We start from the raw sequence: 60948 nt of genomic DNA on the forward strand, positions 1-60948 counted from the left end.
AGGGATGCTGGCCCTTATTGACTCCAATGCTTCCCACAGTTGTGTCAAGTTGGCTGGATATCCATTGGGTGGTGGACCATTCTTGATATACACAGGAAACGGTTGAGCATGAAAAATCCAGCAGTATGCAGTTCTTGACACACTCAAACCGGTGCGCTTGGCACCTACTACCATACCCCATTCAAAGGCACTTCAATCTTTTGTCTTGCCCATTTGCCCTTTGAATGGAACACAGACACAATACAGGTCTCAGTGGTCTCAAGGCTTAACAATCCTTCTTTAACCCATCTCCTCCCCTTCATCTACACTGATTGAAGTGGATTTAACAAGTGACATCAATAAAGGATCATATCTTTCACCTGGATTCACCTGGTCAGTCTATGTCATGGAAAGAGCAGGCGTTCTTAATGTTTTGTACACTCAGTGTATATCATATTTGATATTTTTTAAGTAATATGACTGGAAGGAAACGCTATAACAAAGGGGGTCATATTTATTTATTTTATATTATTATTATATATATTTTAAAATGATTGTCACATACATCGGATTGGTGCAGTGACATGTGTTGTTTTACAGGGTCAGCCATACTGTAGTAGTAAGGCGCCCCTGGAGCAAATTAGAAAATCAAAAGGAACGTATCTTATTGGACAAGTCCAGATAGTCCCTCTCTGTTTCAGTCCATTTTCTTCCGTTTGGTGCCTAATGAATACACCCCAGATGATGGTAATGAATATGAGTGACATTTAACTGGGGGTAACATCTGTAATCTGAGAGTACTCCTTTTCAACTCAGGCTGCAGTGAGCCCCTCTCACTGGGGTGAAACCTCCTATTCCCCCCCCCCCCCCCCCTTCTGTCACTCTCCTAGACTGCACCTGTCAGGTTAGGCAACTGTCTTCAGCAACAGCTCCATATGATTGCCTCAAGGTGCATACTAGTGTGTGTGTGTGTGTGTGTGTGTGTGTGTGTGTGTGTGTATGTGTGTGTGTGTGTGTGTGTGTGTGATGCACATGGCTGCCTCATTAACACAATGAGGTCACTCTATTGTCACATCAATCAGCGAGAGAGAATCAGCGAGCCTATATGAGTTTGCATATAGAGCTCAAGTGTGTTATAGCTCTGAGCATTTGTTTAACATGCAATGCACATGTTAATGGTGTGTGTGTGTGCATGTGTGTGCACGTACTTTAAACCCGTGTGTGTGCGAGTGTGTCTGCATTTAGGTGTCTAAGTGTGTGTATGTCAGTGTGTCAGATCTGTGTCTGTGTTGTCATTATGTCCATCCCCTCCATGGTCATGCTAAAGAATTGGGCCTGGGGCCAGGTCGGGACGGCCAAAGAGTTTCCTGTACTAATACTCCAAATCTCAGATTAAATACAATCCCATTGGAACATTAGAGCAGACAACAAAGGCTCCATGCTTTAACGAATGCAGCGTTTCTTTATTATCTTCTGTCTGTGTGGCAATGGCACGGGGATATTGACAGATAGGCTGTGATTACGAGGATTACGAAGGCGCGACTCTCTGGACAGAAATCAATGTGACTGTTACTCAAATTGTCCTCCGAAGCAGAGCAGCGGTATCCGACTAACCCGCTGGTTACGCGGGATATCGGTGAAGAGGCAATATCCCGAGCAGAAGCAGTTGGATACAATTTCAGGCGGTGTAGAGGGGTAACAACAACAGATCACCCCCCAATCCTAGTGGGTTGATTGCGCTCATAGTAGGCTGCGCAGATCTGGCACAGGGCGGGTTATGTGTCACTCACTTCACGCCTCCCTGAATAGATCGAATCGAAGGGCTGAGGACGCGCGTGTTCAAGCAGAAGGAGAAACCAGCATCACAACACCATTATACTCATAGCTCCGAACCAACCACAGACCGAATGTGGAAGGGAAGAACTTGATGCCAAGAACCGTAAATGAACCACGGATTATCATTTCAATTTTAATCCGAAATAGAGTGTACTGAATCGCCGGCCAATAGACAGATTTGGGTGAAAGGTGTATGGACGTGGTGCTAAAGAGGAATTGACGGGAAAACCCGCGGTCAGCACACCAATTTGTTGGAGGGGAGAATATAGGACTGCCTACAGAGCAGAAGCGGACTGGAGAGAGTGAGAGAGAGAGAGAGAGAGAGAGAGAGCGAGAGGGAGGACGGAGTGCAGTGAAGTGAGTAGATTGTGGTTTCTCCCGTTGCTCCACGTAGAGCTGTCATGTTCGCTGGCTGTTCAAAGAGGGATTAAAATGACGCATGTTATGCAGAGCTCCAAACTGTCATACACGTTGATGCAGTCAGTCACGAGATGTGCAGCAGGGGGAGCTGAGCCTCGACCCGGGCAGTGAACAGTGTAAAGGTGCGCAGCAGTGACAGGGAATCCGTCTGGATTTAACGCACGATATTTTGTGAACAGCGGGATATTAAAGTTGCATTCGTGTCTTTTATTTATTTAGATTATTCCTAATTTATTAATCACAAAAGGGGGTTCGTTGGGGAAACGCACCATTGAACAAAGGATTTAGGAGAAACGACAACTGTAACCCAATTCTGCCATTCTGAGTGCGTCTCCCTTCTGGCGTGTCAAATCGGGACAGTTACCAGCAGAGAAAAAGTACGGTTGAATACAGAGTGTTCTCTGTCTGGTTCCTAACCCGGGAGAGGGTTGAACACAGAGTTTTATCTCTCCTAACCCAGGAGAGGGTTGAATAATTCTGTCGGGGGCGCAGAGCTGATCCACAGCCGTGGGAATGTGGGTGGAAAGTGTAAACGCAAACGAAGCAGGAGGGCTTCAACTCTAAAATGTGACTTTTTCCCAATACATCCCCGCTATACAAGTGACACGTGCATTCTGCAATCGTTTCCATCGGATTTGTTTACGTCGCACAAGGTACGTTCCCTCGATTTACCCTCGAGTATCGATCGATATAAACGAGAGAGGGAGGGGAGTGATTCAAGAGAGAGATTCGATTGGTATACGTGCATGGTTTTCTGTGAACGTGATATAATCATAGTCAATGGCCAATTGGTAGTTTTAGCACGACACTATTGTTAGAGGTTAAACTGGACACTGGCTATTGTAGGGTTCGTCATTCACAGGGGTGGAAGTTGCCCCCTTGACAGTCTTGTGTGAGTGCTGGTCATGTGGCTGCACCAGATGCGGGGTTCTAATGTGTCAACTTGCCAGGTGGTCTGGTATTTGTCTTTGGGCACGTTGTTGGGAAAGCTCTATCATTGAGAAGAGTGCAATTGCTGCCGCAATTCGGGGCGTTCCTGCATGTGGGCATTCCTGCTTCTGCAGGAACTCCTCATTATACTTATATTGGTCCATTTTTTAAACTAGGAGATTCCAGTACAGTAGGTGGCAGTAATGCACAATAACGTTGGATGCCAACCGCCAATAAACCCAACAGAAGAAGGGGTGGGGGCGACAATGGTAGCTAGCTGTACACCGGTAGACAGTTTCCTTCACCCACATTTCATGCAGGAACCAATGGGATGCTCAGGGCCATGCCTTAGTGAGTGGCCATGACCTCAAGGGTAATTGATGAAAAGGACCACCTGCCACCTGACCAAGCATAACATCAATAACAACATCTAAGCTTGAGTGAGGGTAAACGGCAATACTGTTTACATCAGAATCATATGTCAACCCAGTGATTGTACATGAATGATGCCTCTGCTGTGCTCTGCCATTGATGTCATAGCTCACAGTGCATAATATGAGCAGCATGGTCTCCATGGTGGTTGACACCATTTGGGGATTTCATGTAAATGCACATTTCCAATCATATCCATGGATGTTCTATGTTTCCCCTATATGCTGCAAATCTTGCAGCCACTGAAAAAATACCCACCAGAGTAAAAACATCAGATCATCTGAGAAACCTCAGCTGCTGAACAAAATCTTAGTGGAAACACTGATGTTCTCTCATCCTCAAACACCCTCCCTTCTCTATTTTTGGAAACATTCAAGGTGAGATTATATTCTTTATTTAGGAATTGAGATCACCCCCGCCAACCTAACAATGGGTGGGCCCGGGTCCCCCCACTAACAATCCTTTCTGGAAACCCCTCCGGACCCTCCCATGTGGTCAGTATTGTTTAAGGGAGGGGGGGGGGTTTACTGATTCTGTAAAAATAACATTCCCTAAATAGGTATCTGCCTAAAACAGGGACTTGGTCAGTGAAAGAGTTAAAGGCAAGGCCAGCAACACTTAGGACCAGATTATTTTTGGCCTCTAGCGAGCACCCTGACCTAACCAGAGCTACGATTCTACTATACTGGGTAAGTGACCACTGCTGACCGCTCATACATCAATGATGATGCACTTATTACTAGGTTATAACAACTGAATCAATGTAACTTTGCTCTGGAACATGGGAGAGGATCTCTTCCAGCATACATGTACAGGACATGACCTTCTTTGACTTGACCATTGTTGTGTCATTGGCAGTGAGGGAAGGGTGTCAGACAAGAGAGTTATTTGGTCTACCTACCCGTACTTGGTCTCTGGTGCTGTGGTGTAGTCATGTTGATGATTGTATGTAGGGCTGGGCGATATGGCCTAAAATTACATCTCTATTTATTTATTTATTTAAACTTATGGGCAGTTCACAATATATTAGATTTTTTTAAATCATATATATAACAAACAAAAAAAACGATATATACATTTGCTTTGTTGTACAATTAAAGGTCAAACACACTGCATTTCAAAACAGTCTGCAATAATGTAATGAATTCAGGTAATGAAGTTATACGTATACTAAATATAAGCCTCCACAACCATAAGACACACTAATCATTTAATTATTGAACCTGCTTTTATTTTAACCTGCTTTTTTGCAATAATCACTGATTTGACTTTCAAGTCTGTCTATGAAAGTGCCCTTTTTGTTACAAATGTAACCAGAACCAGAACCACGCAGAATGCCCCTTCACTAATAATGAACAACTTCTAATCAGATTGTATTGGTCACATACACATGGTTAGCAGATGTTAATGCGAGTGTAGCGAGATGCTTGTAGGGAACTTCTTGTAGCAGCATTCTGGAACATTAACACAGGTCTCAGAAACAATCTCTCACACACAAGCCCACGTGTTGGTGAGTATCCAGTTAATATTTATATTTCAACTTGAGCCAACGTGGATCTATTTTCTAGCTAACAAGGTAGAACAGTGTAATTGTTATGAACACACCCTTCTGTCCATCTCCAACTGTTTGAGCAGCATGTTAGCCTGTCCACTTCGTTCAAATGTTGGAATCAAGTGGCCTACCTTATGTCTCAGAATGAGAGCGATTTGCCAATTCCTTATATAATTATGTTTGATGCTTATTGCACATTTATAAAACACAGAATAGACAGCTAGTACAACAGTCTTTGGCTAAAATGCAGCTAGCGGTATGTGGCACCACGCGTGACAAACTGAGCATGAATTTTCCAGAATCAATGTTCATTGCATTGTATATTAGTAGGCTTTGTTATCTGTTTTAACAAAGCTGTTGTATCTGTGGACTTATATATTGTATATAGTATTTTCTGCTGTGGTTTTTATATAAGCCCTTGGGCTTCCAAACACACCTGCAAACCGAAATCTGTATTGTTGTTTATCACTTGTTTTCTTTGTGCAAATAAATTAAACTAAACTTAAAAATGTAACTTCAAATTGATGCTCCTGTTTTGGTAGTGTCTGCTCTGCGCACAATCTGAGGAGTTGAGACATGAAAAGGGTATGGTTAGAAAGGTTAACTCCTCTACTCCAGTAAAATAATGTCTCAATGTCTCATTCTGTTGGACCAGACCTGAAATGTAAATAGCTGGTTGAAACCGCTTGTCAGAGGAAGAAGTGATCTCTCATCTTTGTAGTTGTGAGTGGCAGGGGCTCTGTGTGTGGGGGAGGGAGGGGCTCTGTGTGTGGGGGAGGGAGGGGCTCTGTGTGTGGGGGAGGGGCTTGGTGTGTGATGGGAGGGGCTCTGTGTGTGGGGGAGGGAGGGGCTCTGTGTGTGGGGGAGGGAGGGGCTCTGTGTGTGGGGGAGGGAGGGGCTCTGAGTGTGGGTGAGGGAGGGGCTCTGAGTGTGGGGGAGAGGCTCTGTGTGTGGGGGAGAGGCTCTGTGTGTGGGGGAGGGAGGGGCTCTGAGTGTGGGGGAGGGAGGGGCTCTGTGTGTAGGGGAGGAAGGGGCTCTGTGTGTGGGTGAGGGAGGGGCTCTGAGTGTGGGTGAGGGAGGGGCTCTGAGTGTGGGGGAGAGGCTCTGTGTGTGGGGGAGGGAGGGGCTCTGAGTGTGGGGGAGGGGCTCTGTGTGTGTGGGGGAGGGGCTCTGAGTGTGGGGGATGGAGGGGCTCTGAGTGTGGGGGAGGCAGGGGCTCTGTGTGTGGGGAGGGAGGGGCTCTGAGTGTGGGGGAGGGAGGGGCTCTGAGTGTGGGGGAGGGAGGGGCTCTGTGTGTGGGGGAGGGAGGGGCTCTGTGTGTGGGGGAGGGAGGGGCTCTGAGTGTGGGGGAGGGGCTTTGTGTGTTGGGGAGGGGCTTGGTGTGTGATGAGAGGGGCTCTGTGTGTGGGGGAGGGGCTTGGCGTGTGGGGGAGGGGCTTGGCGTGTGTGTAAACGGTAAGGTGCACAGTCACAGCAAAAGGAGAGAAGGAGACGAGACCAAAAAGACAACATGAGAATAAGCGGACATAAATGCTCTGAAAAAAATGTAAACAGTAAAAACTAGATTCTTGCGATACAGGCATTTTAATTAACGTGCAAAAACAGAAATTAAAATGAATTTGATATATCGCCCATCCCTAATTGTATGTGGTTAGAAATGCCATGGGTGTCTCTGAGTGTGTTCTGTGTTCTAGAATGTACTTAATGAAACAGATCAGGGACGGTTTAAATTCCATTCAAAATGTCTTCTTTGTTTATCCTACAAGGGGCGATTACACTCTTAGAAAAAAAGGTGCTATCTAGAACCTAAAACACTTCTGCGGCAGTCCCCAATAATGATTCCAGATCATTTTGGGTTCCATGTTAAATCTTTTCCACAGAGGGTTCTACATGGAACCCAAAATAGTTCTACCTGGAACCAAAAAGGGTTCTCCTATGGGGACAGCTGAAGAACCTTTTTGGAACCCTTTTTTCTAAGAGTGTATGCTGGACATGACCTGCAAAGGAGAAGTAGACTACATACAAATATGCAATATTATTCTGAGGTCCTGTCTTTGGTGTCACACAGAGTGAGTTAGTCATCATTCAAACCTCGAACACCTGATGTTTTACCCTCTGGCCTTCTTCTCTCTCAACCATATGTACCTTATGCCAACCATGTGTATATCTGGTAGAGCTGTGTGTGAGACAGAGAAAGAGAGAGAGAACGTATGAGCATGTCATATCTTCATCAACGCCTGAGTTTCCTCTTGTGTGCACGTGTGTCTGTGCTCAGAGGCAACAGCTTGACTCATCACACAACAATCACACAACAATCCCTTCCACGCTACAGCTTCCTCCGCACATCCTGCTCTCCTCTGTTTCTCTCCTCTCATCTTCTCTCCATTCCACTCCCCAGCACAACCCACTCCACTAATTCTTCTTCTGATCATTATAATGTAACCCAGACATGCTCTCTGACTCTCTCTCTGATCATTATAATGTAACCCAGACATGCTCTCTGACTCTCTCTCTGATCATTATCACGTAACCCAGACATGCTCTCTGACTCTCTCTCTGATCATTATCATGTAACCCAGACATGCTCTCTGACTCTCTCTCTGATCATTATAATGTAACCCAGACATGCTCTCTGACTCTCTCTCTCTCTGATCATTATAATGTAACCCAGACATGCTCTCTGACTCTCTCTCTGATCATTATTATGTAACCCAGACATGCTCTCTGACTCTCTCTCTGATCATTATCACGTAACCCAGACATGCTCTCTGACTCTCTCTCTGATCATTATCATGTAACCCAGACATGCTCTCTGACTCTCTCTCTCTGATCATTATAATGTAACCCAGACATGCTCTCTGACTCTCTCTGATCATTATCATGTAACCCAGACATGCTCTCTGACTCTCTCTCTGATCATTATCATGTAACCCAGACATGCTCTCTGACTCTCTCTCTGATCATGATCATGTAACCCAGACATGCTCTCTGACTCTCTCTCTGATCATTATTATGTAACCCAGACATGCTCTCTGACTCTCTCTCTGATCATTATCATGTAACCCAGTCATGCTCTCTGACTCTCTCTAATCATAAAAAAGTTGACTTAATTGCCAAGTCAATTAGCATATGGTCACACTGTGAGACCCAGTCACATGTTAATGAGGACTAATTATCCAGGCCTGGGATGCCTGGAGAGGTCTGGGGACCATGGAGGGAGGCACAGAACTATCCCTGTCTGTCTGTCTGTCTGTCTGTCTGTCTGTCTGTCTGATCATCAGTGTGTTTGTCTGTCTGATCAGTCTCTCTGGCATAGTCTTTATTTATTTATCTCCATCTCTCTCTGTCTCTCTGGCATAGTCTTTATTTATTTATCTCCATCTCTCTCTGTCTCTCTGGCATAGTCTTTATTTATTTATCTCGTTCTTTCTCTCTCTCATTGCCACAACCCTCTCTCATTCTCTCTATTCCACCTGTCTCCTCTCTCTTCCTCAGTCTTTCTCTATCTTATTCTCTGTCACTCCCTCCATTTATCTGACACACAGCTGTGGAAGACCGATGACGTCAGTGAAGGAACATAGTGTTATTGTGAGATGGAGGAAAGAAAATAGGTCTTTAAAAATAACTAGAATGGAGTCCTGCCAACCACCCAGTCTAGAAAACAGGTCTTCAAAAATAACTAGTATGGAGTCCTGCCAACCACCCAGTCTAGAAAACAGGTCTTCAAAAATAACTAGAACGGAGTCCTGCCAACCAGCCAGTCTAGAAAACAGGTCTTCAAAAATAACTAGAATGGAGTCCTGCCAACCAGCCAGTCTAGAAAACAGGTCTTCAAAAATAACTAGTATGGAGTCCTGCCAACCAGCCAGTCTAGAAAACAGGTCTTCAAAAATAACTAGTATGGAGTCCTGCCAACCAGCCAGTCTAGAAAACAGGTCTTCAAAAATAACTAGTATGGAGTCCTGCCAACCACCCAGTCTAGAAAACAGGTCTTCAAAAATAACTAGTATGGAGTCCTGCCAACCAGCCAGTCTAGAAAGCAGGTCTTCAAAAATAACTAGTATGGAGTCCTGCCAACCTGCCAGTCTAGAAAACAGGTCTTCAAAAATAACTAGTATGGAGTCCTGCCAACCTACCAGTCTTTAAAAAGAGCTAGTATGGAGTCCTGCCAACGTGCCAGTCTTTAAAAAGAGCTAGTATGGAGTCCTGCCAACCAGCCAGACTAGAAAACAGGTATAAAAATAACTAGTATGGAGTCCTGCCAACTTGCCAGTCTAGAAAACAGGTATAAAAAGAGCTAGTATGGAGTCCTGCCAACCTGCCAGTCTTTAAAAAGAGCTAGTATGGAGTCCTGCCAACGTGCCAGTCTTTAAAAAAAGCTACTATGGAGTCCTGACAACCTGCCAGTCTTTAAAAAGAGCTAGTATGAAGTCCTGCCAACTAGCCAGTCTAGAAAACAGGTATAAAAAGAGTTAGTATGGAGTCCTGCCAACCAGCCAGTCTAGAAAACAGGTATAAAAAGAACTAGTATGGAGTCCTGCCAACCAGCCAGTCTAGAAAACAGGTCTTCAAAAATAACTAGAATGGAGTCCTGCCAACCAGCCAGTCTAGAAAACAGGTCTTCAAAAATAACTAGTATGGAGTCCTGCCAACCAGCCAGTCTAGAAAACAGGTCTTCAAAAATAACTAGTATGGAGTCCTGCCAACCAGCCAGTCTAGAAAACAGGTCTTCAAAAATAACTAGTATGGAGTCCTGCCAACCAGCCAGTCTAGAAAACAGGTCTTCAAAAATAACTAGTATGGAGTCCTGCCAACCAGCCAGTCTAGAAAGCAGGTATAAAAATAACTAGAATGGAGTCCTGCCAACCAGCCAGTATAGAAAACAGGTCTTCAAAAATAACTAGTATGGAGTCCTGCCAACCAGCCAGTCTAGAAAGCAGGTATAAAAATAACTAGAATGGAGTCCTGCCAACCAGCCAGTCTAGAAAACAGGTCTTCAAAAATAACTAGTATGGAGTCCTGCCAACCAGCCAGTCTAGAAAACAGGTCTTCAAAAATAACTAGTATGGAGTCCTGCCAACCAGCCAGTCTAGAAAACAGGTCTTCAAAAATAACTAGTATGGAGTCCTGCCAACCAGCCAGTCTAGAAAACAGGTCTTCAAAAATAACTAGTATGGAGTCCTGCCAACCAGCCAGTCTAGAAAGCAGGTATAAAAATAACTAGAATGGAGTCCTGCAACCAGCCAGTATAGAAAACAGGTCTTCAAAAATAACTAGTATGGAGTCCTGCCAACCTGCCAGTCTAGAAAACAGGTATAAAAATAACTAGTATGGAGTCCTGCCAACCTGCCAGTCTAGAAAACAGGTATAAAAATAACTAGTATGGAGTCCTGCCAACCTGCCAGTCTAGAAAACAGGTATAAAAATAACTAGTATGGAGTCCTGCCAACCTGCCAGTCTAGAAAACAGGTCTTTAAAAAGAGTTAGATGATGTAGTTTGGAGTCCTGCCAGTCTAGCATCTCTTCTGAAGACAGATTAAAGCCCCCCAAGGCCCCCATCCTTGCCTGACCTCTCCATCTCTTCTCTGACCCCTTCATTTGCCCTTGGGCTCTGGCTGCGTTGTGATTCTTCCACTTTTCCCCAAGTGTACACTCGTAAACTCCCCCTCATGGATTTAAAAGAAATAGACAGGTCAAGGAATATTGTTGAAACTTGGTCCAGCCATGCTTGCACAAGTCCAATGCCTTTAAATGCATTGAGAGAATCGTACCAAAAGAGTATTTTTAAGTGTCATCCAATATGGCGATTAGTCACCAACTTTCATGGTGGATGCAATGCTAACAACAGTACCCTGTTCCTAATGAAGCACCTTCGTTACAGTACTGCTGCTGATCCCCAAAAATATTACAGAAATGAATCAATTTACGTTAAGATGTCGTCCCCTACAAATGATGCAGCGTCCCTCCCCTTGGGACAATACATTTCAGTTAATTACTGTAGCTCCCGACCTTGGGCCAATCAGTGTCATTTAGTAAATGCTGTATCTCTATGGCAAGACACATCGTTCACCCAAGTTTAGTCCGAATCTGGTCTGTGCTGTCTGAGATATCGCATGTGACTAATGTACAAATGAACGGACAGAGAGAGATCCACAGTCCCCTCCCCGATTCTGTAGACGACATTACAGCATTGGTCGGGAGCGATAGTACTTCAAAAGGCTAATTAGTAATGAATTATTATGGCTACCTTACGACATGATGACTAATGTGGCATGGAACAGAACAGGCAGATGTGAGGCAAGCTTTGGTCCATCTCCCGGAAATGACCTGCTGACCCCAACAACATCTGTCTATCTCCACATCTGGAGCCCTGCACGGGCTAAGGTTAGGACACACACACATGCATGTGCACACACATATACACACACATATACAGAGCATTCGGAAAGTATTCAGACCCCTTGACTTTTTCCACATTTTGTTACGTTACGGCCTTATTCTAAAATGGATGAAATAAAAACATTTCCTCATCAATCTACACATAATAACCTATAATGACAAAGTGAAAACAGGTTTTTATAAACACATATATACATATATATATATACACACACATCTAAACGCATGCACATACTCACACCCCCCCTCCACAAACAAACACACAAAACCGATTATTTATCATCTCTATTCATATCAAATGAATGACAAAATTGCTAAAAGACTGAGGAGAGGAGAGTGAGTTGAGAGAGATCCTAGTCAGAAAATGTAATCATCTACCCAATTATGGTTATGGTAATTACACAGCATCTGGTAGTGCACTGTCTAGGGTAATTGTAGAGGACGATAATTGTAGAGGATTGCTCTGTAGGTTTCTGCTTTTGACTTGAGGTACTGAAGACGGTTCTTGCTGTCGTAGCCATGAGCAATTGCATTATTTATAGGCCTTATAAATGCAGTTGCAATGTGTTGGTATTAATTGTAGTGTAGTATATTGTAACATTGATGTGAAGTTGTATACTATGTATGTAAATGATGCATTGGTGTGTAAATGGTGCGTAGAACCAGTGTGCAGTGAGAGCTATTGGGGAGTAAGATAGTAAGGCTGCGTTTATACAGGCAGACCAGTTTTTTTTGAGAGCTGACCAATCAAACCAGCTCTGAAAAAGACATGATGTGAAAAGATCTGATGTGATTGGTCAAAAAAAAACAATTAGTGGGAAAAAAATATCCACATTGAGCTGTCTGAACTAAGCCTATACAGTGCATTTGGAAAGTATTCAGACCCCTTGACATTTTCCACATTTTGCCTTATTGATTAATTGATTAAATAGTCCACCCCCCCTCATCAATCTACACACAATACCCCATAATTTTGTATTTAAAAAAAATAAAAAATAACTTTTCTCCCCAATTTCATTGTATCCAATACTATGTTGTCTCATCGCTACAACTCCCGTACGGGCTCGGGAGAGACGAAGGTTGAAAGTCATGCGTCCTCCGAAACACAACCCAACCAAGCCGCACTGCTTCTTAACACAGCGCGCCTCCAACCCGGAAGCCAGCCGCACCAATGTGTCGGAGGGAACACCGTGCACCTGGCTACCTTGGTTAGCCGGCCCGCCACAGGAGTCGCTGGTGCGGCGATGAGACAAGGATATCCCTACCGGCCAAACCCACCCTAACCCAGACGACGCTAGGCCAATTGTGCGTCGCCCCACGGACCTCCCGATCGCGGCCGGCTGCAACAGAGCCTGGGCGCGAACCCAGAGTCTCTGGTGGCACAGCTAGCGCTGTGATGCAGTGCTCTAGACCACTGCGCCACCCGGGAGACCACAATACCCCATAATGACAAAGCATTTTTTTTAGCAAATTTATAAAATTACAAAAAATTGAAATATCACATTTACATAAGTATTCAGACCCTATATTGAATCATCTTTGGCAGTGATTACAGCCTCAAGTCTTCTTGGTTATGACGCTACAAGCTTGGCACACCTGTATTTGGGGAGTTTCTCCCATTCTTCTCTGCAGATCCTCTCAAGCTCGGTCAGGTTGGATGGGGAGCGTCGCTGCGCAGATATTTACAGAGATGTCGATCGGGTTCAATTCCGGGCTCTGGCTGGGCCACTCAAGGACATTACGAGACTTGTCCAGAAGCCACTTCTGCGTTGACTTGGCAGTATGCTTAGGGTTGTTGTCCTGTTGGAAGGTGAACCTTCGCCCCAGTCTGAGGTCCCGAGCGCTCGGGATCTCTCTGTACTTTGCTCCGTTCATCTTTCCTTCGATCATGACTAGTCTCCCAGTCCCTTCCTCTGAAAAACATCCCCACAGCTTGATGCTGCCACCACCATGCTTCACCGTAGGGGTGGTGCCATGTTTAAATCTTGGTTTCATCAGATCAGAGAATCTAGTTTCTCATGGTTTGAGAGTCTTTAGGTGCCAAACTGGCTGTCATGTGCCTTTTACTGAGTAGTGGCTTCCGTCTGGCCACTCTACCATAAAGGCCTGATTGGTGGAGTGCTGCAGAGATGGTTCTTCTTCTGGAAGGTTCTCCCATCTCCACAGAGGAACTCTGGAGCTCTGTCAGAGTGACCATCAGGTTCCTTGTCACCTCCCTGACCAAGGCCCTTCTCCCCCGATTGCTCAGTTTGGCTGGGCGACCAGCTCTAGGAAGAGTCTTGGTGGTTCCAAACTTCTTCCATTTAAGAATGATGGAGGCCACTGTGTTCTTGGGGACCTTCAATGCTGTAGAATATTTTTGCTACCCTTCCCCAGATCTGTGCCTTGACACAATCCTGTCTCGGAGCTCTATGGACAATTCCTTCAACCTCATGTCTTGGTTTTTGCTCTGACATGCACAGTCAACTATGGGACCTTATGTAGACAGGTGTGTGCCTTTCCAAATCATGTCCAATCAATTGAATTTACCACAGGTGTACTCCAATCAAGTTGTAGAAACATCTCAAGGATGATCAATGGAAACAGGATGCACCTGAGCTCAATTTTGAGTTTCATAGCAAAGGGTCTGAATACTTATGTAAATGTTTTCGTTTGTCATTATGGGGTATTGTGTGTAGATTGATGAGGAAAAACATTGATTTTATCCATTTTAGAAAAAGGCTATAACATAACAAAATGTGGAAAAAGTCAAGGGCTCTGAATATTTTCTGAATGCACTGTGTGTGTTTTGACACTGTGCGTTATAAACTGACACACACTTATCTCTACATACATACACTAAACATTTAGGGTAACAAATATTCAGTGTGCAGAGGTAAAGAGAATGAGATGCATTGTGGGAACAGTAGTCATTGTTATTCACACATAACAACACTGTGTACCACAGATCCCTCAGCTGCAGCTCTTGCCTCCATATCTGTAACTGTGAGGAGGATTAGGATGCCTAAGCAGGCAGACAGTGCAGGCAGTGCAGCAGAACTGGTAATAGCTGGATTCTGGATCCCTCCTTCCCCATTACATAAGAGAGAGGGAGAGATAGAGGGGTAGAAGAAAATCAAACAGAGCGTGAGGAGATGGTGAGAAAGAGGGAGAGAAGGAGGTAGAGAGCGCATGGGGAGCATAAGAGGGGAAGGAAAGAGGGAGGATGGTAGAGAGAGATGTGGGTTAAGGCAGGGGTTTTGCTGTACCATATGATCGGGTGTTGGGTGAAAGACGGAGACAGGGAAGGAGAGAGCTGAGAAAGGGAAGAGGGAAGTAGTGCGAGTGAATAAAGAAAGAGAGGGATGTAGGGTAAGGAAGGGGATTTGCAGTACCGTGTGGTTGGGTGTTGAGAGGGAGGAAGAGAGAGAGAGTGCCAGGGAGGGGGTAAGGCACATGGTTCACATCCTATCTTCAAATGTGGCAGAGAGATGAGAATGCTGTTCTCTTTACAGCAGGGGAGGGGGAGCAGATTCAACATAAATAGAAGATTTCAACTGAGGGGAGGACAGAAATGGCTACAGAGGGATAAGAGGGGGCAAAGGGAGCGAAAGACAAGACGGATGGAGAGAGCGAAATAGAGAGAGGAGTGGCAGCTAAAGGAGAGCAAGAGAGGGGGCAGAGAGAGGGAAATGGATGATATAGAGAGGGAAATAGACAAATATAGAGAGGGGACAGAGATAGGGAAATAGACAAATATAGAGAGGGGACAGAGAGGGAAATAGACGGATATAGAGAGGGGGCAGAGAGAGGGAAATGGACGATATAGAGAAGGGACAGAGAGAGGGAAATGGACGATATAGAGAGGGGACAGAGAGAGGAAAATGGACGATATAGAGAGGGGACAGAGAGAGGGAAATAGACAAATATAGAGAGGGAACAGAGAGAGGGAAATGGACGATATAGAGAGGGGGCAGAGAGAGGGAAATAGACAAATATAGAGAGGGGGCAGAGAGAGGGAAATAGACAAATATAGAGAGGGGGCAGAGAGAGGGAAATGGACGATATAGAGAGGGGACAGAGAGAGGGAAATGGACGATATAGAGACGGGGCAGAGAGAGGGAAATGGACGATATAGAGAGGGGGCAGAGAGAGGGAAATAGACAAATATAGAGAGGGGACAGAGAGAGGGAAATAGACAAATATAGAGAGGGGGCAGAGAGAGGGAAATGGACGATATAGAGAGGGGACAGAGAGAGGGAAATGGACGATATAGAGAGGGGGCAGAGAGAGGGAAATGGACGATATAGAGAGGGGACAGAGAGAGGGAAATGGACGATATAGAGAGGGGGCAGAGAGAGGGAAATGGACGATATAGAGAGGGGACAGAGAGAGGGAAATGGACGATATAGAGAGGGGGCAGAGAGAGGGAAATGGACGATATAGAGAGGGGACAGAGAGAGGGAAATGGACGATATAGAGAGGGGACAGAGAGAGGGAAATGGACGATATAGAGAGGGGGCAGAGAGAGGGAAATAGACAAATATAGAGAGGGGGCAGAGAGAGGGAAATGGACGATATAGAGAGGGGGCAGAGAGAGGGAAATAGACAAATATAGAGAGGGGGCAGAGAGAGGGAAATGGACGATATAGAGAGGGGACAGAGAGAGGGAAATGGACGATATAGAGAGGGGGCAGAGAGAGGGAAATAGACAAATATAGAGAGGGGACAGAGAGAGGGAAATGGACGATATAGAGAGGGGGCAGAGAGAGGGAATTAGACAAATATAGAGAGGGGGCAGAGAGAGGGAAATGGACGATATAGAGAGGGGACAGAGAGAGGGAAATGGACGATATAGAGAGGGGGCAGAGAGAGGGAAATGGACGATATAGAGAGGGGACAGAGAGAGGGAAATGGACGATATAGAGAGGGGACAGAGAGAGGGAAATGGACGATATAGAGAGGGGGCAGAGAGAGGGAAATAGGCGGATATAGAGAGGGGCAGAGAGAGGGAAATAGACAGATATAGAGAGGGGCAGAGAGAGGGAAATAGACAGATGTAGAGAGGGGACAGAGGGGGAAATAGACGGATATAGAGAGGGGACAGAGAGGGGGAAATAGACGGATATAGAGAGGGGGAAATAGACAGATATAGAGAGGGGACAGATAGGGAAATAGACATATATAGAGAGGGGGCAGAGAGGGAAATAGACAGCTATAGAGAGGGGGCAGAGAGGGAAATAGACAGCTATAGAGAGGGGGCAGAGAGGGAAATAGACAGCTATAGAGAGGGGGCAGAGAGGAAAATAGACAGATATAGAGAGGGGGCAGAGAGGGAAATAGACAGATGTAGAGAGGGGACAGAGGGGGAAATAGACGGATATAGAGAGGGGACAGAGAGGGGGAAATAGACGGATATAGAGAGGGGGAAATAGACAGATATAGAGAGGGGACAGATAGGGAAATAGACATATATAGAGAGGGGGCAGAGAGGGAAATAGACAGCTATAGAGAGGGGGCAGAGAGGGAAATAGACAGCTATAGAGAGGGGGCAGAGAGGGAAATAGACAGCTATAGAGAGGGGGCAGAGAGGAAAATAGACAGATATAGAGAGGGGGCAGAGAGGGAAATAGACAGATATAGAGAGGGGACAGAGAGGGAAATAGACGACATAGAGAGGGGACAGAGAGGGAAATAGACGATATAGAGAGGGGACAGAGAGATAAAAGGGATGAAGACACTAAAGTTTTTTTCTGCTATGGAGGAAGGAAGGCTGGGGGGCTCTACTTCACATTACTCATATGAGGGAGGGAGGGAGGGGGGAGGGAGGGAGGGAGGGAGGGAGGGAGGGAGGGAGGGAGGGAGGGAGGGAGGGAGGGAGGGAGGGAGGGAGAGTGTTTGGGTGGTTGTCTCTGTCAGTACTCTGTGTACCATCTCCAGCCTGTCAGACAGTCGCCCTACACAGAGTGGAAGCCATCTGTGCCAGATTGAGTGAGTAAGTAAGTAAGTGTGGGAATGAGTGAGTGAACGGAGAAGAGAGGGACTGAGTGTGGAGGTGAGTGAGGGACTGAGAAAGTGAGAGAGGAAGCGACTGAAAGACTGATTGTATAGATGGTTGGTTGAGCGGGTGAATGAATGAATTGATAGATGGATGACTGGAGTGAGCATGGTGATGTAGCTCTCTTGATCTCTCTCCAGTACTGTATGTGTGTTGAAACTCAGCGTCACTACCTGTCTGTTACTATATGTTCTGAGTCTGTACTCCACACTGCAGCCTCACAATGTGGTTTTCATTCCCTGTCACAAAGCAGAGCCAGAGAGAGAGGGAGAGGAAACAGCAGTCTGCATGGTTGTGTGGGGATGAGTGAACCCCCTCTGTCCTGTCCTCCCTCTCTCGCTCCTGTCTTTTCAGAGATGGGGCGTAACCATGGTTATCAGGGGCTCTGCCAGAACAAAACATTGTGTGAGGACTGAACACAACACCCAGAGCTGTCTGTGTGTGCTTGTGCCAGTGATGTGCGTGTGTGTGCGCATGCATGCGTGTGTATGAGTAGAGTTAGCAACGTGTTTAGGGGTGTGTGTGTTTGCCTGCATGTGCATGTGCGTGTGTGTGTGTGTGTGTGCGTGTGCGTACGTGTGTGTGTGTGTGTGAATAGAGTTAAAGCCATGCTTAGTTGACTCATCCTTGTGGAAGCGCTGATTGCTGTTAATATAAACCAGTGGTAACCAGTGGTGGAAAATAAAGGGATTTAAGGTTTCACCTGTACTCTCTGAGCCCTGGGCATACTTGGCAAATCACAATGCACCAAAGTCGTAAACAAGTCCTGTGTTTTTAAACATGCAAAAATAGCATTGCTTAAATAATGACTGTGAACCCTCTTGAGACATTCGCCCAGCTAACACAGAACATTCCCACAACCAACATATTTTTACCCAATGTTCTGAGAACTAACATTTCTGATTGGAATGCCTCTTGGGACATTAGCCCAGTTAACATAGAACATTCCCACAGCCTAAAAACAATGTTCCCTGAATGTTTTGGGAACCAAAATGTGTGAGCTGGAGAACTACCTACTAGGCCTACACAATGGCAAACATATGGGCTGTTGTGGCCCAGACACTCAGGGCTACAGGTCAGGTGCCCACTGATCTAGCAATTCCTCACCCTCCTAATGGTTAAGGTCAGGATTGGAGGTTAGGTAATCTGATCCTAGATCTGTGGTTAAGCTGCAACTTGTATCTCAAGCCAATCAGTCAGAGCTGCAGGTCGGGTGTCAAGGCATGACTTCTCACCCCTGACCCCAGTGACCCCTGTGGGCCTTGAGCCCAGGATTTACCTCAAGCATGCCTCCTGTCCCTCACACACACACTTGACCTTGGTTTGAAACGTGTCTGCCTGCAAGAGAGGGCTCAAGGTAGAAGTATCCCCAGTCCCCACTCCTAACCTTAACCCAGCTCCCACTCCTAACCTTAACCAATTGATGAACGATAACATTGACCATGAATGGGTGGTTAGGAACAACTTCTACCTACAGGTAACTTCCAAAGAAAGGAAACACCAACATAAAGTGTTTTAATAAGGCCACCATGAGAACTTCAATGCACCTTGGCATAGATTATACAAGTGTCTGGAACTCTATTGGAGGGATGCGACACCATTTCACGAGAAATTCCATCATTTGGTGTTTTGTTGATTGTGGTGTAAAATGCTGTCAAGCGCCTCTCCAGAATCTCCCATTAGTGTAAATCAAATAAGTACTAGAATGAATCTAGTACTGAAAGCACAAGCTACAGCTAGCTAGCACTGCAGTGCATTCAATGTGGTCAGTAGTTGACTCAAATAGAGAGAAAGACAATAGTTTTGAACAAATTAATTTCTTTAAAAATTAAAGAGAAGCAGCAGAGAGAGATAGCTATATATATATATTTTTTTCACTTAGCTAGCTAATTTAGCCTACTCAAACACCGGGCTCAAAGAGAGGAATGCTATTTATGTTAGCTAGCTGGCTAAGCCTATCCAACATAGGAACTCATCCAAGTCAAGATAAGCTTTCGGTTGTATTAATGTATTGCCACCAGGGCCCGCCGGTGTAGCTGCTAAACGTCTTGTTGGACACTGTACTGCATGATTGTAGCGGGTTTACTAACATGTTAGCTCTTGTAGCTATGTTGCCTACGATGTTAGCTAATATGGTAACATATAGTATGAAGGTTTAGCTTGGAAAGATTTGTTCGCCTGGCCACAGACAGCTGACGTGTTGTGCACTGAAGTGCACAACGAAGGGAAAAGGTGAGAGGAGGAGAGCGTGTTGATGCGAGAAGGAATTATACAACAACAAGCAAGTGATGTTGCTGTTTGTATGTGGCTGCTATGAAGGTGAACTGTGTGATCAGGGGTGTATTCATTCCGCCGATTCTGTTGAAAAACATTTCTTAAATGGAAGAAAACGGAATGAAATGAGGATAAACCTACCGGAATTTGTCCAATAGAAACTCTTGTTGGCAACTGTTTGGACGAATGATTCCCCCTTATCAGCTAGATGCAGGAAAGAGCGCGCAAGGTGGTATTGAATGTGTCACTGTCTGTCACCCTGATTACTCCAATTTGTCTATCAACCTGTGCATCTACATTGTACGTTTTCATTCAAAGGATAGGATGTAGCAACCTCATGATGGGTATAGGGAACATGTGAGTTATGTAGGCTAGTAGCCTAAAGTTATTGCTGTTACATTGAACTGGGTGAATAGAATATGAATGACAGTCATCCAATATGCTGTAATATAAATAAGTCCAATAAATTGTCCTCCCTAATCTTAAATGGCACCGACTGCCACTGATGTAAATATTATGTTACTGTCTATTAATGGCACCTAGAAGCAGATATAGCATAGCACAGATATAGCATAGCACAGATATAGCATAGCGCAGATATAGCACAGCACAGATATAGCACAGCGCAGATATAGCATAGAACAGATATAGCATAGAACAGATATAGCATAAAACAGATATAGCATAGCTCAGATATAGCATAGAACAGATATAGCATAGCTCAGATATAGCATAGAACAGATATAGCATAGCTCAGATATAGCATAGCTCAGATATAGCATAGCTCAGATATAGCATAGCTCAGCTATAGCATAGAACAGATATAGCATATCTCAAATATAGCATAGAACAGATATAGCATAGCTCAGATATAGCATAGAACAGATATAGCATAGCTCGGATATAGCATAGAACAGATATAGCATAGCTCAGATATAGCATAGCTCAGATAAAGACAGTGGCTGGAAGCCTTGCTGCACCAGATATCCTCGACACACTCATAAAGCTGTCTGTAATCTGAATTAGTCTAAGCTGCCTTGGAGCGAACCAACACCCTGATAGAGGGGTTTAATGCCAACATTCATGAATCCAAAATTGTGTATTTTTCTCTTTTGGATCCCACCACCACTATCAGCGACCCCAGGTTATTTCCATGAGCCAGACCTAATTAAGGCTAACCACAGGGCTTTTCCCATTACTGAGCCTAACCAAACTGCACTGAGCTGGGTTGTGTACACATCCAACATTCTGTAGTTGCAGGAACCATGCTAAAAAGGACAATGTGCAAAGACAATATGTCAGCCAGTCAGTTTGGTTTGGGTGGGCATGATAGTGTGAACAGAGTGAAAGGGTTGTGTAGGGTCTGTGTTATGTCAGCCAACACAGTTTGGTTTGGGTGGGCATGATAGTGTGAACAGAGTGAAAGGGTTGTGTAGGGTCTGTGTTGTTATGTCAGCCAACACAGTTTGGTTTGGGTGGGCATGATAGTGTGAACAGGGTGAAAGGGTTGTGTAGGGTCTGTGTTGTATTTGTGTGGTTGTGTGTGTTAGAGTGATGCGTGGTGAAGGTTTAAAATGAATGCAGTGCTATTGACTGTATGAGGCAGATAGGAAAGTATGTCTGAAAGGTCAGTGTGTGATGTGTCGTGAAGGGACCGGACAGATGTTGTTGACTGTTACTAGGCTGGTTTAAAAACAGGCTGGTGTGTCAGTGTGAATGTGTGTGTGTGTTTGTGAGTTTAGATACAGCCTTACATACTGATCCTACAGTGTGTTCGTTGTCTCTTTAGAGACTTATGAGGGATCGTCTTGTGTATTTGTTTTGTTAGGATGGGATAGGATAGGATAGGGTAGGATGGGATAGGGTAGGATGGGATAGGGTAGGATGGGATAGGGTAGGATGGGATAGGATAGGATATGAGGATGGGATGGGATGGGATAGGGTAGGATGGGATAGGGTAGGATGGGATAGGGTAGGATGGGATAGGATGGGATAGGATGGGATAGGGTAGGATGGGATAGGGTAGGATGGGATAGGGTAGGATGGGATAGGATAGGATGGGATAGGGTAGGATGGGATAGGGTAGGATGGGATAGGATGGGATAGGGTAGGATAGGATAGGATAGGATGGGATAGGATGGGATAGGGTATGATGGGATAGGGTAGGATGGGATAGGGTAGGATGGGATAGGGTAGGATGGAAAGGGATAGGGAAGATTAGGATAAAATGGGATTGGATAGGATGGGATGGGATAGGATAGGATGGAAAGGGATAGGGAAGATTAGGATAAAATGGGATTGGATAGGATGGGATAGGATAGGATGGGATAGGATGGGATAGGATAGGATGGGATAGGATAGGATGAGATAGGATAGGATGGAAAGGGATAGGGAAGATTAGGATAAAATGGGATTGGATAGGATGGGATGGGATAGGATAGGATGGGATAGGGTAGGATGGGATAGGATAGGATGGAAAGGGATAGGGAAGATTGGGATAAAATGGGATTGGATAGGATGGGATAGGGTAGGATGAGATAGGATGGGATTGGATGGGATAGGATAGGATGGGATAGGGTAGGATGGGATAGGATAGGATAGGATGGGATAGGATAGGATGGAAAGGGATAGGGAAGATTAGGATAAAATGGGATTGGATAGGATGGGATGGGATAGGATAGGATGAGATGGGATAGGATAGGATGGGAAATGGGTAGGATGAGATAGGATGGGATAGGAGGATAGGATGGGATGGGATAGGGTAGGATGGGATAGGATGGGAAAGGATAGAGTAGATTAGGATAAAATGGGATTGGATAGGATGGGATAGGATGGGATGGGATAGGGTAGGATGAGATAGGATGGGATAAGGTAGAATGGGATAGGGTGGGATAGGATGGGATAGGGTGGGATAGGTTAGGATGAGACAGGATGGGATAAGATGGGATAGGGTAGGATGTGATAGGATAGGATGGGATGGGATAGGGTAGAACGGGATAGGGTGGGATAGGATGGGATAGGGTAGGATGAGACAGGATGGGATAAGATGGGATACCATATTTTTTATTTTATTTAAAAAAAAAAAAAAAATATTTCACCTTTATTTAACCAGGTAGGCTAGTTGAGAACAAGTTCTCATTTGCAACTGCGACCTGGCCAAGATAAGGCATAGCAGTGTGAACAGACAACACAGAGTTACACATGGAGTAAACAATTAACAAGTCAATAACACAGTAGAAAAAAGGGGAGTCTATATATACATTGTGTGCAAAAGGCATGAGAAGGTAGGCAAATAATTACAATTATGCAGATAAATGATCAGATGGTTATGTACAGGTAGAGATATTGGTGTGCAAAAGAGCAGAAAAATAAATAAATAAAAACAGTATGGGGATGAGGTAGGTGAAAATGGGTGGGCTATTTACCAATAGACTATGTACAGCTGCAGCGATCGGTTAGCTGCTCAGATAGCAGATGTTTGAAGTTGGTGAGGGAGATAAAAGTCTCCAACTTCAGCGATTTTTGCAATTCGTTCCAGTCACAGGCAGCAGAGAACTGGAACGAAAGGCGGCCAAATGGGATACGATAGAAGGGGATAGGATGAGATGGGATAGAATAGGATGGGATGGGATGGGATAGGATGGGATACGATAGAATGGGATGAGATGAGATGGGATGGGATAGGATGGGATGGGATAGGATGGGATATGATAGAATGGGATATGATAGAATGGGATAGGATGAGATGGGATATGATAGAATGGGATAGGATGAGATGGGATAGGATAGAATGGGATAGGATGAGATGGGATAGGATAGAATGGGATAGGATGGGATGGGATAGAATGGGAAAGGATGGGATGGGATAGGATAGGATGGGATGGGATAGGATAGAATGGGATAGGATGAGATGGGATAGGATAAAATGGGATAGGATGGGATGGGATAGGATGGGATAGGATGGGATGGGATAGGATAGGATGGGATAGGATGGGATGGGATAAGATAGAATGGGATAGGATGGGATGGGATAGGATGGGATAGGATAGAATGGGATGGGATGGGATAGAATGGGATGGGATAGGATAGAATGGGATGGGATAGGATGGGATAGGATAGGATGGGATAGGATAGAATGGGATAAAATGGGATAGGATAGAATGGGATAGGATGGGATGGGATAGGATAGGATGGGATAGGATGGGATAAGGTAGAATGGGATAGGGTGGGATAGGATGGGATAGGGTGGGATAGGTTAGGATGAGACAGGATGGGATAAGATGGGATAGGGTAGAATGGGATAGGATGGGATGGGATAGGATAGAATGGGATGGGATAGGATAGGATGGGATAGGATAGAATGGGATAGGATAGAATGGGATAGGGAGTTAATGTGATGGAGAAACAGACAGTCACTGTGAGGTGATATTGATTTCCTCAGTTGCCCTACTCTGGCTGTCAGTGCTTTCTGAAGATCTTCATTTTAAATGTGTGTGTGTGTGTGTTTTACCTATGCAATATGCCTCGTCTCAGTGTCTTACCTAAACAACATGATGCTGTCAGCTCCTCTGTCTGGACAGGAGGATCCCTGTTCTTCTATTCCTGATATATATATGATCCTGTGGAGGCTGGTGGGAGGAGCTATAGGAGGACGGGCTCATTGTAATGGCTGGAATGTAGGCAATGGAACGGAGTCAAACACATCAAACATATAGAAACCACGTGCTTCTACACCTGTATTGCTTGCTGTTTGGGGTTTTAGGCTGGGTTTCTGTACAGCACTTTGTGTCATCTGCTGATGTAACTACATTTGATTTGAAATTTGATTGATGTTTGACTCTGTTCCCATAATTCCATTCTAGCCATTACATTGAGCCTGTCCTTCCCAAGTGATTTATCAAATCAGCTAAATATTTCCCTAAAATATCGATAAGATTGTTACTGAAACACTTACGTACATGACCCCCATCCAAAACCAACGATCCTCATTCTATAGCTCCTCCCACCAGCCTCCATTGATATGATTCTACATGCCTTCCCGCGTCCGCTCAGACAGTGAGCAGTGTTTTCTCTGAGTATGACTCTGTCTGTGGATACTGATGTTATAAAGACTACCGGTAACTCAATGTTCTCCTTTCAAAACAAGTACATTTCCAACCTCCGACTCTCAGCTTCATGGTAAAACCATATGAATGGTTTGTTTACTTGAATGCTCTTGTTCTGGAAATATCTAGTTAATGCTCATCATTTTGTGTGTGTATATATGCATTTGTCTGGGTGTGTGTGCATGCATGCATTGGTGTAGTCAGTGTATGTGTACGTATGTTGAAGCTATCAGTGTGTAATGTTGGTAAGGAGCCTCTTGGCTGTGTGTTGACCTCTGGCCATTTACAGGATGGAAGGAGAGAGTCACTGTGCTCCTGTTGTGGATACAGGAAGTGTGGGTGCGTGTGTGCCGTTGGATAACACTTCCATGTACATACACTGTCACTCACACAGTGATCACTTGTTTCATAAAAAAACACAGCCAGATTTACAGTAGACGATTTACTTGTCACACTTTGTTTCACTTTGCACATTTTGATCCAGAAATGACTGTTTCTCTACCCTCTCTCCTCCCTCCTCCTCTTAGAGATGGCGTTCTTCCCTGTCCTCCTCCTCCTCTCCGTGGTCCAGCGTGGTTCCTCCCAGGACCCTGATGAGGACACGTTGGCAGTGCCCCGGGGGTGTGGCTGGGGCCTGGTGCGCCCCTACACCCTCCTCTGTGACCTGGACTCTGTTTGGGGCGTGGCGGTTGAATCTGCAGCGGCCGGCGGCGCCCTGGCTGCCATTTTACTGGGCCTGATCATCCTCTGCCGACTACACCACGTGAGCGAGGCGGAGAAGCGCAGCGGCGTGGGACCCATTCTCCTCCTGCTCCTGGGCATCCTGGGCCTGTTCGGCCTCAGTTTCGCCTACCTCATCGAGCGTGACGAACAGTTGTGTCTTCTGCGCCGTGCCCTCTGGGGCCTGCTCTTCGCCCTGTGCTTCTCCTGCCTGCTGGTCCAGGGTGTGCGGCTCCGGAGGTTGGGCAGCGAGCGCCGGAGCCCGGGGGGCTGCACTCTGACCGGCCTGGCCCTGGGGCTGAGCGCCGTCCAGGGGATCATCGCCGCCGAGTGGCTCCTGCTCACGGTGCTCAGGGAGGGCAGAGCGGCCTGCCAGTACCTGCCTCTGGACTTCTCCTTAGCCTGTAGCTATGTGCTTGCGCTACTGCTAGCCGCGCTGGGGGCGGCCTCCTTCGCTCTCTGTGGGAAGATCCGGCAGTGGCGCTGTAACGCGGTCTGGCTCCTCTCCGCCTGTCTGTTGTCCCTCCTCCTCTGGGTTGCCTGGGTGGGCTTCTATCTCTACGGTAACGCCTGGCTGGGGCGGTCCCCGGACTGGGACGATCCAGCATTGGCGATAGCACTGGTGGCACAGGGTTGGCTCCTCCTCCTGTTCCACGCCGTGCCCGAGGCACACTCCTGTCTCTGCTCCCCGCCACAACCCTCCGCCCCTGACTATTTTGACACGTCCCAGGCCCCGTCCCGCATGAGGGAGACCAGCTTCGACGAGGACATCCCCCTCTCACACAGGCAGTTTCCGGAGAACCAGGGCTACGGCTTTGACGAAAACACTGCAGGTAACAAGAGACTTTGACTTTCAAATGTATATTCAAATTCATGCTTACAAGCTCAGTACAGCTCTACTGAGGTTTTACATGCATGTTTCTGTGTATGGGGTTGGATGTAGGACATAGTGACATAGTGATATTACCATACTGGGTTAAAAAGAGCAGTGGTTCTTGTCGTGGTACAAACAGTACCTGTACAGCATGTGTGTTAAAAGTACAGATTAGGCATCTGTTCCTGTGTCGATCTTAATGTAGAATGGATGAATGAATGTGTTTGCAGAAGAGAATAACATAATATCGTTGTTCCTCTGCTGTGCCAGGTCTGAGGAGTGCAGGTCATCATAATGGTAACACAGCACCCAGACCCAGTGCCCCCTTCCGCAGCAACGTGTACCAGCCCACTGAGATGACCATGATCCTGAATGGGGGAGCGGTGAGTTCTCATATTGTACGTTTACACATCCGACCACGCTGCACATCCATTCACAACCTCTATTCAAACTCGGATTATGATCCTGAGCAAGAAAGCAGTGTAGACACTTACACATATATAGAAACATACTCTCACTCACCTGGGCAGTGAGCACACACACATTTACACCCACGTTTACACCCCTGTCACACGCTACCATTCACAGGTATACAAACTCTAATTATTATTCTGCGCTAGAAAGCCACACATATTAGGTATAAGCCACATATACACAACACATATACACACATTGTGTGTGTGTGTGTGTGTATGTGTGTGTGTGTGTGTGTGTGTGCGTGTGTGTGTGTGTGTGCGTGCGTGAATGAGGGAGTGGGTTCCCTGGGCTGCAGACTAGAGCCATCTCTCCAGTGTGAGGGATGCAGCTGTGCCCCTGGCCCAGTCACACCCTTTATAGCCCCAGGATGGTTGGGTGAGCTCCCTAGCGCATGTGACTAACCTCCAATCACCTCGCTATAAATAAACGTTGCTGACCTGGCAGAGTCTGGAGCCACGCGTCCAGAAAATCGCTGAGCCAACTTTCAGCTTACGTTCTGGGAACGTTTTAAAATGGCTCCCTCCCAGTCTCTGCTCTGACACCTGCCACTACATTAGAGGCAGAATCTGGAACTAGAAAACAGCCAGAAATCACTGAGCCACCGCCCAGCTAAAGCTCTGGGAACGTTTACCTGTGAACCAAATGGTCTCCCTCCTAGTATTATGCTCATAGACCTGCCACCTACATCAGAGTGGTATTAATGTACTTTAGTAGGTAGTAGGGAAAGGAAAGGAGGGGAGTTCTGGAAATGATGCTCTCTCCTGCATAAAAGAGCAGGATTAGCTGTTGAGGCTGAATCGAGAGAAAAAAGGCAGAGAGGAGGAAGAGAGAGGGGAAGAGAGAAGGGGAAGAGAGAGGAGGAAGAGAGAGGGGAAGAGAGAGGAGGAAGAGAGAGGGGAAGAGAGGAGGAAGAGAGAGGAGGAAGAGAGAGGGGGAAGAGAGAGAAGGGAAGAGAGAGGAGGAAGAGAGAGGGGAAGAGAGAGTAGGAAGAGAGAGGAGGAAGAGAGAGGGGAAGAGAGAGGAGAAGAGAGAGGGGAAGAGAGAGGAGGAAGAGAGAGGGGAAGAGAGAAGGGGAAGAGAGAAGGGGAAGAGAGAGGGGAAGAGAGAGGAGGAAGAGAGAGGGGAAGAGAGGGGAAGAGAGAAGGGGAAGAGGGAAGAGGAAGAGAGAGGAGGAAGAGAGAAGGGGAAGAGGGAAGAGGAAGAGAGAGGAGGAAGAGAGAAGGGGAAGAGGGAGGAGGAAGAGAGAAGGGGAAGAGGGAGGAGGAAGAGAGAAGGGGAAGAGGGAGGAGGAAGAGAGAGGGGAAGAGGGAGGAGGAAGAGAGAAGGGGAAGAGGGAGGAGGAAAGAGAGAAGGGGAAGAGGGAGGAGGAAGAGAGAGGGGAAGAGAGAGGAGGAAGAGAGAAGGGGAAGAGGGAGGAGGAAGAGAGAAGGGGAAGAGGGAGGAGGAGGAAGAGAGAGGAGGAAGAGTGAAGGGGAAGAGGGAGGAGGAAGAGAGAGGAGGAAGAGAGAAGGGGAAGAGGGAGGAGGAAGAGAGAGGAGGAAGAGTGAAGGGGAAGAGGGAGGAGGAAGAGAGAAGGGGAAGAGGGAGGAGGAAGAGAGAGGGGAAGAGGGAGGAGGAAGAGAGAGGGGAAGAGAGAGGAGGAAGAGAGAAGGGGAAGAGGGAGGAGGAAGAGATAGGGGAAGAGGGAGGAGGAAGAGAGAAGGGGAAGAGGGAGGAGGAAGAGAGAAGGGGAAGAGGGAGGAGGAAGAGAGAGGGGAAGAGAGAGGAGGAAGAGAGAAGGGGAAGAGGGAGGAGGAAGAGAGAAGGGGAAGAGGGAGGAGGAAGAGAGAGGAGGAAGAGTGAAGGGGAAGAGGGAGGAGGAAGAGAGAAGGGGAAGAGAGAGGAGGAAGAGAGGGGAAGAGAGAGGAGGAAGAGAGAAGGGGAAGAGGGGAGGAGGAAGAGAGAAGGGGAAGAGGGAGGAGGAAGAGAGAGGAGGAAGAGAGAGGAGGAAGAGAGAGGAGGAAGAGAGAGGAGGAAGAGAGAGGGAAAGAGGGAGGAGGAAGAGAGAAGGGGAAGAGGGAGGAGGAAGAGAGAAGGGGAAGAGGGAGGAGGAAGAGAGAGGAGGAAGAGAGAGGGGAAGAGGGAGGAGGAAGAGAGAGGGGAAGAGAGAGGAGGAAGAGAGAAGGGGAAGAGGGAGGAGGAAGAAGAGAAGGGGAAGAGGGAGGAGGAAGAGAGAGGAGGAAGAGTGAAGGGGAAGAGGGGAGGAGGAAGAGAGATGGGGAAGAGAGAGGAGGAAGAGAGGGGAAGAGAGAGGAGGAAGAGAGAAGGGGAAGAGGGAGGAGGAAGAGAGAAGGGGAAGAGGGAGGAGGAAGAGAAGGGAAGAGAGAGGAGGAAGGAGAGAGGAGAGAGAGGAGGAAGAAGAGAAGAGGAAGAGAGAGGGGAAGAGAGAGGAGGAAGAGAGAGGAGGAAGAGAGAGGAGGAAGAGAGAGGAGGAAGAGAGAAGAGGAAGAGAGGAAGAGGGAGAGGAGGAGGAAGAGAGAGGAGGAAGAGAGAGGAGGAAGAGAGAGAGGAAGAGAAGAGAGAAGAGAGAGAGGAAGAGAGAGGAGGAAGAGAGAGGAGGAAGAGAGAGGAGGAAGAGAGAGGAGGAAGAGAGAGGGGGAAGAGAGAGGGGAAGAGGGAGGAGGAAGAGAGAGGAGGAAGAGAGAAGGGGAAGAGAGAGGGGAAGAGAGAGGAGGAAGAGAGAGGAGGAAGATAAAGAGGAAATAAGGGGTTTTGAAGATGTAATACAGGCAACAATCAAAATATAACCTCTTATCAGGAACGTGTGGTGTGTGTGGTGTGGTGTGGTGTGGTGTGTATGCGGTGTGTGTGTGTTTACATAGGTGTCTCTCAACTTCAAACACTGTATATGACCAAACTGACGTCCCATTTCTTTCTCCCTCTCCTCCCTTTCACAGGTCCCCTCCGCACCCCCGACCTATACGGGGCGGCAGCTGTGGTGAAGGACAGAGATGAAGAAGAAGAGGAAGGAAGAATGGGGTGATGAAGAAGGGATGAAGGGTCCTTGGACAGAGGAATAACCCAGAGAGGATAACTATAACATGGACACCATCAGGACCCCCCCCCCCCCCCCCCCCCCCCAGATCTCTATGTGCGTATGGGGACAGACAGTTAAACAGATGACTTACAGAGGGCTTACACACACCACCCACCCTGTGTTAATCAAATACACCAACCAACCACTGAATGAGTGTGACTGAGGGGGAGAGCAGGTATGGAGGACAGATCAAAACATTACAGGTAGTTTTGAAGTTAAATCACTGTAGGAGATATTCAACTTAAAAACAACCCTATTTTGGTTGCAAATGCTGTGGAGACCATTTTCATCTGGGAGATGTGAGGTTTGAAATGTTGACTGTCAGGTTTCTTTTGTATGAGTCAAGTTTACCCCCACGAGACTACTAAGCCACTGTATAACTTCTGAAAAACTGTGAAACCTCTCTCCCTTTTGAGATATTTGCTCTGTTTTTGTTGTTTATTTTGGGAGAAACTCTTCTAAAGCAGAATGTTTTGTTCTGTCCTCCATCCTCCTGTAGGTACGGTACCTTACAGACCTGTACCTCACCACAGAATAACACACGGACAAGTATGGCTTAAACTCCAACCTCTCTAGCCAGTGTTCTGTCCTCCATCCTCCTGTAGGTACGGTACCTTACAGCCCTGTGCCTCACCACAGCCCCTCACACAATAGAATAACACACGGACAAGTATGGCTTAAACTCCAACCTCTCTAGCCAGTGTGTGCCTACAGGTAACTGTCAAAATACAGGAAACACCAACATAAAGTGTCTTAATAGGGTGTTGGGCCACCATGAGAACAGCTTCAATGCACCTCGACATAGAATCTACAAGTGTCTGGAACTCTGTTGGAGGCAGGCGACACCATTCTTCCATGAGAAATTCCATCATTTGTTGTTTTGTTGATGGTGGTGGAAACACTGTGTCAGACATCACTCCAGAATCTCCCATAAGTATTCAATTGGGTTGAGATCTGGTGACTGAGATTTGGTTTACATCGTTTTCATGCTCATCAAACCATTCAGTGACCACTCGTGCCCTGTGGATGGGGGAATTATCATCCTAAGGGGGGATAGTTATGGTAGCCAAAATAATTGCCTGCTCAGCATTTTTATACCTGACTCTAAGAATGATGGGATGTTAATTGCTTAATTAATTCAGGAACAACACCTGTGTAGAAGCACCTGCTTTCAATATCTCATTTTAGGGATGGGCATTTGAAATACTTTCACTATTCAAATAAAATCATGATTTTTGTAGGGGATATCTGGATAGTCGAGTTGTTTAAACTTGGGAATTAGATTGCTGTGCAGCCTATGCTACTTGCGTCCTGCTTGCTTGCGTGTGTGATTGGCAGGTGCCAGTGAGTTTTTCGAGAGAGAGAGTAGCCATACAGACTAATTAAACACATTTGTAGATTCCATAGGTTATCCATCATCCCATCTGGTAGTGCCTGTCTTGTATGTATCAAATCAATCTAAAGAAGCTAGCTATGTTAGCCAGCTATATTAGCCAGCTAGCTAGCTACCTAGGCTAAAAGTACTTAAGGTTATTTTGCTGTGCTTCCTGTCCTTGTCTACAATAACTCCATTCAGATTAAACAACAGCTCACCTGATGGTTTCTGGTAGTTGTAGCCTACTGCTTCTCATTTAACTAACTAAATTCTGTCATTTTAATTCCATTTTGCATTGATTAGAGATCTCCCACGTTACTTACTACACACGGAGCCACTGAGTGTAGATGGTGCCACATTGATTGGCCGACAATAACACACACGTGAAAACCGTGTAGGCTACTATGGTATGTACTTTATGTCATAAAACTACATTCAAAATATAGTTTTATTGAATTAAGAATTTAAAATGTCATGGCATATCCTTGTGTGTAGCATTGTCTCATAAATAATTACATTTAGACAAAGCCTTTTCATTGTTAAAATAGACTAAAAATGAAAACTCTCACAAGTATTCAAATACTAACGTCCATTTGGATATTTGAATATCTGAATAAGCGTGCCCATCCCCACCTCATTTACTCAAGTGTTTCCATTATCTTGTCAGTTACCTGTGTATATATGTGTGTGTACCTCATCTTTACTGGCTCTACTCCAAGACTCTGGACCCCCCCCAAAAAATACTCCTTGCACCAAGAATCACTACTACTGAGTAACCTGGACTCAATTTTACTGAGTAACCTGGACTCACCTCTACTGAGTAACCTGGACTCACCTCTACTGAGTAACCTGGACTCACCTCTACTGAGTAACCTGGACTCACCTCTACTGAGTAACCTGGACTCACCTCTACTGAGTAACCTGGACTCACCTCTACTGAGTAACCTGGACTCACCTCTACTGAGTAACCTGGACTCACCTTTACTGAGTAACCTGGACTCACCTCTACTGAGTAACCTGGACTCACCTTTACTGAGTAACCTGGACTCAACTCTACTGAGTAACCTGGACTCACCTCTACTGGGTAACCTGGACTCACCTCTACTGAGTAACCTGGACTCACCTTTACTGAGTAACCGGGACTCACCTCTACTCATCTCGTCTTTCCACTTGTCTAACCCCAAACTGTGAACCCACCCAGGCTGCGGTCCAACTAACCATAACGACAATATGACCGCAAACTACTATACACCTATCCAGCTCACCTAGCACCTGGCGGACAGAGCTAAGCTTCTACTGGACGAACAGTAGGAACCGGGGGAATCCGGGGATGCTGATTGGATGGACAGGATGTCAGTCAGTGAGGAGGGTATCTTGATTGGACAGACAGGGTGTCAGACAGGGACTGTGTATATAGGTCAGACAGGCTGTGTTTTCCCACCATGTTCTCCTGTGACCACAGAGACTTTCTGAACCAGCAGGACTGAACCAACTGTCCCTTTATATCAGAGAGAAATGGGTCGGCGGGGAGGAGATGGACTTCCCTTTTACTGTTTTGTTTTTTCAAACGTGTGTGTGTGTGTGCATAGAGATAAAAAACATGTTCTATCTGTTTGTGTGTGTGTGCACACTTGTGCGTGTGTGCGTGTGTTATTGATTTGATCAGTGTTGGGAGGATATACAACAACTGTGCAATACACAGCTCCAGTCCTGTTCCAGTCCTGGCTGTGCCTCTCCCATTTCCTCCAGACTGGTTTCCAGTGAGCCTGAGAAATGGATCCAGAGTTCCAGACGTCTTGGTCAGCTCCAGATACACAACCCCATACTGTCAGCCTATATATAGACAAGCCCTGACTGGGGTGTGGAACTGCCTGTCCTGGTCCCTGTGAATGATCAGATATAGTATACTGTGAGATCAGCTATAAGCCTGTGGGGAGGACTGGGGAAGAAAAGGGGGATGGGTAGCTAGAGAGAGGAAGGGAGGAGCCAGTCCAGAGGGGAGGGGTTACAATGGTCTATGTGACGGCTACATCGCTTTGACTTCCCCCCCAATCAGCAAACGTATCTGTGTGACAAAATGGCTCTTTCCCCAGTGTGTGTGTGTGTCTGTCTGTGGGGAAGGCAGCACTGCTCTGTGCTGTCCTCCTTATCTGAGAAGCCTCTCTCCCTCCTCTCGTCCCTCTGTGCTGGTAACTACCGTTTTCTGTGCCAAGAAAGACTCTTGTGTTACAGCAAGGTCTCTGTTTTCAGTCTCCCTCTCCCTTACATACTTACCAGCTCTCCCCTTACGAGAGAGAGACTGTATATAGTAGTGCTGTATAGCTTGTTTTGGTTAGATTTCTTTTTGACTGTAGAGGATGATTTTTTTTAGACACCAGCCTAATATATTATATAAACCACTGGGCATCTGACTAGTGTAATAATGATTAGATTTTAATTTATCGGATTTGTGACTGGATTGATTTTATTGTTATTTTTTCGTTTTTTATTTTTCTCTTGCTGGTGTCTTTCTTTGTTCTTTTTAACTAGTATTTTAAAACATATGTCAAGATGCTAGCCATGTTTTTAATTTCATTTGATTTGATTATTAACGTTGAAAAACACAACGGTCTGTCTGTGAGGCATCTAGCTAACTTTGGGTGTGGTTTTTCCTACTTGCGACAACTTTGGAAATCTCCTATACAGTATCCTCTGTCAAAACATGTTTCACTGTCTGCTGTAACAGTTTTATTATATGGGGAAACGTAATACATTTTTCAGAGATATGACATTCGTTGCATAATGCTAATCAAAAATACTTGTTGTTTTGCACTTCATAGATAATGACTACTGTGTCTGTGATATAATAGAGTGATGCAGAGAGTAGAGCAGTGATGGTAGAATTACCTCTGAGCTATGACCTATGACCCGAAGGGTCTTTTGGTGTAATCCTGGGTCATTGGGCTACAGGATGTCTCTTCACTGGGGGGTGGGTAGCAGTGGAGGCTGGTGGGAGGAGCTATAGGAGGACAGGCTCATTGTAATGTCTGGAATGGAATTAATGGAACGGAGTCAAACATTTCCATGTGTTTGATACCATTCCATGTATTGCATTCCAGCCATTACAATGAGCCTGTCCTCCTATAGCTCCTCCCACCAGCCTCCACTGGTGGGTAGGTAGGCAGGCACTACATGTAGGCCTAACCATAGAAATATAATTACTAGATTGGTTATTCTGTATATGGCCCTAACCCACAGCGCTGCATGCCAAGGCAGGCTTTGTTCGGGCCTCTCTGGGGCAGACCCAGGCCCGTTCTGACTGCACTGTGCCAGGCTCCAGTGGGACAGGCTACAGGCCTCAGAGTGCTGGCATAGGATCAGTTCTGCCTTTTAGATAATACTGAATAAGATTATATGGACAGGAGAGACCTGATCCTAGATCAGCACTCCTACCCTAAGATGCTTTGTGAATACGGGTCCTGTCCTCAGGGCTGTGGGTGGACAACAAGCAAGGAACAACTGTGGAGATTCACCCTCCCAGAACCGAAGAGGGGCGGGTTTCAATTCTTCAATCTTGTGATGTTTTCACTCAATGTGGAGTACAAAAAAAAGTTAAAAGTTACTGTTACTTAGTAGATTTTTGCACTCGTCGATGACTACCTATCTGTGCATGCTCATCACCATTTATATACATGTAAGTACCTTTCTCTCAGACGTACTGTTAAATACTAATTATATTTATGTGAAGGTCATGTGACAAAAATCATATTTTTTAGCGTATATCAGATGACAGTTTTATGTCTGTGCTTTCTTGAACACGAGAGAGAGATAAGGACGGTTGTATAAGAGACACGGTAGAGAACTGTAGGGGGTGTCAGGGGATAGGGTCCAAAACAGGCCAAAAGGCCCACAAATAACCTGTTGGAGTTGCTTGTGACATCATCAGATTATCCAAATACTGTACCCCCTGCCAGTTTGGAAGGAAATCTCTATGAAATTACTAAAGATCTAGATCTTCATGTCTGTGTTTATAAAGATGCTATGAACAAATTAGGGTGAGATTTTACACATACTACTGTTCCGTCAAGTTCGTTCCCCCCCCCCTGGGCAGCCCCATTAGTAAACACCCCTCCTGTCTGGGTTTGACATGTCCTTGACTTGTCCACTCCTGAATTGGCTTGCCTTCACACTGTTCCATTCGGGGCATCCGACGGGGGTGGTATTGGTTTTCACAGATGTGACTGTGCAGTGACGCAGCATGCCTATGTATAGAACTATGTTTCCCCTGATTAGAAGAACAAACAGTTAACTCTCAGATTCTGTAACCCATTCAGGCAAACGTTCAATAAAGTGTCATGTTTGTAGTTAACGCCTTTCCATGGATCATGTTTTTATTTCTAAACAAGAACAGGCCCACTGGAACTCTGTCCCAAGTGGTCCCAAATGGCACCCTATTCCCTACATAGAGGTCTGGTCAAAAGTAGTGCACTATATATAGAATAGGGTGCGGGTGCCATTTGGAACACAACCGTGGTGATTTACGACCACTATAGAGTCCATAGTGAATTACTGGGACGCTAAAGGGACAGGTATCGAGACTGATTCGTTCATTGCTCCTTACTCTCTGTTCCAGACATTGAACATGGAAGGGTTAAAGCTGTTCAGTTGGTTTGTCAAGACGTCACTGGGAGGTGACATTGACAGATATATAGGCCAAATTGAAATACAGATCTTCAGAGTAGTGCAGTAGTACCCTCCACCCTTCACATCCCCAGTATAGAAGGACTAATATCTATAATAGTTGAGGCCCTGATTAGAAGAAAAAAGTTTCCTAGTTTGTGACCGATCCCCAAGATGTCATAGCCTGGTCTGTATATGCTTCCGCCTTCTCCCCAGACTACTCCCCAGCCAGAGTTACCTTCTCCCCAGACTACTCCCCAGCCAGAGTTACCTTCTCCCCAGACTACTCCCCAGCCAGAGTTACCATCTCCCCAGCCAGAGTTACCTTCTCCCCAGCCAGAGTTACCTTCTCCCCAGACTACTCCCCAGCCAGAGTTACCTTCTCCCCAGACTACTCCCCAGCCAGAGTTACCTTCTCCCCAGACTACTCCCCAGCCAGAGTTACCTTCTCCCCAGACTACTCCCCAGCCAGAGTTAGCTTCTCCCCAGCCAGAGTTACCTTCTCCCCAGACTACTCCCCAGCCAGAGTTACCTTCTCCCCAGATTACTCCCCAGCCAGAGTTACCTTCTCCCCAGACTACTCCCCAGCCAGAGTTACCTTCTCCCCAGATTACTCCCCAGCCAGAGTTACCTTCTCCCCAGACTACTCCCCAGCCAGAGTTACCTTCTCCCCAGACTACTCCCCAGCCAGAGTTACCATCTCCCCAGCCAGAGTTACCTTCTCCCCAGCCAGAGTTACCTTCTCCCCAGACTACTCCCCAGCCAGAGTTACCTTCTCCCCAGACTACTCCCCAGCCAGAGTTACCTTCTCCCCAGACTACTCCCCAGCCAGTTACCTTCTCCCCAGCCAGAGTTACCTTCTCCCCAGACTACTCCCCAGCCAGAGTTACCTTCTCCCCAGATTACTCCCCAGCCAGAGTTACCTTCTCCCCAGACTACTCCCCAGCCAGAGTTACCTTCTCCCCAGACTACTCCCCAGCCAGAGTTACCTTCTCCCCAGACTACTCCCCAGCCAGAGTTACCATCTCCCCAGACTACTACCCAGCCAGAGTTAGCTTCTCCCCAGACTACTCCCCAGCCAGAGTTACCATCTCCCCAGACTACTACCCAGCCAGAGTTAGCTTCTCCCCAGCAAGAGTTACCTTCTCCCCAGACTACTCCCCAGATTACTCCCCAGCCAGAGTTACCTTCTCCCCAGACTACTGCCCAGCCAGAGTTACCTTCTCCCCAGACTACTCCCCAGCCAGAGTTACCTTCTCCCCAGACTACTCCCCAGCCAGAGTTACCTTCTCCCCAGACTACTCCCCAGCCAGAGTTACCATCTCCCCAGACTACTACCCAGCCAGAGTTAGCTTCTCCCCAGCAAGAGTTACCTTCTCCCCAGACTACTCCCCAGATTACTCCCCAGCCAGAGTTACCTTCTCCCCAGACTACTGCCCAGCCAGAGTTACCTTCTCCCCAGACTACTCCCCAGCCAGAGTTACCCTCTCCCGAGACTACTCCCCAGCCAGAGTTACCATCTCCCCAGACTACTACCCTGCCAGAGTTAGCTTCTCCCCAGCAAGAGTTACCTTCTCCCCAGATTACTCCTCAGCCAGTCAGAGTTGACAAAATCACATACAGATGTGAGGCCAGGCTAAAGCTTTCATGCCAGTGCATGCAGCAACATTGAAACTAGTAGAGCAGTCCTGCTACCTGCTGGGCTAATGCTACCTACCCACTGCTATGTGATCCAGTTTCACCATGCAACAGAACCCACTGTTTCCGGCCAGCCAGCCAAGCTCTACTGTGGAGTGCTGGTTGCTCAGGCCTATCAAATGTCCTCGAAATGAAATGAGCTGTTTTATCGCCTCACCCTAACCCAGTGGCAGCTGTGCCCCGGGCATCCAATTACCTACTGACTGAGATACATATCTCTCACTTCCCTGGCCTGGGCCTTCTGGGGGCTGCTGCGTCATGATTGGACCAGCAGCTGTCCATCACAGGGCCAACCTGCTGTTCTGCTCTGTGATTTGGTCCAATTGAAAACTGTGAGGTCTTCATGAGCAGGGTCTCTGCAGGTAAGTCACTCAGACATATAACAGTGGATATAATGCCAATACACTGAATTGCACTCTCAAAACCAATGGAATGTCAATGGTCTCTAAAAGGTCCATGAGGGAGTAAAGTACACCACACTCTATCTTGTCATTTTCAGTGTTTTATTGGTGTCCTGTTTATCCGCTTGCTCTCAGTCACTGAGAGAGCACTCTTCTCAGATCTCACTTTCGCTTCCTCTTTCCATCAACAGGGTCATTCAGCTTCCTGACTTGCAGGACACAAGGCTAAGGTGGAAAAATAATGTGCTATTCTGTTCATCTGCTCTTATCCTTTTCTCTGCCCTAAATTCCTGTTTTGAGTGGGAACATTTGTCTGTTTCATGAGCTCAAGCATTATTATCACCTTGTTCGTGGAAAAAGGAAGTGACAAATACAGGAAATATATGTACCTTTCTATGCGCTGTGGAGGAGAGGTGATTAGAAGCAAAGCCATTGTGCTAGTGACTACCAGTGTCTAGTCATCTTTACAGTACGTATCGATACGGTTTCTAATATTAGTGTGTAACCTATGCTCTTCATCAGTAGTGTGTCAGTAATAGTGTGTAAAAGTGGTGATGTTGATATAACATTGATGATGTACATGTCATGTTCTGCCGTAGCACCCTATTCCCTGTAAGGTGTATTACTTTTGACCAGTTGGCGTAGTCGGCAAGGTCCCTAGCCACACAAACAATATGGAGGGACAGGTAGTTGGTCAACTATATAGGGCAGGGCCAATCCTGGAACACAAAACATTTCTGGTTTTAGTTTCTACCTGGTAGTTTGTTGCACACACCTGGTGTCCCAGGTCTGAATTAGTCCCTGATTAGAAAGAGGGGATGAAAAACAGAAGTACAGTGCCTTGCAAAAGTATTCATCCCCCTTGGCGTTTTTCCTATTTTGTTGCATTACAACCTGTAATTTGAATGTATTTTTATTTGTATTTCATGTAATGGACATACACAAAATAGTCCAAATTGGTGAAGTGAAATGAAAAAAAAAAATTGTTTCAAAAAATCAAAAACGGAAAAGTGGTGTGTGCATATGTATTCACCCCCTTCGCTATGAAGCCCCTAAATATGATCTGGTGCAACCAATTACCTTTAGAAGTCACATATTTAGGTAAATAAAGTCCACCTGTGTGCAATCTAAGTGTCACATGATCTCAGTATATGTTCTGTTCTGAAAGACCCCAGAGTCTGCAACACCACTAAACAAGGGGCACCAACAAGCAAGAGACACCATGAAGACCAAGGAGCTCTCCAAAACAGGCCAGGGACAAAGTTGTGGAGATGTACAGATCAGGGTTGGGTTATAAAAACTATCCAAAACGTTGAACATCCCATGGATCCCTTATATATAAAAAAAAAGAAAGAATATGGCACCACAACAAACCTGCCAAGAGAGGGCCGCCCACCAAAACTCACAGACCAGGCAAGGAGGGCATTAATCAGAGAGGCAACAAAGAGACCAAAGATAACCCTAAAGAAGCTGCAAAGCTCCACAGCGGAGATTGCAGTATCTGTCCATAGGACCACTTTAAGCCTGCACTCCACAGAGCTGAGCTTTATAGAAGAGTGTCAAGAAAAAAGCCATTGCTTAAAGAAGAAAATAAGCAAACACGTTTGGTGTTCGCCAAAAGGCATGTGGGAGACTCTCCAAACATATGGAAGAAGATACTCTGGTCAGGTGAGACTAAAATGTAGCTTTTTGGCCATCAAGGAAACAGCTATGTCTGGTGCAAACCCAACACCTCTCATCACACCGAGTATACCATCCAGTGAAGTACGGTGGTGGCAGCATCATGCTGTGGGGATGTTAGTCATCGGCAGGGAAACTGGTCAGAATTAAAGGAATGATGGATGGCGCTAAATAGAAAGTATTTCTTGAGGGAAACCTGTTTGTCTTCCAGAGATTTGAGACTGGGACAGAGGTTCACCTTCCAGCAGGACAATGACCCTAAGCATACTGCTAAAGAAACACTCGAGTGGTTTAAGGGGAAACATTTAAATGTCTTGGAATGGCCTAGTCAAAGCCCAGACCTCAATCCAATTGAGAATCTGTGGTATGACTTAAAGATTGCACCAGCGGAACCCATCCAACTTGAAAAACTCCCAGTGGCTAGATGTGCCAAGCTTATAGAGACATAACCCAAGAGACTTGCTGCTGTAATTGCTGCAAAAGGCGGGTCAACAAAGTATTGACTTGGGGGTGGTGAATAGTTATGCACGCTCAAGTTTTTTTGTCTTTTCTTGTTTGTTTCAGAATAAAAACATATTTTCCATCTTCAAATTGGTAGGCATGTTGTGTAAATCAAATGATACAACCCCCCCCCCCCCCCCCAAAAAAAAATCTATTTCAATTCCAGGTTGTAAGGCAACAAAATAGGAAAAATGCCAAGGGGGTGAATACTTTTGCAAGCCACTGTATTTCAGCCCTCCAGGACCAGGATTGGGCAGCTCTGGTATAGGGAATAGGGTGCCATTTGGGACACACATTGCCTCAGCCTCTATGGCCTTTCAGTGGCTACCTAAGGATGGGGAAAAGGTATCCATAGCGGTGGCTAAAGCAGTGACGGCAGCAGCCTCGGGCAGGGTCAGTGAGTCAGTTAGTGTCCTCTCCTCCCTGGTCAGGTCCTCTACTCCCTGCAGGCTGGGGGTCAGCGACTCGGTGCTCTCAGGACTCATCTGGGAGGTGGGGGTGTGGAACACGGTGCTCTGGGGGGTGGGGGAGACCACCTGGATGGACACGTCTGAGTTGGAGTACCCACCACCGAGCTGAGGGGTCTGAGGGGTGGTGGAGTCCCCCCTGAGGTCATTGAGGGCCGAGCTCACTAGGGAAGAATAAAACAAAATAAACCAAACATACAGTTTATCCACAAACACACACGATTCAGAGGTTTGTAGACTAGCTCATGGTGACAGCTGCCAGGCCTGTTCTATTGTTAGCCTCAGTAATAGACAATAGACGTGACATCATAGATGCAAAGCTTTCTTGAATAGAATTGAGTTCTTTATATTTGACCAGTTACAATACTCAAACAAAGAGAGAGATAGAAATACATTTGTGTTGTAGACGTCACAGACACAATGTTGTGTATGATGGTTTGCTATGTTTACACTGGTTAATGATGGCGTTTGGGTTAAATTTCAATTCAATCAAGTAAACAGGAAGCAAATGAAAATTTTACCCCAAAAAGTATGGAAAAATGTTTTATTTCGAATTGGAATATCAGTTTACATCCTGAATTTAAATGGAATTGACCCCAACCCTGTTGTGGAGTTATCGAGCTATGGGATAGCTAGCTTTGTTATGTTGTCGTGTTCACTGAACCGTCATCAGAGATACATTCCTCACATGGTACACGAGGTCAAGGACACGAGGAGATAGATAAATGTGGTGCTGAGCTCTGCACCTGTCAGCTGACACTTGACCTCCAGGCCTGACCTGACCTGTGGCGGCCATGTCTGAGAACCCTGTTGAGACCGCCTCAGTATGAAGGTTTTTCCTGCTTGTTTCCAGTGCTTATGTTTCAGAATGTCTTTAAGTCAATTTCCAGTGATAATGTTTCAATCCAAGTCATTTCTAGGGCTTATGTTTCAGACGGTGACGTTTTTAAAGTAATTTCCATAACCACCATAACCATTTTTTGTAAGCGTTTGTGTGGAACGAACAGCTGACTGGTCGGGCATTTCAATGGTAACATGGACTCTTTACAACGTGATGAAACTGTGTTGCTCCTTGCTGAAACAAGCAAGGTGTTGTAGCAAACGAGTCGACCTCACTGCAGCAGCAGCCCATGCAGTCAGGAGCGGAGTAGAGGAGAAAATGTGCTATTCTAATGATTAGAACATGACCACGGCCATTTGGCTGACCAATAACCCTCATCCAAAATTCCATGTCCGTCCCCGCCTTAATGGCGAGGTCATGAAATGTTTCAGCCGGTGAGGTTTTTAGGCCATTTCCAGTGCTTGTGTTTCAGCCTGTGAAGTGTGTAATGGTGAATGGGTATGGTATGGTACTGGGTCAGATGAGATCAGATGAGATCAGCCTGTGAAGTGTGTAATGGTGAATGGGTATGGTATGGTACTGGGTCAGATGAGATCAGCCTGTGAAGTGTGTAATGGTGAATGGGTATGGTATGGTACTGGGTCAGATGAGATCAGCCTGTGAAGTGTGTAATGGTGAATGGGTATGGTATGGTACTGGGTCAGATGAGATCAGCCTGTGAAGTGTGTAATGGTGAATGGGTATGGTATGGTACTGTGTCAGATGAGATCAGCCTGTGAAGTGTGTAATGGTGAATGGGTATGGTATGGTACTGGGTCAGATGAGATCAGCCTGTGAAGTGTGTAATGGTGAATGGGTATGGTATGGTACTGGGTCAGATGAGATCAGCCTGTGAAGTGTGTAATGGTGAATGGGTATGGTATGGTACTGGGTCAGATGAGATCAGATGAGATCAGCCTGTGAAGTGTGTAATGGTGAATGGGTATGGTATGGTACTGGGTCAGATGAGATCAGCCTGTGAAGTGTGTAATGGTGAATGGGTATGGTATGGTACTGGGTCAGATGAGATCAGCCTGTGAAGTGTGTAATGGTGAATGGGTATGGTATGGTACTGGGTCAGATGAGATCAGCCTGTGAAGTGTGTAATGGTGAATGGGTATGGTATGGTACTGGGTCAGATGAGATCAGTCTGTGAAGTGTGTAATGGTGAATGGGTATGGTATGGTACTGGGTCAGATGAGATCAGCCTGTGAAGTGTGTAATGGTGAATGGGTATGGTATGGTACTGGGTCAGATGAGATCAGCCTGTGAAGTGTGTAATGGTGAATGGGTATGGTATGGTACTGGGTCAGATGAGATCAGCCTGTGAAGTGTGTAATGGTGAATGGGTATGGTATGGGTCAGATGAGATCAGCCTGTGAAGTGTGTAATGGTGAATGGGTATGGTATGGTACTGGGTCAGATGAGATCAGCCTGTGAAGTGTGTAATGGTGAATGGGTATGGTATGGTACTGGGTCAGATGAGATCAGCCTGGCAGCAGCAGCTGCATCACACAGTTGCCATTTATTTTCTCCTTTCATGTCTCGCTCTTCCTCTCTCATCTCAAGTTCTCTCTTTTCCTCTGCCTCTCTTTCAGGTCTTTCTCTCTCTCTGCTCCATCTCTCTCACACTCCCCCTCTTCTCTCTCGGTCCTGTGGTTTGTGTCATCCGTCACTCTGCACTGTATGCTGCTCTGCTCTCGGTTCATTTCACCCAAAAACAACAAACAAACTGCAACTTCAGCAAAAACAGCCCAGCAAGGTCTCTCTCTGTCTCTACCATCTACCCCTTCCTCCCATCTTTCTATATGCATCTCTCTGTCTCTCTCACACACAAGTACTGTACAATGCTGTGGTGCTGATGTTGAGAGAGGGCTCTCCATTGAGATCGCAGTAGTCAGGTGCTTATGTTGAAGAGGTAGAGAGGTCTGCATTGACAACACAGTAGTCAGGTATAGAGAGAAGTACCTCCCCATTGAGAATACTGTATCCAGGTGCTGCTGTTGAGAGGTAGAGAGTAGAGAGAGGTCTCCATTGACAACAGGTGCTGATGCTGAGAGATAGAGAGGTCCCTCTCCATCTCCATTGAGAACATAAGGTCAGGTGTGTTTCTGTGCTCCCGCAGCCTCCCCAGGCCCCCTGCTGGAATGTCAGGTCAGCACTCGCTTCACGCAGCAGGAGTGTCGTGTACCAGGAAGTGTAAGAATGTTCGCTGCTCCACAGCTATTTGGATGTGTGTGGTGTGTGTGCCTTTGTCGTTTTGGAATGCGTGCCTCAATGTGGTGGTCATGTGGAAAAGACCGATGTGTCAGTGTGTGTGTGTGTGAGTGGAGTGTGTGTGTGTCTAAAACAAAATGTAGACGTGCTATGTGCAGGGCTGTTAAAACATCTGCCTGTGTGTATGTATGTTTAAGCATATCTGTTTGTATGTATGTGACGGAGATATTCTGTGCATGTATGTGCATTGTAATCTGTGCTTCTGTATGTATTGAGCATGTGGTTATGTTTGTGTGTGTGCATATTTGTAAAGTGTGTGTGTGTTGTCAAGGACAGAGCTGTGTCGTTCTCCCAGGAATGCCAGCCAGTCAGCCATTAAGGGCTCAGGGTTTTCTCTCTGGAATAGGGCCTACATTCCCAGCTGCTCTACACTATATATATTTATACACACACACACACACACACACACACACACACACACACACACACACACACACACACACACACACACACACACACACACACACACACACACACACACACACACACACACACACACACACACACACACACACACATTGCAGTAGGATAATCCTTACAGAAGACAGTGTCATTTGATGTTACCCCGCGCCCCCCAACACACACACACACACCCGCGCTGACATTTTCATCTCCCTCACTCTCTCTCTCTCTCCTTCTTTCCTGCCTCCATCTCCTTCTGAAGATGTGTGCAGTCCCCCTCCCCTCCCTCTGTGTCACAAAGACATCCTGAACCCTGCAGACATTTTCTCTTCTGTCTCCTTCACTTCCCATATTTCTTCCCCCTCCTTCTCCTGCACTCATTCTCTCCCTCTCCTTCCCTCGCTCTCGCTCTGTCCTCAGCAGCAACTCCATTCAGATTAAACAACAGCTCACCTGATGGTTTCTGGTAGTTGTAGCCTACTCCTTCTCATTTAACTAACTCAATTCTGTCATTTTAATTCCATTTTGCATTGATTAGAGATCTCCCACGTTGCTTACTACACACGGAGCCACTGAGTGTAGATGGTGCCACATTGATTGGCCGACAATAACACACACGTGAAACCCGTGTAGGCTACTATGGTATGTACTTTATGTCATAAAAACTACATTCAAAAGATTGTTTTTTTGAATTAAAAATGTCAAATGTCATGGCATATCCTTGTGTGTAGCATTGTCTCATAGACAATTACATTTTGACAAAGACTTTTCATTGTTAAAATAGACTAAAAATGCACATTCGGACATTTGAATATCTGAATAAGCGTGCCCATCCCTACCTGATTTACTCAACTGTTTCCATTATTTTGTCAGTTACCTCAGGTGTGTGTGTGTGTGTGTGTGTGTTCACTCACCCCGGCTCTCCTGGTGAGCCCAGAATTCTTGGACTGTTTTGGTGATGTCACGGTTATCCTCTCTAAGCTCCCTCTGCCACTGGCGCAGCTCCTGCACATCTGCACGGGCCCGCACCTATACACACACACACACACGGTCGGAAACAGTTGTAATGACTATTCTTGTGTTTGACCTTGATTGAATCCACATTGTCAATCAAACTAAAACAGGCAGTATCCTCTAGATGGTCCAGATCCTCTCTGGTAGAATCCTACTGTGTTTTAATCTGGAGCAGCTGGAGGAGAAACACACTGGCTGGCACACCTGAATAAAGATTCCTTCCTCCAGAATACCATACAGCAGTGTGTGTGTGTACTGTTCGCTGCAGGCAATAGGATGGGTAGTTTAGCAGTACTAACATTCATGCGGATTCCCGTGTTGATAAAACAACGTGTTTGGCAGTAAACTGAAGGCAGTGCCAGGTCTTTCAGCTATTGTATGTTGATGATCATGTGGATAATAATGCAGATGATAATGTGGATGGTGGGACTAAATCCAGAATACTGAGGGAGCCTTTCCGAGGTCTTTCCCTGTGTTTCTGTGTGGCCTCAACGCTTTCAATGGAGGTTCCAAATAGCTGCTGCAGGGTAGCTGAACAGAACATGTCCCTGAATCCTCCTCTCTCCCAGCCCCCCTCTTTCCTACACTCTGACTAGATCTTTATGTCTCAGAGTCCCTCTGCTCTCCATTCTCCTCTCACCCCTCCTACCGATGTTGTTCCAGAGTGGAAAGTTAAATATCTCTCGCTCTACTATCTCATCCTATCACTCTGTCTGTCTGTCTGTCTGTCTGTCTGTCTGTCTGTCTGTCTGTCTGTCTGTCTGTCTGTCTGTCTGATCATCAGTGTGTTTGTCTGTCTGATCACTCTTTTTCTTCATATCTTCTTTCTATCCCAGACACACTCCTGTTTGCCACTCTCTTACCTCCTCTCCTTGTTCCCATCTGCCCTTTTCTTTTATACCATTCTCCTTCCTCTCCTCCTCTCTCTCCCATCTTTCCTCTCTCTTCTCCACCTCACTTCTTGCCTCTCCCTCCCGCATTTCACCCTTCCCCCTTGCTCCCATTTCTATCTCCCTCTCCTCCCTCTCCCCAGTGTGTCCCTTTTACATATCTCTCCCCTCCTCCCATGATCCCTCCTTTCACTCTCTCTACCCTCCCCTCTCTCTACTCCTTTGCCTCCTCTCACCCTCCCACCCCTTGCTCCCATTCCTTCATCTCTCCCCTGTTCCTCAGCCTCCCCTCCCCCGGTCTCTCCCCTCCTCCATCTCTCTCCTGTTCCTCAGCCTCCCCTCCCCCGGTCTCTCCCCTCCTCCATCTCTCCCCTGTTCCTCAGCCTCCCCTCCCCCGGTCTCTTCCCTCCTCCATCTCTCTCCTGTTCCTCAGCCTCCCCTCCCCCGGTCTCTCCCCTCCTCCATCTCTCTCCCCAGTATAGCCTTAGTTAGTGGTTAGCCGTAGCTAGCTGCAGTCTAAATGTGAGTGTGTGGCTGTGAAAGTGGGCCTGTTACGTAAGGCCGTACCATGGCATTGGGGTGGAGGGGGGTAGGGGATCCATGGTTTATTCAGTGGGTGTCAGAACGCAGCACAACCCCCTCTGCTGACGGGAGATACCATAGAGATGGAAATGAGGGGTGAGGGTCAGGAGGGGGGCAGTCTGTCTTGTTTGTGTGCATGCGTGCGCATGCATGTGTGTGTGTCGGTATGGCACTTGAGGAAGAAAGGGGATGGGTGATGGGAGTGTCTGTGTAAATCAGTGCAGATAGCTAGTTAACCAGGATGAGGTTTGTTATGGCTGAAGTGCATCATGGATTCAGTTTAGCACTGCATCATGTCTGTCTGTACACGTGTCTGTTTCATTACATACGGATGAGTGTTTTTGTGTGTCAAACCATTAGTGCGCCTTTCCTAATAATCTTTTGAGTATGTGTGTATTGTGTACTTTGGTGTGCATGTCAGGATGAATGTGTGTGTCTGTGTGTATTTTAGTTGAACACGTGAGTGAGTTGTCCCTCCCCTGGGTATGTGTGAAGGATGGGCATTTCAAACGTGATTATATAAATGTGCGAGACAGCGCGCACACACACACACAGCATAAGCACCAAACGCACAGTGAGACCCCATCCAACTTAATCCCCACTGGCATCCTCGCTACAAGTCAAAGTCTTCCCAAGAAAACCTGTTCACACGCACACACACACACACGCACACACACACAGCATAAAACACATGCAAAACCACAAACACCCACATAAATACCTGACACAAAGATACGCAGATGCACACACACACACACACACACACACACACACCTTCCAAGTGTCATTCTCTCTGTCAGGTGGTCTAGCTGAGGCAGAGCTCTTGACCAAGTCTGTGGGAGAAAAGGGAGGAGAAGAGAGGAGAAAAATAAAGCGGAGAGGAAAGGGGATTAGAGTCTGAGATCAGAGACTTTACTTCATCCTGAACACTGAAGCATGCATGAGAACACCAGCTGTTCTGGACGACTGTGTGATCATGCTTGCCGTAGCCGACCTTTAAACAGGTCAACATTCGCAAGGCCACAGGGCAGACGGATTTCCAGGGCGTGTACTCACAGCATGCCCAGACCAACTGGCAAGTGTCCTCACTGACATGTTCAACCTCTCCCTGACTGTACTACCAACATGTTTCAAGCAGACCACCATAGTTCCTGTGCCCAAGAATGCCAAGGTAACCTGCCTAAATGACTACCGCCCCGTAGCACACACATTAGTAGTCATGAAGTGCTTTGAAAGGCTGGTCATAATGCCCACAAAGTTCATCACTAAGCTAAGGACCCTAGAACTAAACACCTCCCTCTGCAACTGGATCTTGGACTTCCTGACGGGCTGCCCCCGTGTTAAGGGTAGGTAACATCACATCTGCCACGCTGATCCTCAACACTGGGGCCCCTCAGGGTTGCGTGCTTAGTCCCCTCCTGTACTCCCTGTTGACCCACGAATATGTGGCCAAGCACGACTCCAACACCATCATTATTTTTGCTGACGACGACAGTGGTAGGCCTGATCACCGACAACGATGAGACAGCCTATGAGGAGGAGGTCAGATAACTGGCAGTGTGGTGCAAGGACAACAACCTCTCCCTCAACATGAGCAAGACAAAGGATCTGATCCCGGACTACAGGAAAAGGCGGGCCGAACAGGCCTCCATTAACATCAACGGGTTGAGAGTTTCAAGTTCCTTGGTGTCCACATCACCAACAAACTATCATGGTCCAAACACAACATGACAGTCGTGAAGAGGGCACGACAACACCTTTTCCCCCTCAGGAGACTGAAAAGATTTAGCATGTGTCCCTTACAGCTGCACCATCGAGAGTGTCCTGACCGGTTGCATCACTGCCTGGTATGACAACTGCTCGGCATCCGACCGTAAGGCGCTACAGAGGGTAGTGTGTACGGCCCAATACATCACTGGGGCCAAGCTTCCTGCCAGCCAGGACCTATATAATAGGCAGTGTCAGAGGAAAGCCCAAAAAATTGTCAAAGACTCCAGTCACCCAAGTCATAGACTGTTTCCTCTGCTACTGCATGGCAAGTGGTACCAGAGCGCCAAGTCTAAGTCCAAAAGGCTCCGGATCAGCTTCTACCCCCAAGCCATAAGACTGCTGAACAATTAATCAAATGGCCACCCAGACTAGTTACATATGTTTTTACATTGCTACTATGCATAGTCAGTTAGCTATGCATTGTCACTTTACCCCTACATACATGTACATATTACCTCGACTAACCTGTACCCCCCACATTGACTCGGTACAGGTACCACCTTTAGCAAATATTTTCTGAGCCATATTTCTTGAACTGCATTGTTGGTTAAGGGCTTGTAAGTAAGCATTTCACGGTAAAGTCTACACTTGTTGTATTCGGTGCATGTGACAAATAAAATGTGATTTGATTTGATTCATCTACAGCAGAGCCGGGCCATGGAGGAATGTAGGGGTGGATGGCGAGGAGGAAGAACCACGCTCTGCCTCAGGGAACTGCACTTCCTGTGAGCCACACAGGGTTCATCTAAGTGCCTTGTGGTTCCTCACTGCATCACTGGCTGTGTCTCAAACAGCACCCTATTCCCTATGTAGTGTGTACTATAAGCCTATAGGGAGGGATGGCTAGACACAGATTAGAGAAGTGTTCATTGTGGTTATTAGGCAAACTCAGCCCTTGTGTTCTTATTGTCCACCCCTCATAATGGCTTGTCTACCATTAGCTTTTCACTAGCTCACTGGTCTAATGCAAGTCAACTAACATCCCTCCAATCACTCATCTGGAATCACAGACCTAGTTCTCTATGGGCAAAATCTCTCTTCAACAGCTTTGCCTCACATAGACATTTATTTGCTAGAACAGGTGTGGAGTCTTGACTTGAATGGGGATGTCTGTTCTACAGATTTTATTTCTATGTCCCCACAGTTCTGTGAATTCATCACTGATAGTGGTGGCACCACTACCAGGCCATGCCAGGGCATGCAGGGATAATACTAGGGGTCACCCAAGCCTACACCCCACAGTCATATACAGGGCTCTATGCTGCCCCTTTTTACAAGGAGCATGTGTGAGTAAAAAATGTTAGGAGCACACAACAAAATATTTGAGGTAACAAGACGTTTTCTTTGTCATGATTCTGCGCTCAGTGTGTTCTCCATGGCACTCAGGTGCTGCCGTACAGATCACTACAACAATTATCTGGGTGATGTTTTTCTAGGCACACTGGTGCTCCTAAATTACAATTCCAGGTCGCACAGCAAAATATTTAGGCGCATATGCCAGTAAAATGGTCGCAATGTAGAGCCCTGACAAAGTACGTATAGGGCACAGCAGTACCTAGCTACTCACAATCTAAGTACAGAGAGAGGTAGATGACTATGGACTGGGTTGGGGTAGGCTAGGCTATAGGCTAGACAAAGCTAAGCAACTAGGCTAGGCTATAGGCTAGACTGACTATGGACTGGACTGGGGTAGGCTAAGCTATAGGCTAGACTGACTATGGACTGGGGTAGGTTAGGCTATAGGCTAGAAAAAGCTAAACTACTAGGCTAGACTATAGGCTAGACTGACTATGGACTGGGGTAGGCTAGGCTATAGGCTAGAAAAAGCTAAACTACTAGGCTAGGCTATAGGCTAGACTGACTATGGACTGGGTTTGGCTAGGCTATAGGCTAGAACAAGCTAAACTACTATGCTAGGCTATAGGCTAGACTGACTATGGACTGGGGTAGGCTAGGCTATAAGCTAGACTGACTATGGACTGGAATGGGGTAGGCTAGGACTAAGCTCTGCTGTGCTGGGCTATGAGATGTCCTGGGCTGGACTGGGCTAGGTACTGAGTCCGTGCCTGTAAATCTCTGAGAGTGGGGGTAGGCTCTACGGAGCAGAACCCTAGAGGCATCTATCTATGACCATAAAAGCCCTCTCTTTCTCTGCATGGCCACACTACTGAGCCCCATTGACTGTTTAATTGGAAAGATATTTATTACTGGTCTCCTTTGACCACAATACTGTTTAACTCACCATTGAAAAGCCTTGAGTGGTCTGTGGTGGGTTTATGTAGTATATCTCTATGGTGGGTTTATGTAATATATCTCTGTGGTGGGTTTATGTAATATATCTCTGTGGTGGGTTTATGTAGTATATCTCTGTGGTGGGTTTATGTAATATATCTCTGTGGTGGGTTTATGTAATATATCTCTGTGGTGGGTTTATGTAATATATCTCTGTGGTGGGTTTATGTAGTATATCTCCGTGATGGGTTTATGTAGTATATCTCTGTGGTGGGTTTATGTAATATATCTCTGTGGTGGGTTTATGTAATATATCTCTGTGGTGGGTTTATGTAGTATATCTCTGTGGTGGGTTTATGTAATATATCTCTGTGGTGGGTTTATGTAATATATCTCTGTGGTGGGTTTATGTAGTATATCTCTGTGGTGGGTTTATGTAGTATATCTCTGTGGTGGGCTTATGTAGTATATCTCTGTGGTGGGTTTATGTAATATATCTCTGTGGTGGGTTTATGTAATATATCTCTGTGGTGGGTTTATGTAGTATATCTCTGTGGTGGGTTTATGTAGTATATCTCTGTGGTGGGTTTATGTAGTATATATCTGTGGTGGGTTTATGTAATATATCTCTGTGGTGGGTTTATGTAGTATATCTCTGTGGTGGGTTTATGTAGTATATCTCTGTGGTGGGTTTATGCAATATATCTCTGTGGTGGGTTTATGTAGTATATCTCTGTGGTGGGTTTATGTAATATATCTCTGTGGTGGGTTTATGTAGTATATCTCTGTGGTGGGTTTATGTAGTATATCTCTGTGGTGGGTTTATGTAGTATATCTCTGTGGTGGGTTTATGTAGTATATCTCTGTGGTGGGTTTATGTAGTATATCTCTGTGGTGGGTTTATGTAATATATCTCTGTGGTGGGTTTATGTAGTATATCTCTGTGGTGGGTTTATGTAGTATATCTCTGTGGTGGGATTATGTAATATATCTCTGTGGTGGGTTTATGTAGTATATCTCTGTGGTGGGATTATGTAATATATCTCTGTGGTGGGTTTATGTAGTATATCTCTGTGGTGGGTTTATGTAGTATATCTCTGTGGTGGGTTTATGTAATATATCTCTGTGGTGGGTTTATGTAGTATATCTCTGTGGTGGGTTTATGTAGTATATCTCTGTGGTGGGTTTATGTAGTATATCTCTGTGGTGGGTTTATGTAGTATATCTCTGTGGTGGGTTTATGTAATATATCTCTGTGGTGGGTTTATGTAGTATATCTCTGTGGTGGGTTTATGTAGTATATCTCTGTGGTGGGCTTATGTAGTATATCTCTGTGGTGGGTTTATGCAATATATCTCTGTGGTGGGTTTATGTAGTATATCTCTGTGGTGGGCTTATGTAGTATATCTCTGTCAGTGGAGGCTGCTGAAGGGAGGACATGGCTTCCAAAGGGTTGATACCATTCCAATGACTCCATTCCAGACATTATCATGAGCCGTCCTCCCCTCAGCAGCCTCCACTGATCATTGTGGTGGGCTTATGTAGTGCATCTGCTGGCTAAGGCTTCCGGATGGTTAGAGCAGGGTCATATTCATTAGGGCAAACCATAGCAAAACGTTTTGAAAGGGAAGCTTTTCTTATTGGGTGAGTGCAGGTAGTCCTTCGCTGTTTCAGTCCCTTTTCTTCTGTTTGGTGCCTAATGAACATCCCCATTAGCTGTTGCGAAAGCAGCAACTATTCTTCCTGGGGTCCACACTAAACAGGAAACATGACATAATACAGCTCAAGGACAGAACTACATCAAACATGTTTTAAAGTCACACGTAGCCTACATGTCAATAACATACACACAAACTATCTAGGTCAAATAGGGGAGAGCCTTGTGCCGTGAGGTGTTGCTTTATCTGTTTTTTGAAACCAGGTTTGCTGTTTATCTGAGCAATATGAGATGGAACGGATTTCCATGCAATAATGGCTCGATATAATACTGTACACTGTCTTGAATTTGTTCTGGATTTGGGGACTGTGAAAAGAGGAGTTTACACTTTGAAGTGTACCTCCAGTACTGTACTGCACTGTGCCTAGCAGGAGTTAAAGGATGGAGGATTATGGCTAGCTAGGCTATGGCTACGGTGTGTTAGCTAAGTATATTACATAACATGTTGTGTCGTAGCATCTCTCTTTCTAGTGTTCAGCCTAGCATCTCCCTGTGCTGCTCAGAGAGACAAGAACATTGTCTGACTGGGTGGTGTGTGATATACTGGCTGCTGTGTGACATACTGGCTGCTGTGTGATATACTGGCTGCTGTGTGACATACTGGCTGCTGTGTGACATACTAGCTGCTGTGTGACATACTGGCTGCTGTGTGATATACTGGCTGCTGTGTGATATACTGGCTGCTATGTGGCATCAATGTGTGTTTCTGATGCCGACCATTCATCCTTGGTAACAACTACACATCTTGTCAATGAAAGAGGTGAGGGAGGGAGGGGTACACACAAATGCACGTACACACGCACCCGCACACCCCTCCTCTGCAGTCAACGCTGCGTCAAGCAGGTTACATAACTCAGGCAAGTGAGTGAGAGAGAAAGAGAGAGATAGTAAGAGAAAGGGGTGAGGCAGAGAAAGAGAGATATAGACGGAGGAAGGATGGGGAGCAACAGGAGAGTATGGTGTAAGGGGGATTGAATGAGAGAGGAAGAGAGAGATAGTCAGAGGAAGGGAGTGAGGAACAGGAGAGTATGGTGTAAGGTGGATTGAATGAGAGAGGAAGAGAGAGATAGTCAGAGGAAGGGAGTGAGGAACAGGAGAGTATGGTGTAAGGTGGATTGAATGAGAGAGGAAGAGAGAGATAGTCAGAGGAAGGGAGTGAGGAACAGGAGAGTATGGTGTAAGGTGGATTGAATGAGAGAGGAAGAGAGAGATAGTCGGAGGAAGGGGAGGAACAGGAGAGTATGGTGTAAGGGGGACTGAATGAGAGAGGAAGAGAGAGATAGTCGGAGGAAGGGGAGGAACAGGAGAGTATGGTGTAAGGGGGATTGAATGAGAGAGATAGTCAGAGGAAGGGAGGGAGGAACAGGAGAGTATGGTGTAAGGGGGACTGAATGAGAGAGAAAGTCAGAGGAAGGGGGGAACAGGAGAGTATGGTGTAAGGGGGATTGAATGAGAGAGATAGTCAGAGGAAAGGAGGGAGGAACAGGAGAGAATGGTGTAAGGGGGATTGAATGAGAGAGGAAGAGAGAGATAGTCGGAGGAAGGGAGGGAGGAACAGGAGAGTATGGTGTAAGGGGGACTGAATGAGAGAGAAAGTCAGAGGAAGGGGGGAACAGGAGAGTATGGTGTAAGGTGGATTGAATGAGAGAGGAAGAGAGAGATAGTCAGAGGAAGGGAGTGAGGAACAGGAGAGTATGGTGTAAGGTGGATTGAATGAGAGAGGAAGAGAGAGATAGTCGGAGGAAGGGGAGGAACAGGAGAGTATGGTGTAAGGGGGACTGAATGAGAGAGGAAGAGAGAGATAGTCGGAGGAAGGGGAGGAACAGGAGAGTATGGTGTAAGGGGGATTGAATGAGAGAGATAGTCAGAGGAAGGGAGGGAGGAACAGGAGAGTATGGTGTAAGGGGGACTGAATGAGAGAGAAAGTCAGAGGAAGGGGGGAACAGGAGAGTATGGTGTAAGGGGGATTGAATGAGAGAGATAGTCAGAGGAAAGGAGGGAGGAACAGGAGAGAATGGTGTAAGGGGGATTGAATGAGAGAGGAAGAGAGAGATAGTCAGAGGAAGCGGATGAACAGGAGAGTATGGTGTAAGGGGGATTGAATGAGAGAGAAAGTCAGAGGAAGGGGGGAACAGGAGAGTATGGTGTAAGGGGGATTGAATGAGAGAGATAGTCAGAGGAAAGGAGGGAGGAACAGGAGAGAATGGTGTAAGGGGGATTGAATGAGAGAGGAAGAGAGAGATAGTCGGAGGAAGGGAGGGAGGAACAGGAGAGTATGGTGTAAGGGGGACTGAATGAGAGAGAAAGTCAGAGGAAGGGGGGAACAGGAGAGTATGGTGTAAGGGGGATTGAATGAGAGAGATAGTCAGAGGAAAGGAGGGAGGAACAGGAGAGAATGGTGTAAGGGGGATTGAATGAGAGAGGAAGAGAGAGATAGTCGGAGGAAGGGGGGGAGGAACAGGAGAGTATGGTGTAAGGTGGATTGAATGAAAAAAGAAGAGAGAGATAGTCAGAGGAAGGGGGGAGGAACAGGAAAGTATGGTGTAAGGGGGATTGAATGAGAGATGAAGAGAGAGATAGTCAGAGGAAGGGGGAACAGGAGAGTATGATGTAAGGGGGATTGAATGAGAGAGGAAGAGAGAGATAGTTAGAGGAAGGGGGGGACAGGAGAGTATGGTGTAAGGGAGACTGAATGAGAGAGGAAGGATTAGAATGAGTATGATGGATAAAGGGCTAGAGGTGAGAACAAGAGGAAAATAGTATTGACGTCTGCTGAAAAGCTTCACATACACTGTTTCCACCCCGCTGAGCCACCCACCCACCCACGCACGCACGCACGCACACACACACACACACTCCTCTGAAGCATGATGGCACTGTATATACCTGTATATATCCAATATATATGTGATGCTGCTTGGCATTAAGGCCAAAGAGTTCAATCTTGGTTTCATCAGACCAGAGAATCTTGTTTCTCATGGTCTGAGAGTCTTTAGGTGCCTTTTGACAAACTCCAAGCTGGCTGTCATGTGCCTTTTACTGAGGAGTGGCTTCCATCTGGCCACTCTAGCATAAAGGCCTGATTGGTGGAGTCCTGCAGAAATGGTTGTCTTTCTGGAAGGTTCTCCCATCTCCACAGAGGAACTCTAGAGCTCTGTCATTGACCATCAAGTTATTGGTCACCTCCTTGACCAAGGCCCTTCTCCCCCGATTGCTCAGTTTGGCCGGGTGACCAGCTCTAGGAAGAGTCTTGGGGGTTTCAAACTTCTTCCATTTAAGAATGATGGAGGCCACTGTGTTCTTGGGGACCTTCAATGCTGCCTTGACACAATCCTGTCTCGAAGCTCTACGGACAATTCCTTCAACCTCATGGCTTGGTTTTTGCTCTGGCATGCACTGTCAACTGTGGGACCTTATATAGACAGGTGTGTGTCTTTCCAAATTATGTACAATCAATTTAATTTACTACAAGTGGACTCCAATCAAGTTGTAGAAACATCTCAAGGATGATCAATGGAATATTTCGAGTCTCATAGCAAAGAGTCTGAATACCTATATAAATAAGGTATTTATGTTTACTAAAAACCTGTTTTCGCTTTGTGTGTAGATTTTAGAAAAAGGCTGTTTACGTAACTAAATGTGGAAAAAGTCAAGGGGTTTAAATACTTTCCGAAGGCCCTGTATGTGAGTTGGGAGGGTTAACCACTACGCACGCCCTAGTTAAGATCTAGTCCCAGATCCCCATTATCCACAGACACAAACATGGCTGTACATCAAACAGCCAGCCCCTCGGACCCAGTTCTGGGCTGGCCCCTCGGACCCAGTTCTGGGCTGGCCCCTCGAACCCAGTTCTGGGCTGGCCCCTCGGACCCAGTTCTGGGCTGGCCCAAGCCCATAAAACAGCACTAACAGTGTTCCTCTCCTTCACTTCCTCTCTAATCATCCCTGAAAAAACCTTCCAAGCCGTCTCTCTCCACTCCCTCCCTAAACTTCTAGTGGGGAGAGTCTGCTGTTCTATCCCTAGCCCTATTGAACCTCACCTCAGTTAGAGCAGGATAAACACAGGGAGTCAATGAGGACAGGCTCACTACCGCCACCTCCTGTTGAGGAGAGGAATTACAACCAATTACAGTGCGAGATAACACAAGAGATCCAATACTGCCTACCTCTGGCCACACTGGCAGAACAGGACACAGGGACACGTGGACACATTCTGCATGCTCTACTCTGCCCACCCCAGTGCTTCTTCAAGCCCACTCGAGCAGAGCCTGTTTGGACATGACAGATCTAAACCACAGCTGGCATCGTCGATCCTTAATCATTTACACTGACAATGAGGAGATTTTTGGCTGGATTTTTCTACGCTGTCACAGAGTCGCAGGGATGAGTTTTGTTTTGGTGTTTGTGTGTAAAAAAGGGCTCATTTGTGGTTACATCATAAACAGACAACAAGTGTCTAGTAGATAGACGAGACAGAGACTTGTCTGATTAGAAGTGCGTCTATGGGTGTGTGTGACTTTACATTTTTTTGTCATTTATGAGACGCTCTTAACCAGAGCGACTTACAGCAATTAGTGTCTATATTTATCCAGAACAGAGCACTCAAGAACACCCACACAGGAAGGAATTAGGCAGTGCATCACTGATGACATAATCACGCTGTAGCCAGAAAATAATGGGATTACACAATATATTTGTTTCATATGGGGTCACTGGCCAGCTCCTGAAAATGCACACGCCTGAACACAATAATACACACACATGCATGCACGTAAAATAACATACAACACTCCTTCCGTGGCCTCCAACTGCTCTTAAACGCTAGTAAAACCAAATGTATGCTTTTCAACCGTTCGCTGCCTGCACCCGCACGCCCTACTAGCATCACCACCCTGGATGATTCCGACCTAGAATATGTGGACATCTATAAGTACCTAGGTGTCTGGCTAGACTGTAAACTCTCCTTCCAGACTCATATCAAACATCTCCAATCTAAAATCAAATCTAGAGTCGGCTTTCTATTCCGCAACAAAGCCTACTTCACTCACGCCGCCAAACTTACCCTAGTAAAACTGACTATCCTACCGATCCTCGACTTCGGCGATGTCATCTACAAAATAGCTTCCAATACTCTACTCAGCAAACTGGATGCAGTTTATCACAGTGCCATCCGTTTTGTTACAAAAGCACCTTATACCACCCATCACTGCGACCTGTATGCTCTAGTCGGCTGGCCCTCGCTACATATTTGTCGCCAGACCAACTGGCTCCAGGTCAGCTACAAGTCCATGCTAGGTAAAGCTCCGCCTTATCTCAGTTCACTGGTCACGATGGCAACACCCACCCGTAACACTACCTGGTTAAATAAAGGTTAAATAAATTAATAAAAATAAATAAAAAAACACATAAGCATGCACGCTTACACACTAACAAACACACAGCAAAAATAGGGGACAGTGGAGCATTTAACCCTTTACACACCGTGCAATGACACCCTTTAAAATGGTACAAGAATATTTATCATCTAAAATAACAGTGACCTTTAATTTACTGTCAACGACACTCACAGTATAGCCCCGCCAGAAGGACTGGATGAGAACAGCAGCATGCTGGTCTGACAGCAGTAGGGAGAGAGGGATGGGAGGCCTGGGACTGGGAGAGGGAGGGAGAAGAGAGGAGGGGATGGAGAGAGGAGAGGGCAGCGTGTGAGTCACCTCTGTTCATAAGGGCAGCATCAGCCTAAGGTGCAAGTTTGTGTCACTGTGTGTGTGTGTGTGTGTGTGTGTGTGTGTGTACATGCATACATATTCCATGTGATTTCTGAGATTACTTTCTTGCTCTGTGTTATGTTTGCGTATACACTTTATTAAGTCTCCTGCATCTCACTGTATCCTGAGCCAGTCCTTGACAAATGGGATCTCATGGAAGTCCACAGGGGCCTGTCCCTGCCGGCGGGGGTTCCGACTGCAGTGAGAGAGAAGAAAAGGCTTTGGAACAGACCGTAGCAGACAGAATATTAAGCTTAGTTTCACACAAAGACAAACTACAGTCATAGTTGCGTAACACCAATCCATTTTTAGAGACAGACTTTTTTTTTTTATGGTAAAAGCAATGGCTTAGCACTCAGAAGATAAAGAGGTGGCAGAAAGTTCAGAGACATTGTCAAAGATTTTTACTAAATCAACTGAGAATGGAAGAGAGCAAAGGGGGCATGCAGGCAGTCTTACTTGTACAGCCACTCAGTTAGGAAGTCACAAGCGTTGAATGCTGTTCTTTTCCTCTTAAACAGGTAAAAGGATGACAGTGTTACTGTACTGTAATAATCTGCAGAGCTCTACAGAAGTAGGCTACAGTATAATCATCATTATCATAGTATAATCAGTGCTTGAAGTCGTATTAAATAAGTCCTAGTACTAGTTTTGGGTGTCGGGATTCATGTTAGAGACAATATTTCAGAAGAGGTGATCATACATCCTGTCACTCTATAATTCAAAGTCGTTTATGTAGTACAGTCAGGAGAAGCAAACTATTAAAATACTGTAATGTATTCTAGTTTGGTGGTCTGTAGTGTTCTGCAGGGCCACATTGATATCTAGTAAATTGCCATTATACCATGTTAGTGTTATCGTGTGATATAGGCCTAGTGCCAGTACCTCCAGGCAGTGTTGTCTCTGGGCCTCTCTCAGCATGGCCTCCAGTCCAGGCAGTAGCACTGGGAACACGGACCCCTCCAGGAACTGGGTGATTGGGCCTGGGGCAGACATGGGAATGGATCAACACAAGTGGGGTAAGAGTGGCCTTTCTGCCATGCAAAGGGAAATTTCACTCCAACTGTAGCCTAAAACATTGTTTTGGTACTATTATTGGGGAGTAAAATCAAGACAGACTTGAAACATTATTATCCTCTACTGTGCTTAGAGAGCTAATTAAACAGGAAAGTATTGTTCCTGATAAAAGCATAGATTATGTATAGCGATTGAGGGGGGAAAGCAGTATCGGGTCTTGCACCAGAAACACTGAGGCTACAGGACACTAGTCTACTTCCTGTGCCATAAACGTCAAGACCTCTTGGCAGAGGCAATACTATGTTTAGCACATACAAAGAAGCTACAGTTTTAAGTGGTTTGAAACTCACGTTGATGAAGCTGGGGAGTGGATGCAGGGTGTGTGGTCAGAGGCTGTCTGTGACAGGAGGATGGAGGTTTGTCCAAGACAGAGTATCCAGCAAGGGCAGGGTGGCTCAGAAGAGGGTCAACATGCTTCACAGGATCATCATCCACAGCAACCTAGAAAGCCATACAGCACCATGTAGACAAACATATCGTTTTATTTTTACAAATGAATTGTTGAATTTGAATTTATTTACTGAAGTGCAATTATTGTTGGCTGCCTTACCTTAGCTGCCATGAGACCATAGAAGACAGGAGAGTGCTTGCTGGCGCTGTACTGGGAGACATGAGTGCTCACTGAACCACTGTCTGTCCAAGCAGCGCTGGGTGGACTGGGCTGCTCCGACTCATATTCTGGTTGCACACAACAATGAAAACGCCATTTTTATTTATATTTTAGTCGACAACATGCATACCGGTATTTACAAGCGAAGCATACCTTACCTTCACAGACTTGTTGCCACAATGATTTCTTAGCACCAATAATTTTTGCCATTCTGAAGCAGTTGCTAAGAACGCGTCGCTGGTTGTCATGGAAAAACGTATCTTCGTACTTAAAAATAAATACGAATAATATTTTTGATTAACACATTTCTCTTAGCCCCAAAAAAAGTAATTTTAAACACCATTAGAAAATACGTATAACGGCACAACAAGTCTTTAAAAGAAACCAATGGCAAACACGCAGGGGCTTTTCCTAAAAACAAATATCCCACGTCAGCCACTGGAGGGCAGCAGCTCCAGCTAACTCATAAAGACCGAACCAAAGAGGGAGTTTTATTACGCTGGCTCAGGTTGAATCATAATCGGGCGAAAGCGGGGAGGGAGGCGCGCCATCTCAAATAAAACAGTAATCTGAGCCGCTCAGTCATGTTGTCAACAAGGCAGCACGGTGCATCGTCCATAAAATTGTATTTTTCATGAAATACATGTTTGAATTGAACTAGTTTTCATTGAGAAGGCAGATAAAGCATTTTTTAAATCAAAAGCAATCAATGTTGTGAAAGCTTGTGAAAACAAAATCCTACTCATCAGTCCACGTGCTTAGTTACATTACTTTTGTTATGAGCCGATTTTGCCGTCGACCATAGCGGGGCACCTGGCTCATGCCCGGGAGGCAGCC

The 60948-nt window shown here is 46.1% G+C and overlaps 2 protein-coding genes across 9 annotated transcripts; one reads left to right on the top strand and one right to left on the bottom strand.

Annotated features, from left to right (window-relative positions):
- Nucleotides 1-1368: 1368 nt before the first annotated feature.
- On the top strand, nt 1369-34186 carry LOC110485252 (G protein-coupled receptor family C group 5 member B-like). Of its 7 annotated transcripts, none has more exons than XM_090194188.1 (4): nt 1369-2888; nt 25492-26517; nt 26829-26956; nt 29972-34186. In XM_090194188.1, the coding sequence occupies exons 2-4, from the start codon at nt 25494-25496 to the stop codon at nt 30014-30016; spliced, it is 1197 nt and encodes a 398-aa protein (XP_090050314.1). In that variant the 5' UTR covers nt 1369-2888; nt 25492-25493; the 3' UTR covers nt 30017-34186. The 7 variants fall into 7 exon arrangements, with proteins under 7 accessions (XP_090050314.1, XP_090050318.1, XP_090050315.1 ...); XM_090194192.1 differs by having other exon boundaries at nt 1648-2888; nt 26829-26941; XM_090194189.1 differs by having other exon boundaries at nt 1705-2172.
- Nucleotides 34187-38333: 4147 nt separating this feature from the next.
- LOC110511121 (IQ domain-containing protein K) lies at nt 38334-60361 on the bottom strand. Of its 2 annotated transcripts, XM_090194195.1 has the most exons (9): nt 60270-60361; nt 60052-60179; nt 59792-59942; nt 59310-59407; nt 58884-58936; nt 58543-58620; nt 58224-58308; nt 45366-45480; nt 39825-41056 (listed from the first exon to the last, which is right to left on the bottom strand). In XM_090194195.1, the coding sequence occupies exons 1-9, from the start codon at nt 60319-60321 to the stop codon at nt 40743-40745; spliced, it is 1074 nt and encodes a 357-aa protein (XP_090050321.1). In that variant the 5' UTR covers nt 60322-60361; the 3' UTR covers nt 39825-40742. The 2 variants fall into 2 exon arrangements, with proteins under 2 accessions (XP_090050323.1, XP_090050321.1); XM_090194197.1 differs by lacking the exons at nt 58224-58308; nt 58543-58620; nt 58884-58936; ... (2 more) ...; nt 60052-60179; nt 60270-60361 and adding an exon at nt 46329-46596 and having other exon boundaries at nt 38334-41056.
- Nucleotides 60362-60948: the final 587 nt, after the last annotated feature.

The sequence above is a fragment of the Oncorhynchus mykiss genome, chromosome 12 (genome assembly GCF_057628025.1).
Source record: "Oncorhynchus mykiss isolate SJ-2025 chromosome 12, ASM5762802v1, whole genome shotgun sequence".
In the NCBI taxonomy this organism is placed as follows: domain Eukaryota; kingdom Metazoa; phylum Chordata; class Actinopteri; order Salmoniformes; family Salmonidae; genus Oncorhynchus; species Oncorhynchus mykiss.

Bases quoted from the DNA above. Each gene is read 5' to 3' on its own strand.
- LOC110511121 (XM_090194195.1), bottom strand. From the start codon at position 60,321: ATGGCAAAAATTATTGGTGCTAAGAAATCATTGTGGCAACAAGTCTGT. The intron at 45,481-58,223 runs GTGAGTGTCGTT...GTGTGTGTATAG, and splicing joins CCTTCTGGCGGGGCTATACT to GTGCGGGCCCGTGCAGATGT. The intron at 41,057-45,365 runs GTGAGTGAACAC...ATTCTTCCCTAG, and splicing joins GGCTCACCAGGAGAGCCGGG to TGAGCTCGGCCCTCAATGAC.
- LOC110485252 (XM_090194188.1), top strand. From the start codon at position 25,494: ATGGCGTTCTTCCCTGTCCTCCTCCTCCTCTCCGTGGTCCAGCGTGGT. The intron at 26,518-26,828 runs GTAACAAGAGAC...CTGCTGTGCCAG, and splicing joins CTTTGACGAAAACACTGCAG to GTCTGAGGAGTGCAGGTCAT. The intron at 26,957-29,971 runs GTACGTTTACAC...TCCCTTTCACAG, and splicing joins GAGCGGTGAGTTCTCATATT to GTCCCCTCCGCACCCCCGAC.